At 37.4% G+C, this 72,089-nt stretch overlaps 1 protein-coding gene across 1 annotated transcript in view; it reads right to left on the reverse strand.

The window, feature by feature from the left end:
- The window catches only part of LOC131874114 (F-box/kelch-repeat protein At1g80440-like), a 741-nt gene extending 555 nt beyond the window's left edge, over positions 1-186 (reverse strand). The window contains exons 1-2 of the mRNA XM_059217356.1: positions 111-186; positions 1-49 (exon numbers count right to left, since the gene is read on the reverse strand). The exon at positions 1-49 is cut by the window's left edge and continues 27 nt beyond it. Coding sequence (XP_059073339.1) covers positions 1-49; positions 111-186 — 125 coding nt within the window. The remainder of the gene's footprint in view (positions 50-110) is intronic.
- Positions 187-72,089: the final 71,903 nt, after the last annotated feature.

Raw genomic sequence — 72,089 nt, forward strand, 5'->3', positions numbered from 1 at the left:
TCTGTCTGAGTAACGATTATCTCCTCACACTGGTCATGGCGCTGTCGCTCTTTTAAAAAAGTATGGGCAGCTGAATAGAGCATTCCAACTCTTGGAGACGACCCTAAGACCGTAATGAAACCTGTTTGGAACTTTTGCAAGGCATTGCACCGCTAAATCGTCTGGAAGGCCTGGAATTATTTCCATTGCGATACAATTCTCAGCGCTGAACAAAGGTTTTATTAATAAACCTCCTGTGAATACCTAACTAGCAATTGCACCTTCGTGTGCAATGGGTGCGCCGAGAGTTAACTCTGAGTTCGAAAAATTTTGGTCTATTATTTGTATACAATTATGGTGTACATGAAGACATCGGGGTAGAGAGGGTTAGAGTATGGGATTGAGATAGAGGGAGAGATGGAAAAAGAAATATCGAGATATAGAGATTGAGAAGCAAAGATATATAGATATAGAGGTCTAGGAAGAAGGGGAGAAAGGGAGATATGTCTAGAAGAGAGGGAGAGAGGAAGATATAGGTAGAGATAAAGACAAAGCAAGACAGGATAAGGGAGACAAATATATAGAGAGATGCAAAGAGAGATAAAGAGATAGAGATAGGGAGATCAAGAGGAGACATAGAAAGGAATAGATATAGAGGAAGAGGTAGAGGGATTGATAGAGAGAGATATATGGTGAGATAGAGTAATAGAGAGATAGAGGTATATGAAATATAAAGAGAGGGGGAAAGGGAGAGAGACAAAGATAGAGAAACATAGAGAGAACAAAAAAAAAGAGATATATACAAATAAAGAGAAGTAGAGATAAAGATATAGGAGGAGATAAAGAGGAAGAGAGAAATATAAGGGAAGAAAACGTGAGTGTGTTAGATATGAGGGCAAGGAGTGAGCATTCGAGAGAGAGATGGGGAGATATAGCTCAAGAGTGGGGAGATTATTTCTAATCCTCTAGTGTTGATAGAATGATTTTTTTTCAATCCACAAACACTTGAGATTCAACAACTTTCCATTTTGAATCAATACAACAACTTTTTTACCCTTTAAATCAAGAATCCTTATATCGATTGGTCTTTCATCTTTCAATAAATATTTGACAAGAAAATGTAGATATTAATTCAAGGAGGAGAAACATATATGTCAAAAGAAGAAATGTTTCTCATAGGTTGCTAGCCAATGACAATGTCTTCAAATGAAGATTGAAATCAACTTGGATGCATTACAAGAGTGAAAAATAAGCTCAGTCACATATCAAAATATCAATTGTGTATGGAAGTTATAATAGTACATACAATAGGATCCTCTTGAACCTAAGTCAATACAACATAACACATTTACATACCTAGCAATGCATGTGTTTTGAATATATTTTACCATATTTTGTTACTAATTATGTTGTTGCTTTCATTTATGTTTGATTTGATAATACAAAGAGAGTCTTCTATGGAGGTAGTGGGGTTGCATATAATTTTGATAGTTTTGTAACCTATGGGAAAGTTGATCCAAGTCCTCTTAATGGTCAAGAAGAAACATCATATGTAGATCCAAGCAGGTACATAAATGGAAATGGTATTCGGTTAAGAGGCCTTGAATGTTGTGATTGCCAATATGTTAATGCAATGATAATTCACCAAGCCTCCTTTTAGTGCACTGTTATCTAAGAAAAAATGTTAATTGTAAGAGACATATTTGAGAATTTATAGTAAGATTAATAGTGAACTCGTGAAGTGAAGCATTGTCATTAAAAAGAGAGTTGTTTGTTTATAAAGTATTAGATATTTTAATTTGATTATTTTATTCAACTATTATGAAATTATAATTGAGCTAAAATCAGTTAGGTTTTAACCCTTTAAGCAATTTTGAAGGGTTGATATTTTTTAATAGTTTAATCCTAAGATGATTTCTGATTTTGAAATACTATACAATGTGTTTTCTTAAACAATTATATAATATATTCACATTCATAAATGGTGAGATAATTTGTTACAATTATTAAAGATGTATTATTTAAATGAATTAGGGAGAAAATTAAATAGAAGGCTTGATCATGATGATTTATATACATTTATTAAATATATATATGCAAATTAATATCCAACAATTAAACATTATGTATAATAAATAAAATGCAAACACATTAAAAAAGTAATATAAATATAAGTTTTATAATATAATAATTTTTAAAATATATATTTAATAATATAAATTATTAAAATTAAATACAATGTATAATAACACATTGAAATTTTATTTTAATAACAGATTTAAGACTATTTAACAAACATAGTTAACAAATTTAAAACATAAAATTATTTTTAAAATATAAAAAATTAAATGATTAAAAAATATAATAAATTTATTAATAGAATAATATAGATGTAATTTATTTATTTAATATTAATAGATTTATCTTTAAATGAAAAATAAATTTTATTAAATATTAAATACATTAAATTAAATAAAAAGATATTATATATATAGTAAGTAGCATTCCATAATGCTAATTGATTTATATATAGTATAGGGGTTTTCACCACGTAGCTCGTTCCACGTTGAAGGGAAATGTTAGGAGGTGAAAAAAGTGTGGGTCCGTCCATCCTAAAAAAGTAAATAAATTAATTGCCATCTTTTCTCGGAGACAAAGAAATTTAGGGCTTCTTTCAACCATAAGGAATTGATGCTACCCTATTTCCACGCTATAGAAAAACATAAATAATTGGATAAAAAGAGAAAAAATATGTGACGGCCAAACAACACGCAATCGTCTTGCATCACATATTAAACGATATGAACCCTTGATTATTTAAATCAGTCGGTGCGTTTCATATAATGAAACGCCTTCGACATAAATATATATCCGTAGTTAAAGCAACTTTGGCTTTTTTTAGCTGTCATTTCTCCTCTTTTGAAGGAAGCTTACTCTACTCTATTTCTTTATATAACTAGCGGTTGCATGCTTTATTTTCGTGCAACGGGAAGCCGATAAGCAATCAAGTATGCAAGTTTAAGGGCATGGGTAGTGATTTGGTAACATACAATAAAAAGCTTTTGAACTTTATGGAAACAAAATATACAATAACAATTAGCATTAACAAAACATTTTTCAAAAATGAACATAAATATCAATTGTCACTTGCAATTATTTTATATTTATTGACAAAATAACATTGATAAAAAAATGTACAACACTAAAAAGTATCATCCACAATTAGATGGTTTCTGAATAGGTACGCACTACAGTTGCACAACTCACAGTTAGATTTGTTAGTCTTCAAAATTCATATGCTATTGAAAATGGATGAACAGTGTGATCTACAAAGAGATTTGTTAAAGTGACATATTATCATTTAACAACCCAAAAGCGAGATGTTCACAAGTGAATTTATATATAGCATTCATTATTATGCAGATTTTTATAGGTAGTGTAATATCAGAACTTCCAATATTTCAAAAGAGTAATTAGCCGTCAAGATTTAGTAGCATATGGTTGAACATTTAAGCAAAACATATCTAAAGAGTCTTATATTTTGGCATATATATAAGAAATCATAAATAAATATCATATTTCTAAATTGTATGCATACTAATCAACAATGAGCACTCATAAACAAGATTTGGCCAACAAAAATGAAGAATTGTGCTTCAACAACAATGGTTTTTAATGAGATCTTCAAACTACAATTCCAACATCAGTGGGATTTTGTGTGTACATATTTCATAAAGGTTGAGATTTAGTGACTTACTGTCACCAATACTTCTGTTATATCTCAAAATCTAATTCATCGTTGAGAAGATAGCAGTCAAATTTCAAGTATGTACATCTTCCCTGCTTAATATAGATTCAGATGATATGCATAGAAAGTATCAATAAAAAATAGATTTATAAGAACATAGTTTGCTCTTGGTGATGGTAATCACTTGATGAATTTATTGGAAAATTTTCAAACAGTACGATTGTTATTGATTGTTGGTAGACTACAAAAATCTGAACGTAATAACTTGTTTGTCTATATCAAAGCGTGCAATGTCTATTTGGCATGCATAAGCCAAGCAATGCTTAAGAATTCCAATCAATTACCCATTGCAAATGGACAGATTTTGCAATCTATTTGTTTGGAAAATGGTTTGGGTTATAAGCATCTCAATTTGTTTGAAAAATGGTGTTGGTTAGACTTTTTTTAAGAAATCTTGGTTGTGGTTTGATTGTGAGAATGATGACTTTCAATGAGTGTGAGGCCATCACATTGTCTAGAACCCAACAAATACAATTTGCTTGAATATTTTGGAAATTGTGATTCAGAATACCGATGAATAGGTGGGTTTGGTAACATTGGAATCCTTTCACCGAATTGTTGATCTATTATCTAAATCTCAATGAATAGTTTCATCAGCGTAAATTTCATTCCTTATATACCAAATTGGGTGTCAACCCAAAAGCTTTGTTATGCTTCAGTCAATCACTTAATACAGTGCCAAAGTCTGAAAATGTAAAAGGAGCCCATAGCATGAAAACTTGTGAAGGAAACATAAGTTGTTGTTCAGGCTAGAAGAAATTAGTGACAAATGTGTGGAAAGGCAAGAAAGAAAATATAGTTTGAAATAGAAACAAACCAAAGAAATATAGCTACGCAACAGGGAAAGATGATCTCCAATATGGATGGGAGAAATACAGAAAGTCATGACGGAGGCAAAATAAAAATAGTGCTGGTAAAAAAATAAGTGAAAGAGAGAAGCATATCAGACAATCCTTAATTATTAAGGGTTTGGTACCCCCTTAAAATAAGGGGGTTTCCATCATTACATGTTATCTACAAGTGTAGCACTCTCTAAGAGTAGTATTGGTGATACTTGACAAATCCTAAACATACACAACAACATTTAGCAAAGCCTTAAAAAGCACAATTTTGCATGATGATCGGGATTGTAAGGTTGTGCAACTATAATATAATTGTCATGGGTGTTTGTGTCACGAAATAATCACAATTGGTTCACAAATTGAAACACAAAATGTCCACACAAGGTTTTCTACTAGACATGGTTATATTTGCATCTTTGTTGCATAGTTCATGTGACAAGAATAGACTAAGCAACATGAATACTTCTATGTAAAAAAAAATGTAAATTTTTCTTTCGAAGAATTTCTTGTATACAATAACAAATAAAAACAAAAAACTAAATAACCAATTCAACATTACTAAAATTTACAAAAGAAAATAAAAACAAATGCACAAAGAAAACAGTATAATGAATTTGTTAAGATAAGTTAAATAGCACCTGTAGGAGACATGGAGATATTAACAAATTGGGAATTATTGATGTGGGTGTGGAAGATTTGGGTGAAACTCTAACAAGCAATTTCCTTTAAATGATTTCATGTGTTTTAAATTTGAGAAAGACATGGGGATTTTATGCAGGATTAACGAACAAGTTAGATACTTGTATTCTTTGTTGTTGTGCATCTATTTTTGGTTGCGGTGAAAATAGAATTACCTAAAACCTATCACAAGGATTGTGTTTGTATTCATATTCAATTTTGGCATGGGAAAAATTTGGAAAAAGTTCATTAAGTGATATAGTTTAGGAAAAAAATTATCATTTGATTCAAATAATATAAAGTTACAATAAAGGTTCCAACCTCTGCTCGTGTAAGGAGGGAAAGAACTCAAAAGGTGGAACCTAAGCCCATTATTGCTGCTAGTTCTTTGGGCCATGTATATATAGTTAAGCTAGATCCTGTTCAACCACTAGCTAAACCTCGAAGGATTAATGACTGTTATGTGGCATTGTTAGAGGACATGAAGGCCCTTGGTGCACTTGATGATGAAAAATGATACAATTCCTATTTAGATTATGTTTAACCACTCTCAAGTTCCTGTGATAGAACGATTGATTAGTACAAGAAGTGTACATATTATTGACTAATGCAGTACACTATATTTTGGGTGATTTGTAAGAGAAGTCTTCAAGATTATTGATGTTATTAAAAACTTTTGATTTACTCAGCTAATCTTGTTAATCAAATTTTATCCAAAGATTTTATATAATTGCAGGGTGGCAGGGTTGCCTTGTTCTGCGTTATTGCTGCATTTATGTGGGAATTCTAACACATGTTGAGTACAATTTAATTTTAGTTCAATGTCACCATTCGTAGTTCTGTTAAGTTATTCGGGGCTCTTATATTTCATGATAGCAATTCCAGCATTCTCTGCCATCAGCAAGTGTTACAAACAACGACTACTCTTTCATGATAACAATTCTGACATTTATACTCAAGGTTTCACTCTATGTTGATTTTTTTACAATATGCTATTTGGGTTGTTTAACAGATGTGCTTTGACAAAGAAAATGTCAAAGTCCTATAATAGTCCTTAATATTGCATTGGGAGAGTTTCTTTGTAGTTGTCATTTAGCATATTGATGTGTAACATTATGCTTAAAATGTTTTAGAAACTCGTTATCTTATTTGGAAGATGTTCACGATGGGTAACGTGGATAAAAGATGTCAAGATATCTGCAAATGTCACACAATAAAATATCTGCCATTATTTAATTCATAAATAACTATATATTCTCCATCTAATTATGTATTATAATTTAAATTATATTTTTCTATACTTTATAGTATAATTAACTTTGTATACTTATAATTCAAAATTCAAAAGTGCATAAAGTTTATTATAATATATCCTTTATATACTTTAAAGTTTATTCACTTTTGAATTATAATAAACTTTGTTTCACTTTGAAGTGAAAGTTTATTCATTTATTAAATTTATTCACTTTTAAATTATAATAGATTTTATTCACTTATAAGTGAAAATTTATAAGTGTATAAAATTTATCCACTTTTGAATAAACTTTATAAGTGAAACTTTATTCACTTTTGAATTATAAGTAATAGTTTTTCACTTTAAAATTATAATATAAAGTATATAAAAGCTATAAGATGATAAACTTTATACACTTTTGAATTATAAGTGTATAAATTAAAAGTGCATAAAGTTTTATTATTTATATCTATATCATTTATAAAGTTTATAAACATACCTAATAATAAATTTTATAAAGTTTTATAACTATATATATTAAATATGAAACTTTAAATTATATCATGAAGTTAAACTTTAAAATATATTAAAGTTTAATATAGTTTAATAAATTTTACATTTTAAATTAACATCATGTTTAATATTTTATATTTAACTCTACTTTTTAAATTAAAATTAAATATATATTTAATATTAAAATAAATGACAATAAAATGACAACCCAAATGTTAATAATTTAAATTTAAAAATAATATTCAATATTTCAACATAAATATTAAATATAAAGATATATTGAAAAATAAAAAATATAATATGAATATTGTACATTTATATAAAAATATATTAAAAATTAAAAAATAATAAATTTTTTTATTAAACTATTTTTTGAAAAATTTATTAAGTAAAATATAAATAAAATATATAAAATTTAAGATATTAAAATATATATATATTTTTTAATATAAATAGAATACATTAAATAATAAAAATAAGTATAAATAATATACAGTAACAAAATATATATTTAAAAAATAATATAGAAAAAATATATTAAAATTTTTTAAAAATATAATTAAACATTTATTAAATGCGGTGAGAGAGAGAGAGGTGGGGTGTGGGCCCAAACCGGACTACATACTTTCAACAGTCGGCAGTACCAGATGTGTACTTGCAGGCAGGCCTAGGTTATGGGCACTAGCTATGCAGTGCTGTTTAAAGGGCAGTGCCATTTATCGAAGGATTTGAGTGTCTAGATTGACGGGTGGAACACGAGGAAGGTCATTCCGCATTTAATAAATTTCGGGGGTCCTTGCAAAAACAAACTTTGAGAATCACGCATCAGCAGCAACTTACCTTTCCTTTTCGATGCCACCGAAAAACGTGAAAACGATCCCTAGGAAATAGCAATAACCGACATACTGACTATTTACCGACAGCAAAACCGCATACAAAGAACCTATCGGCTCAATTATTTAAACCACGTAATTCAAGGACGACAAGTTTATCTTCTACTTTTAATTAGTTATTTAAATGACCTAAGAAGGGCATAAAACAAAGCTTTATATTAATATTTTAGAGTCGCTTTACAATAAAAACAAGCATAAAACATCATGTTCTAGTTTTATATTCAATTTATAAAATAATTTTTAAATAAATGAAATAATTTTTAAATAAATGAAATAATTTTAAATATATAAAATAATTTAAAGTTAATAATTTTTTAGATAAATATTTTTGAAATATTCTTGTGGAAGGTTATAGGAAAAATATTCTATGGTTTAGAATTGAATAAAGAGATTGAAGATAATAAAATTAATATGTTTACACTTATATTAATTTAAAATAAAATTATAATAAAAATTAATAATTATATATTTTAATATTATTAATTAAAAAAATATGTGTATTTTATATATATATCTTTTATTATTATTGTCTTTGATAAAAATATCTTCTATATAATTTCAAAAAGGTAAAAGGAAACATTAATTTAAAAAACTAGTTTTATTCTAATTCTTGTTCAAGTCTTACTTTTTAAAGATTGATTTTTGTTGATTTTTTTTTTAATTATATGGTTTTTTAGTTTGAGTTTGTGCATGTGTAGATTTAATATCTTATATTTAATGTTTTGTTTGAATTCACATATATGTAAATATAATGTTTAGTATTTAAATTTAATGTAGCTTAGTATTTAAATTTAAGTTTAATGTTTAGTTTGATTTAACATGTGTAAATTTAATGTTTAGTATTCAAATTTGTGTAGTTATAAATGCATGTGAATAAGTTATGTAGGTCTTAATATCTAGTTTTTAAAAAGAAATTATACAGTAAATTTCATGCTTTTCTCATGTGTGTTCATGTACACACATAATTTGTAACTTTATGACACCTCTAGATGGATGATCAAGCTCTACATGCAACACCTACACATCAGGATGTACTACATGATTATGGTCATATTTTTTGTTATAGTGATATGGAGATCCATAAATTAAGAACCATAATAGATGACCCCCTTACTAATGGTGTGTATAAGGATGCATGGCAGACCATTTTTAGGAGCTAAGAGAGCCTCAGAGAGCGCTTAGGTAAGTACACATCATACTCCCCTCAAATTGTTGATACCATTTTAAGGGAGTTGAGGGCAGAGGTCTCGGGTACTGTTTCCTTGGAGGAGGTCTAGTGCCAGGTCCTGAAGGAAATTATCAAACGAGATCTATTTCCTTATTATCAGGACAAAAACAAGGTGAGAGGATACTAGGTGAAAAGGTGTATAGATGCAAATGTGGCTTAGAAAATATACCCTCGATTCCTAGCTACACATGGCCATTATCTTAATAATGATCAGATTCCATTATAATTTACTCAATAGGTGTAGATTGAGTTTCGTTTGGGATTGAAGGTTAACTACCTTGACCTTTTGACCTAATTTTGATAGGGGCATGACAGAGTTCCTGATTGAGAACCATATCCCTGAGCTGACCGATATGTGCTAGCCTATAGATGGTTGGTCACAAGTTTGTTGCAATATCCCCATCCCTCACCCCCACAACAAATCAAGTGGTCATTACTTCTTAGAGGAATGCAATTGACAACGTTGGAGATATTACAGTTGTTGCTTCTACCATTTTTTCTAATCAATTGGGTAAATATATGATAATTCAACCACAGTCAAGACCATCGACAAGCACATCATCTAGCCATGCGGCTGATGATCACTGTTATATTGTTGGCATCTCCATGCCACAGGCATATAAACTATCACAGGAGGTGCTTGACAAATGCAAATGTGTCACTATTTGGTCGAGGACCTCCTACATGCATACTATTTTATTTAAACTTGTCTTCATATACCATTGGGTGAGGTTAGGCAGATGTTCTTAGAGAATCATAGGTTGGAGCTGAAGATGGTAAAATGGTTAGCAAGGTGAATTCAAGTGGTTAGTGCACAAATAAAACCTTAAAAGATATTAAAACATGAAACATGCATAAAACCACATAAAGACATGAATAAAATGCATATACCTTGCAAACCTTTACCTCTCCCTCGGATTGAGCCTTTGGTGAAGTTGAATAGCACCTCTCTCTTCAACTTGATCGGATGGGCTCCTCTTGCTTGCTTGATGTGGATGGCTCTCCAAATGTGCACAATATGATTGATGGGAGGATGAAATGGATGGATAAGTGACTAAGTGATGGATGAGTATGGATTTGGCTATAATTTGGATGCTTTGATGACTTTTTTGAACTCAAATGGGCGGCATAAGATTATTAAACTTGGAGATGAAAAATAGAGAGATGGAGTCTTCAATTTATAGGAAAAGGAGAGGAAAAATGGATGGCTAGGATGGATTCGAGATGAAGGGCTAGAATTGCTTGTGAGCTCACACAAGGCCCAAGAGAGGGTGTAGAGACCAAGAGATATGCCTGAAATGCATTTCTTGTCTCCACACTTCTCAAGGTACATTGGGGAGACTTCCTAAGGTACCTTGAGAAGAGCAAAGCGCATTGGGAAGACTTCCCCTTGTGCCTTGAGAGGAGCAAGGGATGTGACATTCCTTGAAGAATGGGGAGGAGGAATTTAAAATTCTCCAAAAAGGGATAATCATGGGGATTGGAGGAATAAGAAGGAATTAAAAATTCCTTGGGAGAGGAGATGCCTAGAGGATTGTGAGATTTTGAAGATCTCACATTCACTTAGGAAAAGAGCATTAAAAGCTAGTGGTTGGATGGAAGGGACAAGGAGTTGACTTCGTGGCTAATCATCATGATTAGCCATTAGCAACTCATTAGGAGGGGGATTAGAGGAAATGTTAGGTGGGATTAGGATTTGTAGGAGGATTTGACTAGGAGAGAGAATGAGTGGAGGGAATTAAAAATTGGAAGAATAAGGTTAAGTGAGTTTAGGGAGTTTCTAGAAGACTTTATTAGGTTAATGATAAATTAAGAAGATGGTTTGCAGGAAGCATGTGGGTTAACTAATTAATTGAAATTAATTAGCTAAGAGGGAGATTTGTGAGAATTCAATTTTTAGAAGAATAAAGAAAGGGATTGATTTATTAAATAAATCAGTCACATACTATAGTGATAATATCAATTATATTTAATTAATATTGAGGATAATTTGAATTAACATAATTAATTAATTAATTATGTGAGGAATTAAAAATAATTAAAATAATTATTTTTAAGTGTCTACATTTTGCCCCTCTTTGAAGTGAGGTGTGATGACGCGTTGATTCAAAGAATGATCTTGTTTTTTTTTTTTATGTTGATATTGATTCGATTGATAAGATCTAGATTCAGTCAGGTTTCAGGAAGGATCCATCCTGTATAAGACAAAGGTGATCAGAGCGTCTGGTTTCAGGAAGGATTCATCCTGTATATGACAAAGGTGATCAAAGCATCTGGTTTCAAGAAGGATTCATCCTGTATAAGACATAATTGATCACACCGTCTGGTTTCAGGAGGGGTTCATCCCGTATAAGACATGATCATAGCGCAACGTCTAGTTTCAAGAAGGATTCATCCTGTATAAGACATGACTGATCACAGCGTCTGGTTTTAGGAAGGATTCATCCTGTATAAGACATGACTGATCACAACGTCTGGTTTCAGGAAGCATTCATCCTATATAAGACATGATCAGAATCATAATTAATTATGTGAGGAATTAAAAAATAATAATTAAAAATAATTATTTTGAAGTGTCTACATTTTGGCGATGTGTAGAAGATAGAATAAGAAAAGGATGCCCTAGCATAAAGCATGGGAGGTGTATGCCCCCTCGAGAATTTTTTCGAAAAAAAAGGACGAAAAATTCTCGAAAAAAAAAAGAGAGGGATAGATGAGGAAGAAATATGAAGGGATAAATGAGGAAGAAATATGAAGCAGTCGTGAAGAAGAATAGGAGAGGCGAGACCGCGGGGGAAGATAGGCCCATATACGCCACAAAGGACCCAATGAGGAGTCATTGTATCATGACAGACATATTTTCCTCTTTATATATATATGTATGTGATGCCTTCCTAAATGGCACAAGGTTAGTAAATGATAAATAACACAAAAGACACGAAACCGTTAATGTTAGTCAATCAAAAACTAATCTAAAAAGGCATACCAAGAGAGACACTAAAAACATGCAAGCATATTTAACTATCAAAGCAAACATGATGAGGCATCTCCAAATACCTCATAACATGCTCTTAGTTTCTTTCTCCCTTGTTCCTCTCCTCTCCAAGTTCCAAAATAGTGTAGCTCTCAGCAGCTTTTTGCACTATGGATGCTTATGGAGGATTGAGATTGTAGTATAGCTCTAAATGTGAAATGAAAAGCTAATACTAAACTATTGATACTAAAATGATTTATTTTATCCAAGATGACAATACATGAGTTAATTATGCTAAAATGCTCTCTAAAAATGTCTATAGCTTAAATGCATACAAGTTTTCAGGATCTGGATTATGAAGAAATGGGCTCTATTTATAGAAAAAATGGAGCAATGGATGGTTGAGATTGAACAATCTCAACAAGGGCTAGGATTGAATGATTTCAAATCCATGTGAGGGCTTTCAACCCAATCCCAGGATGACAAGTGTCAATGTGAGATAGGTTGAGAGGGGAGGGAATAAGCATTAAATGCCTGATATGACCTTGGGATTTTAGAGTCAAGGTTGGTTGAATGAATAAAATCTTTATTCAAAGAATAAAGCTTTTATCCAATGGATAAACTCTTGTGCAAATGTGAAATGGATGAATATGGTCAAAACAATAAATGTTTGGGGGGACAAGTTTGAAAATACCATAAATGGTTATGTAAGAGCCATAAATGGTCATGTAAGAGCCATTAGTGGTATTGGAAGACTTTGGGGGTTAATTTGTTGAACACACAAAGCATTAAATGCTTTTCAAAGACTTTGGAGTCTTTGAGAAGTGACTCCATTTTGCTTAGGAATGTGACAATAATTAGGGGATGGATTAGGCTAATCAGGAAAGGTTTAGAAGAATCTAGAAGGGGATTTAGGAATGCAATTAAATTTGGTGGGTGAGGGAAAATAAGATTTTATTAAAATAAAAATTCATTTATTTCAATAAATGTGTGCAAGTTGCATTTGTAGGAAAATGCAAGTGGGGTGGGGATAATGATTTTAAATAAATGTTTAATTTAATTTATTTAAAAGAGGAAAAGGGGGATTTAATTAAATAAATAGATTTTATTTATTTAATTGATTTGAATTTGTTTTAATGAAAACATAGCAATTTTAATTTGAATTTGTGTTCGACCTTAGAGGGTGTTAAAATTGATAAAGTATGCCAATTTTTTGTATTGGAGCATAAAATTTTTTGAAAAAAGTTGGTTAGACCATGTGCACTTTTGCCACAGTCCTTGGCTTTTTTCCTGAAATTTTAGGAGACAGAATTGGCTGTATTTTTCTGCTCCAATACAAAAAATGATTCTGATAAATATCCTTACTTCATCTCTTATAGAAATAGTATCGGGGGAGATACCGTTAACATAATCTAAGATTTTAACACCCTCTAAGGTCGAACACAAATTCAAACAATTTTCCTCTTTCAAATGATAACACATGCAAAATAGAAGGAAATATTTAATTTTAACCAATGCAAACACTTAGAATGTAGATTTAGAAAATGAAATTTATGATTCAAATGAGTTCCTAAATCAGATTTAAAATTATTGATCCAAATTAAGCTATCCACAAAACACATGCAATACCTAGATATGTCAGATTGAATCATTCACAAGAGCATATAATTGGTGATAAGAATTCATCTGTTGGATAATGGGAGTCCACAACTATTCTGGATCAAATAAATAGCGAATATTTATTTAATTAAGCTGGACAGATTTGTGTGACTACATTTGCCCCTCTTTGAGACGGTGCGGTTTATCGCGTCGTTTCAAAGAAAGAAAAACTGGTGTGAAGAAAATGCCCCATAAAATGTTAATTTAATGGGTGGTATGCCCCCTCGAGAGATGGGCCAAATTTTTTTAAAAAATCGGGCGATCTCTCGAAAAAAAATGAAAATTGGCGAGGTGGTAGAAGAGAAGAATTTTTGGCATACAGGTGAAAAATAGAAGAAAACGGGGGAAACATGGAGAAATGGGGGGCTCGGGAAGTTCACGGGGACTACGGTGATGAGCGGAGAGAAGTTATGGTGACGACGAAGGGTATAAATGGGGTGAAAGGGGTGAAAATAGGATCATTTGTGACCACGACCATTTGAAAACGAGAGCTCTGATAGTGACGTTTGGAGGAGCGAGCAGCAGCTAGGATGCCGATTCCGATCACCAAGCATAGATTCGAGCGAGTCTGTCGGTTCCAGCGCCCAAATGACTACGGACCAGCGGTACGCAAATTCGAAAACTTAATTTGTGTGCATTTTTGCTAGGTTTTTAGCTGAGTCCAAGTCAAGTCGGAGCAAGAGCGCTGGAACTTTGGTTTTGGCGCTTTTGCTCCATGAATTAGCACTATTGCCCCGCAATGGCACTATTGAGCCATTGTTTGAGCGCTTTTGGTTTGATATAGCGCTATTGTATGCAAGTTTGGGCGCTATTGATTAAGTAGCGCTATTGAGTTAAAGTAGTGCTATTGCATAAGGGTTTTAGCGCTTTTATAGTTTAGCGCTATGGTATAGCTGATTGAGCACTGTTGTTAGGGTTGTAGCGCTATTGGAAAAACTAGCGCTTTTGTTGGTAAAATAGCGCTTTTGTCTTAGGATAAAAAGATGCCCCAGTTTGGATGAAAAAAATCTCCCGATGCCAATGATCGATGGATGGCGAGGTGAAGTGGGAGTTATTTTGAACCATAGCAGCCCGATGAGACTTAGGTCATTTGTTAGGATAAATGCTCTGTTGAAGTCTAGGTGGCCATGATTGCTTACCTATTGAGACCCGAAGATACTTGATCAAAGTATCTGTTGATAGTCTAGGTTTAAACTTAAGAAAGTTTGAAAACAAAACAACTGATGGTGATTGATGAATGTCCATGTGCAGGAGGATCTGCGCGTGTTGCAATTACGTGAGCGTCATCCTGCGACACAGGGGTTGCGGGACCAATTGACTCAGGCGGAGATAGACTGCATTGCCGCGACTGGTTTATACGAGGTGATGCACATGCCCGTGATTCATATGAATCACGGATTGATCACAGCACTAGCAGAGCGGTGGCACAGTGAGACGTGCACCTTCCATTTGGCACAGGGGGAGATGACCGTGACCTTGGAGGATGTGTGGCGCATCCTTCGGATTCCGATTCGAGGGGAGCTGGTCACATACGATAGATCCTGGGGGACTATGGCAGTGCAGAGGATTTTTGATGAGGATGTATATATTGATGATGGCTCGATCGCGTGGGAGGATATAGCGGCACTATATGAGCCTCTTCCAGCAGTTTTGTCAGGGATTATGGGAGGTCTGCTGTGTCTAGACAGGCGGTCACATGGGTTGGCGGTGGGATGGGGACAGGTTATCGAGATGATGATGACCGAGGGGACCCGATTTACATGGGGGCCGTGCGTGCTGGCGCACATGTATCAGGAGCTTCATGAGGTAGTTTACCGGGGGAGGGGTTCCTTAGCAGTGGGCATGACGCTGCTACATATTTGGGCATGGGAGCATCTACCAGTGACTCGACCGGTGAGTCTTAGATTTCGTGCGGTGGATCAGCTGTACATGTTTATGTATAGTGGCATGATGAGTCAGCCCCACTTGGGGAAGTTAGAGTGGTGGCGGCAGGCATTGGATGACCTGGATGCAGTGATATGACGGTCATACTTGGAGTGTGAGCCATGGGATGATGACGCAGAGGCACTGCCGTATGTCTTCATGACCTGATTCCTCATTGGGAGGACCTCATACCATGTAGAGAGACAGGTGCCCGGGAGAGTGATGAGGCAGTTCGGACGGCAGCAGGGACTGCCCAGTGGATCTGGAGAGTATGTGTGGGTGATTCGAGAGAGGTATGCATGGGGTCTAGTGCTACCTTATGATCAGGCACTAGCAGAGTTTCGGACACTGCAGGCGAGGCCATGGGACCTACGACCGAGGGTCGTTGATGCAGGGGTGACAAATTAGTATACGCAGTACCGGGCGGCACACCCGATCCCACAGATATTGGATCCAGCAGAGTCGATCCCAGTGTTTGAGGATGAGAGGGGACGGAAACGGAGGAGGGCAGGAGGTCGAGGAGATGGAGGAGTAGGAGGTGGAGGTGGAGGAGGTGGAGAAGATGGAGGAGGAGGAGGTGGTGGAGGAGATGGAGGAGGTAGAGGAGATGGAGGAGGAGGTGGAGGAGGATTGGGGATGCGGAGTCAGCGGAGAGGGAGAGGTGGACTGCCTTTACAGATATCACAAGGACCCTTGATACCGAGAGGAGTTCAGCTGAGTGGGAGGGGGATGGAGAGGGAGATCCCGATGGATAGAGGGGAGGGGACTACTGGAGAGGGTGGTGTAGGGGAGGCAGCTATGGACACCGGGGAGGGAGCCACTAGAGATCTGTGGGATCACATTATAGTGCGCTTGCAGATGCGGATAGAGGATTTGGAGGCAGAGGTGGTAGCTAGGGATGTGCAGCTATTTGCATGGGAGTCGGAGCTGACGATGGTGCTGTGGGAGAGAGATACTGCAGTGGAGAGATTGGCGGAGCTGCAGGAGAGAGTCCGGGTTGGAGTAGGAGCACAAGGGCCTACAGGGGAGGTGATGAGGCAGTTTGGCCGAACACAGGCTGAGATAGAGTACTGGTGGGGTTTATATGAGCAGGTGGTGCCAGTTAGTCAGCGAGCTCTCAGTTATACTTAGATGCGGCAGACTAGATTAGAGCGATCACAGAGGATGCAGAGCAGTGGGGGAGTGATGGGTCCTTTGAGGCAAGATAGATCAGGGGATGCAGGAGGGAGTGGTGGTTCGATGAGGCCTCCATGGAGAGATGGATCAGGTGGTGCAGGCACCAGTGGTGGAGCAGGGGGAGGTGTTGGGACCGCATCTGGCCAGAGTGGCATTTGAGAGAGCATTCATGCATATATGTATTTGTATCATTGTTTATTTTTTGGACTGTATCTTGGATGGCTCTTGGTAGCCGATTTTGTAGACTTCATTGTACTCTGATATATGAGATGAGATATATGAGGAGATCCCATATTTTGATGATATGCATTTGATTATGTATGGATGTTTATGTAGGATGATGAGTTTATTGTTTAGATGGATATGTGTATATGTATGCATTGATGAGATGTTTCTTATATGCATGTTTTTATGATGATTTATGATGCTGGATACTGACATATGAATGCAGGTTTGTATATGTATGATTTGTTTGATTTTTGATGTAACACTTTTTATGTATGTAATGCCATGATGATGATGTATGCTTGTGTTGATTTATGAACAGGATTTTGGTGTTTCCTATGTTGATGTAATGATGAGATGATTTATGTGATGATGTTAATGCAATGGTCGAATGAATGATGTTATGTATGGATATGCATCTAGATGTTTTTTTAGATGAATGTAATATGGATAAACAAAATGTAAAGTACAAATGTTGATATGAAATGAATGCATATGGATATATATATATAATGGTATAAACCGATGTTTTGGAAACAAATGGATTTATGATTTGAAACACTTAAATATGTTTTAAGTAAGAATGATAATGTGATGATACTATAACTAATGTTTTGAATAACTGCACCTTAATGCAATTAAAAAGAGGATAAATGAATGCAATGTGAGTGAATCCTAAAATGAGTATAATAAGATACTTAGTTAATGGATGAATGAATGCACTTTTTCACTAAATGGATAAATGAATGTATGCAATAATAATGATAAATGATAAAGGATGATAACATGAGGATGGATAATCAATACTATATGAATGTCTAGTAAATGATTTAATATAATCAAAGACTATATGAATGTCTAGTAAATGATTTAATATAATCAAAGACAATTTAATCCCATGAATGAATCTAATTATTTATGATTGATGCAATGATGCAAATGATTAATGAAAATTAATGTCAAAAATGAACTATATGCAATGTTAAGTTAAAATGACGTGAATGTACTTAATGCAAGATGCAACTAAATGTGATGATGATATGACCATGAGGAATGCAAGGTTCTTTTGAGACTTTGCATGATGCATTGATGATGTATCAGAGTACTCGGTCGTGATTGTATCCAAGACCAACCTATTAATGGTCACTTTTTGCATAAAAAGCCTATATATGTATGAGTGAATGGATGGGTGATATGCAATGGAATGCAATATATATAAACAGATGAGATGAAGTGATGATCCATAGTGCTCTATTTTCATCATTGAGCTTTAAAATGTTGGAAGAGAATACAAGCATCTTGACATAATGATTCAAGATGACCTGAGTATTCCTTTCATGGATTTTATATAGCAAGTTAATACAAACGACTTGATATAAGGGTCAAGTCAACCTAAGTATTGCTTGCGGAACAGACAAGGATTATCTCCTTTCATGCATGACTTGGATTGTCCTCCTTGATCTTAGGCTGATCATATCCTGAGACAAGGGCATACCGTAATAAGAGATAAAACCTTTATCTAATTTGGATGAGGAGGAGGAACCAAAGAATGAGCATTGTACCTGCAAACAAACAATATATACATAAAGAATAAAGAATAAGGATCATAGGTAATGGTTCATGCCCATATGGTCGAGGTATATGCTGTAGTCAGCAAGCCGTAGTGATCTATGACTACATTTGGCATAAGATCATGTAGCTTAGTGAACTTCCCACGTAGACACCATTAGTACATGCCCCAAAACTTCATCGGAAATAATGCACAAACGATACAAAACAATGCTGAAAGATCTCGATACAGATAAATGAATGATTGTACTCACAAATCAACCAAGTATTTGATAGCTTAACATAATTTTCTTGTCAAAGAAAACGTCAGTTTTGTCTTTGTTTTGGTAAGGAAGGATGCATCCTGGTTGAAGACAATTTTTGAGTGTTAATGTGGATTGTGTGGTCGATTGGTAAATGGTCATTGTGTGAGTATTTTGTCAATGCTTGTTTTGGTATCTGCATGGATGAGTATGTACAAGGTGTTGCCATGTTTTTGTGTGATTTTCAATGTTTTTGTCAATGTTTTTGGATTTTGAATTGTTTTGAATGTTTTTTGGATTTTGTGTTGAGACATTTTTGATATTTTTTTTTTTGGTATTTTGATGATTGCTTGAATGAAGAACTTAATGAAGCATAAGACAATGTAGAATCCACTTCCATCAATAGTTTAAAGGCATTGCCCCTAGTTTTAGACATGACTATGAAAAAGCGAGATGCAAGATGCATGAAGTATTATCACAATTGCAGACAAATAACAAGCCATGGTTTTGGATAGATGGATGTATGTATGAAGTAGATGTGATTGCAACAAGTCTGAAAGAGAATGGAGCCATAGCCTTTACGAGTGGCACCTGTTTGCCAGGTTTTCACCATCGTACTTACCCAAGGTGCCACCGGAGTGGTTGTTCACCGTTTGGATGCATGATTTTTCTTTACTTTTTTGTATGTTTTTGTATTTCTTCAGGACATTTTTCTGAATGTTTTTAGTATTTTCTGGTATGCAGGGGAGCCTAATGCTCTGTACAGCTTAGGTATAAAACCATTTTAGGTGCATGCTATTCATTGGATCTGCAAGCGGTTCTCCTTCTGATGTAGCCAACTGATATGCCCCGGACCTGAACACAGCAGTGACAACATATGGGCCCAGCCAGTTTGATTCAAATTTGCCCTGATGTTCTCTGTTTGGTTGGTTGCAAGGGTATTCTCATAGAACAAGATCACCTACCTCAAATGTACGAGGTTTAACTCGATGATTGTAGCTTCTGCTCATGCACTGCTGATAGGCTTTGAGATGATTGTATGCAGCTTGTCGCTTCTCATCAAGTAACTCTAAGTCCTGAAGACGGGATACTCTATATGCTTCGTCATCTATCAGATTATGCAAGGAAACCCGTAATGAGGGTATCTCAACCTCAATAGGCAAGATAGCTTCTGCACCATAGACCAATGAATAAGGAGTTGCACCTGTAGGGGTTCGAATGCTAGTTTGATATGCCCATAGCGCTGGATTTAGTTAAACATGCCAATCACGACCGGCATCATTGACTGTCTTCTTGAGGATCCTCAATATGTTTTTATTGGATGCTTCGGCCTGACCATTGCCTTGTGGGTAATAGGGGGTGGAAAAGTGGTGTTGGATATGAAATTTCTCACAAAGTTCGCGGACATCTTGATTTTTGAAAGGAAGACCGTTATCTGTGATGATGGACATGGGTACACCATACCGGCAGATGATGTAGTTGAGGATGAATGAGGCGATCTACTTGCCGGTAACTTGGGTAAGTGGAACAGCTTCGATCCACTTTGTGAAATATTCGATGGCGGTAATAATGAATTTATGGCCATTGGATGAAGATGGATGAATCTTACCCACAAGGTCAAGACCCCATTGACAAAAAGGCCATGGTGTTGTGATTGGTTGTAGTTCCTGGGCTGGTGCATGTATCAGGTCACCATGAACTTGACATTTCTTGCATTTTCGAACAAAGTAGTAGGAATCCTTTTCCATAGATGGCCAATAATATCCAGCTCGCATGAGTTTCTTGGCTAGTGACGGACCACTTGAGTGAGTCCCACAAATGCCTTCATGGACTTCTTCCAAAGCCTTTGTTATCTCATCTTGTTCCAGACATTGAAGGAGAGTACCATCAAGACCGCGTCGGTATAGGGTTTCGGCAATAATGGTATATCGAGCAGTTTGGTGAATAAAGGTTTTACGTTGGTTATTCAATTGGTTGGGAGGAAGGGTGTGATCACGGAGATAGGTGTAGAACTCACCATACCATGGGGATTCAGAATCGACAAGGCAACAGATCATTTCGGATTCAGGGATATCATAAGCGGGAATCCAAAGCTGTTCTACCAAGAACTCGTAGCGGGTTGAATTCTGTGGAAGATCTAGGAGAGATGCGATGGTAGCCATAGCGTCAGCAACTCGATTCTGATCTCTTGGTATGTACTCAAAAGTGATAGTAGTAAATGATGTCTTTAGAGTGTCCACCATTTGCTTATATGGCATGAGTTTATCATCCTTGGTCTGATATTCATCTGTTGCTTGTCGAATGACTAGTTGGGAATCACCATATACTTGCAGTTCTTGTAATTTCCATTGTACGGCTAACTTGAGTCCTGTGATCAAGGCCTCATACTCTGCTATGTTGTTTGTGCATGGAAATGTGAGCCTGTAAGACTTTGGGATGCTATCACCTTGGGGTGTGATAAACAGAATGCCTGCCCCCGAGCCACGCCTAGTGTACGAACCATCAAAATATAGTTTCCATGGTTGTGCGGTTGTGATCATGAATATCTCCTCATCTGGAAAATTGGAAATGAGGGGATGATCACCTATGAGTGGTGCATCGGCCAACTGATATGCAATAACTTGCCTTTTGATAGCCTTACGGTCCACATACTCGATGTCAAATTCACTTAGAATCATCACCCATTTGGCCAAGCGACCTGTCAATGCTGCTTTGCTGAGTAAATACTTGAGTGGATCGATCTTTGCAATGAGTTGTACCTTGCGTTTTAACAGATAGTGCCTCAGTTTAGTGGCTGCCAGGATTACTGCTAGGCAAGCTCGCTCAATAGGTGTGTAATTGAGTTCATAGCCCACTAGTGTGCGAGAGATGTAGTAAACAACACACTCTTTTCCTTCCGCATTATGTTGTGCCAGTAGTACACCCAATGCTGTACTTGTTGCTGAGATATAGAGTAACAACGATCTACTTAGATCTGGTGGCATCAACAATGGTGGATTTATGAGATAGTCTTTAAGCATTTGAAATGCTTGTTGGCATCGGGCATCCCACTGAAAGCGGATGTTCTTGTGTAGCAGGTGTGTAAAAGGATGACACTTATCAACCAATTGTGCAATGAATCTTCAGATGGATTGAAGTCGTCCTTGTAGGGTCCTTAACTGACTGATATTCTTTGGAGGTGGCATGTCCATGATTGCTTTTACCTTTGCTAGGTCGACCTCAATACCTTTGCTTGAGACATTGTATCCTAGAAGCTTCCCGGAGGTCACTCCAAAGACACATTTCTTGGGGTTGAGTCGAACATGGTATTGTTCCAGTCTATCAAAGATTTTATCTAAGATGTGGAGATGTCCTTCTCTAGTGAGTGATTTGGCTAGTAAGTCATCCACATAATCTTCCATCATAGTATGCATCATGTCATGGAAGATGGTGGTCATTTCTCTTTGATAGGTTGCTCCTGCATTCTTTAGACCGAAGGGCATCATATTCCAGCAATATGTGCCCCATGGACAGGTGAAGGTTGTCTTATGTTGATCTTCTGGTGCGATCTTTATCTGATTGTATCCTGAAAAGCCATCCATGAGTGAAAGCATGGCATGTCTGGCTATCAGATCCACTATGATGTCAATATTGGGAAGGGGGAAGTCATCCTTAGGACAGGTCTTATTCAGATCTCTGAAGTCAGTACAAATGCGGATGCCCCTTTTTGGTTTGCCGATAGGTACAATGTTGGAGATCCATTCTGCATAATCTATTGGCCTAATGAAACCAACATCTAGGAGTTTCTTGAGTTTTGTTTTGACTAGCACTGCAATTTGAGGATGCATCTTACAAAGCTTCTGCTTGACAGGTTTGGCTCCTTCTGCTACAGTGAGGTGATGCATGACTAAATCAAGATCAAGCCCAGGCATGTCTGCATATGACCATGCAAAGTTGATCTGACGCTTCTAGAAGAACTCTATAAACTTAGGCTGTTCCTCTAGAGTGAGAAGAGATGCCAGATGTACAAGGTGAGGCTCTTCAAGAGTTCCCACATTGTATTCTTTGGTTTCCTCGATGAGAATCGTTGATCGTTCCTATCGTGTACTATCAGGGAGAATGTCAAACCCTTCATCCTCAGGCGCCTCAGAGAGGTTTTCACCATTGGATACGCTCTTTCTTTTTACTTTTGTTGGATCAAATAGTGCCACAGTGTGGTTTTCACTGGAAGATCCATGTTTTATTGTTATATTTTTGCAGCTGAAAGGTTTGGCATCCGCCCCGAAGTATGCTATGCTATTAAGTTCGATGGCGAATCCAGCTTTGTGATCCCCGCTTGGTAGGTTATCCCTTAATTCCAAAAAGTCAATGATAGCCTCATCATTTTGGAAGAAGTCAAGACATGGGGGATTGGGTTGGTTCCATTCGATGAGTTCAGGATGGATAATGGGCATTATTTCATCGATTAGGTTAAGTGTGTTAGATGTATCAGTGAGGGTTAAGATGTTATGGTGAAGGTCGTTGATGGCACTCTCCCTGTCAGAATCAGGCGTAGGATGAGATGTAGGGTCTGTGGAAGATGTTTCCAGCTCAGGAACCCAAGTGGTCTTTATCTGTGCTTCTCCATAGACAGGGATGTCTTTGCGTGGCGGAGGTGGTGATGTGTCTTCCTCATCTGAAGTGTTAAGCTATACCGAATCAAATTCCCACTCATGTGAGTTGGTCTCTAAGTCACTTTCTAGCATCTGATTGCTATACCATACTGGGATGTCCTTTGAGTTAAACACTACAGGTGTGATTGGTTGATGTACCTTTGTAGTGATCGGTGCTGCAGGAAGATTGATGGGGATAACAGAATTTGATACGGGAAGTATCGGTAATATTGACTTAGTGGTTTCTGCTGGAACGGTTGGTGCCATAGATGTTGCTGCAGGTTTCAATATAGTTGTTGCTGCTAATGGTGCTGCTAGTGGGATTATGGGTTCATTTGGTGGAATAAATGGCATTGGTGATGGTTGCGTTGGGGTTGTGAGCCTCGAGGGGGAAGTTGGGATGGTACTTGAGGCTGCTTTAATGATGAAAGGCATCCTTTTTGCCGTAGGCGGACAAAATAGTTTGCTAGGTTTCCCTTTGAACCTGAGTTTAGGAAAGATCTCTTTTTTAAATCCTAGGCCTGTATTACCTTTGGGCTTTAATTCTGGTAGTAGAGGTTCATGTCGTCCTTGTTTGCAATATCCCAAAGCACTCTGACCATCATACCCCATTCGTTGCATAATGAGGAGACCTTTGCCATACTGATCCATAGGAAGTGTAACTCGCAGTATATCAGTGGTGATGGAATCTTTATAGATCCATTCTGCTAGGTCCTCATCTTGTGTTTCTTCCTCTTGACTCTTTCCAAGAATGAAAGGCATCAAAGCACATGCTGGTATGTTTAGTGGTTGCTGGAGTACCTGTTGTGGTTTACCATGTGTTCTAGGAGAAGTGGGCATTTGTCCCACACAAAAGAGTTGACTCAAGTTGTATTCCCCAGGACCTTCCTCTGCTATCTTCATTTTAAGCTTTTCTTGCTTGGGTATAGTGGTGTTCGAACTAGCAAGAGAAGCAGGACTTATATATGATGTGGAAGAAATGGCTTCTCTATTATTAGGAACGGTAATCTCTGGTTGATGGCTGATATTATGGCAATATGCAAAGGGATTTGCGTCACCCAGAATTGTGATCTCTACACCATTATGTGGGAACTTGATACATTGATGGTAGGTAGATGGAATGGCTTGCATGGCATGTATCCAAGGTCTCCCTAACAATAGATTGTAAGGCAGAGGAAGGTCCAGAACCTGACAAATGATGTGCTTTACCACGGGGCCCACTCGGATTGGTAGTACCACAGCTCCTTTGGATGAACGCTCCGCATCGTCATAGGCTTTGATTGTGATCTTCTGACGAGGATCCACTGATTCGACCGCATATCCCAATGCTGTGACCAACTGCAGTGTACAAATATTTAGGCCTGCTCCATTATCGATCAAGACTCGCTTGATCCTATGCTAGTTAATAAATCCTTCGATGTGGAGTGAGGCGTTATGCGGTTGCTGGAAGGAAGAGTTGTCACTTTCGGAAAAAGTGAGACAAGGTGATGACTTTAGACTTCCAACCATTGCTTGAAATTGGTCTGTATTCAGTTTTGTAGGGACTGACGCCTCTTGGAGTGCTTGATCCAAGATAGTTTTATGAGATGGCGATAGACGCAACAGCTCTAAAATGGATATAAGCGCAGGGGTTTTGTCTAATTGTTCCACAAGATTGTACTGCTTTGGGATGGAGGTGGTGCCTTGTGGAGCTGCCTTTATAGTAACTTTGCCGTGACGCATAACAACATTGCAATTTGAGTTGGGATTTTTGAAGGTTATAGTTGCAACTTGTTCATTGGCATCATACAGATTATTTACAGTGTAATTATACGCAGCCTGCATATAATCTGTGGTATCAGTGCCTCGCCTAGAAGTGGAAGGACCCCTTTGATCTTGTGATGGAAGTGGAGTTTTGAACATCAGATGATCATTATTTGTTGTTTTTGGGTCATGTCCTTCAATTTCAATTTCTCCTCGGTCAATAAGATCCTGAATGAGATCTTTTAATCGGTGACAATTACTTCTCTTGTGTCCTCTCCCTTGATGGAATTCACAGTGTTCAGTATCTCTCCACCATGCCGGTTTGACCTGAGGCTCATAGTTTGATAGTTTAGGTAGAGTGACCAAATTTTGAGAAATGAGTTGTCGCAATACTGTTTCAATGGGTTCCCCTAAGGGAGTGTATGTGCGTTTCTGTTTTTGCTGACGAGGTCTAGGTTCATCATGAGATGTGATGCGACCTTGATTAGAAGGAACATTTGTGTTTTTTTGAGGTGGAGAATTTTGTCCTGCAAACCGAACCACAGGTTGTGCGTTTTGGATAGTCTGGGAATCCACAACCCCATCGTTGACGATATTCTTGTTTTTATTCCAGAAGCTTGGTTTATCACTATTGAAGCGCAGGCGAGGACCATCTTTTGGTTCATTAAAGATTTTGATGAGTCCTTTCTTGATGAGTGCCCGTTCACATTTTAAACCCTTGGTGATCATATCATTAAAAGAGTCCGTGTCTTTGACATCCAGGTGAAATTCCATTTCTTCGTTTAAGTTGGAAATGAATATTTCCACTAGTTCTCATTCAGGTAACTGAAGAGAATGTCTGCTAGACATTTGATGCCATCATTGTAGGAATACTGAGAATTGTTCACCTGGTTTTTGTTTGGTGTTGCACAGATCAGCCATGGTGATGTCGCGTTCAATGTTATGAGAGTAATGAGCTAGGAACTTCTGGATGAGTTCCTCAAATGTTCTAATGCCTCCTGGTAGTCGGGAAAACCATGATGTGGTTGTTCCTCCCAAGCTTTGGGGAAAAAGGCGCATTAGGTAGGTGTCTTCATATGCCACTTCAAGACAAGCGGAATGAAATTCTCGGACATGATCGCGGGGATCCCCCTTTCCTCTATATTTCTCAAATTTGGGTGTTTCGAATCCTCTTGGAAAGGGTGGCATGTAAAGATTCCTATCAAAAGGATAGGGACAGATGTCATTGAGTGAGAATTGGTTAGTCTTGACACCACTATGAAGCTGTTGGGCGAGATTCTTGACTTGTTGCCGCAACATCTCCATTTCATTTGGAGGCAGAGGTGGTGGGTTACCTCGAGGAATGTTATATTTGATGGGATCTCTACCTCTTTCTTCTTCATGGCGACTTTGTCTTTCTGATGCTTGTCTTAATTGGGCAAGATCAAAGTCTGAGGGGAGTTTGGCTCCTTCTTGAGCGAGTTTTAAGAAGTGAGCATCCGCATTGCTCCTGAGTATTTCGTCAAACAATCTGTTAAAGAGAGGGTTATGCTGAGCCCTTTCTATTGTTGCAGGAGTAGGAGTACTTGGGTTTTCGTCATTCACATTTCCTCCAAGTGCTTCTTGGAATTCATTGAGATTTTCCTCTTCTTCTTCTTCTATTTCTATTTCTCGTTGCCGTGACTGTGATCGGGTTTGAGCCATTTTGTTTATGAGTCTTTGTTGAAATTGCATGAAAATGATGATGAGTTTTTGGTGAAATGAGAATTTGATGGTTGGTGAATTGTGTTGCACGTGGATCTCTAGCACTTTTAAGGTAGATGTAACCGAAATTCCTTTTTTTTGAATTGCTTGCTTGTTTGATAAGATTTGATGTGATAAGGTGTAGAGAAATCTGAGATGTGTTACAGATTGAACTACCTAGTAATGAGAGGATTCACTCATGAACTAGTTTTAACCTGCGTAGATGTGTCTCTTAGGATGAGCTTATCCTAGATGTAGAAACAATCTAAAAAAGTGATGTGATGTTTTTGATTTCAAGCAATATCTAAAAGAGAACTTGGGACAAGAACCTCTTAATGTTTTGAGAGTTGGGACGGATTGATGATGAAGTGATGATGTGTGAAAAAGATGATGGATGAAAATGTTTTCAATTTCAATAAAAACTTTGTGTTACAAATGGGACAAACTCTATCTCTTCCCTTTCAGGTGTTGATGGTATTTCTCGAGCTGTGTTGTAGGTGATACAGATGTTTGGGAAGAATTTGGGATTAATCTTACCTCCTTGATTTTTGTGATAACTCAGAGCTCTATATTGCATAAAAGCTCTGCGGTTCAATGATTCTGAATCAAATTCGTTTGTTTTGCCTTGAAGGTAGAGACGCATACGATGTAGAAAGACTCTATGTGAGACAAAGATTTGTCTATTAATATAGAAGAATTTCCTCTTTTTGATCAAAGCCTTTGAGCTTAGTGGTCTTCTTTTCAAGTTGATATTCTGATGACGCTTCTTCTTTCGCAAGATGTGAAGAATGGTCATAAAATTTGTCTCTTTGTTGTTTGTACTTTGTTTTTGATGTGTTTGTTTGTTTTGAAAGATGTTGAATGAATACTTTGTTTTTGGGATTGATTTTCTGATTTGATGTTTCTTTGACAAGAAAACAAAGCAAGCACACAAACACAAGAATGTTGCCCTCAAAGGCACAAATGAGTATGGGTCTAGATCAACCCAATCCTTGGACTTGTATATGACCCTTCCTTTAGATGTATTTTAAGGTGTATTTCCAAAGCCTGAAGTCGGCTCAATTTGCACTTGGTCTTTAAAACGAACACACTTCAAACACTTTTTATCCCTAAGGTCAAATGGCTAGTTGTGATAAATTTAGCCCACATCTTGATATTTCTTCGACTTTGGTACTACATACCTTATGAATCCCACCGTGGCAGGTAAGGATGTGATATACTAAGTCTTGCACGAGCATAACAAATAGATGATCCCTATGATGGGGGAGTCACCACTTTTATCAAGTCACAAGTGACTTTTCAAAAAGCTATGTTTCTACTCAAGGAAATATGTATGGTGAGTATCTTGGGAGCAAAACCATCTATGCTTTTGCACTAAATTATATCGCAAATATCCTCAATCAATAGAACAGGTGGGCTACTACTTAAAGATGTTTAGTCATGTTCGATGTTTTTGGACATAAGTTCATTCTGCAGTGACTCACTTAAGAGCCTTGTAACTGGTGGTGGGGCCCATTTGTCCTTTTGGCCAGTTACACTGTAGGAACAGCTATACCCAAGGCTACAGCTTTCGCTCTCACCTGATTTCTATAGTGACTTGAAGGATTTATCGTTCGAGGTCGTTCCCAAGAGTATCGATCCCTTGGCAGGCCTCTCTTAAAAAGATAAAATTTTGAGTGTTACTAACACTTTTCTCTTGCACCTAGGACCACGAAAGCCAAGGGAGAGGATAGTGTGTGTTAGAGGTAGGACCACTCGACTGACTTTTTGCACAAGTGTGCCAAACACAAAAGACACTTGTTCTTTTTAATCCACCATTTCAAATGTGATCTAACTATGTGGAGATGTTGCTCCAACAGCCATGATGTTTGTTTTAACTTCAAAGGCAATGTGTTTTGTAATCTAGAATTTTGAAAATCCTGGTCAACTTAATAACAAACACGTTTTTGTTTGAAGTAAAATTGCTTTAAAAATGAGACAAGTTGATTGTGAATTTTATTTACACCAAAAATGGAAGTGTGGATTGTGAGTTTTAAGTTTGATGCAAGGAAATCAAATTTGTTTGTTGATTTTAAGCACCAAAAGACAAGTTATCCTAACTAGAAAGCAACAGAATTTTGTGTTTTTCAAGTTTTTAAGCACCAAAAGACAAGTTATCCTAACTAGAAAGCAATACAATTTTGTGTTTTTCAAGTTTTTTAAGCACCAAAAGACAAGTTTGTGGTTTTTATGGTGAGTTTTTAACCTGCACAAACAAAAACGTGTTAGTAAAATCGATGTTCAAGGGGGGCTTCCACAAGCCTAAGAATTTCCATTTTTGTGGTTACAAGGCGATTTGGACGACACTCTGTTACAATAGCGCTAGTCTATGTTTAAGTAGAGGCGCTACTTAACACAAAAGCAATTAAAGAACAGGAATGACAGAGAGTCAAAAGCGCTAAAAGAGTTTCAATAGCGCCAAAAGAAAGACAAAAGCGCCAAAACAAATCCAAAAGCACTGAAACTTAGACAATAGTGCTATTGTAAGAACAATAGCGCTAAAAGAAAAAGTGTCGGTAGTGCTAGAACATGTTCAATAGCGCTAAAGTGCAACCTGTGTGACACTTTCAACAATCAAACATGTTAGTTAAAAAAAGATGATATGTTTTTGGTGCTTGGATTCACGTCGGGTTCACCAAATGATGCCTTCCTAAATGGCACAAGGTTAGTAAATGATAAATAACACAAAAGACACGAAACTGTTAGTGTTAGTCAATCAAAAACTAATCTAAAAAGGCATACCAAGAGAGACACTAAAAACATGCAAGCATATTTAACTATCAAAGCAAACATGATGAAACATCTCCAAATACCTCCTAACATACTCTTAGTTTCTTTCTCCCTTGTTCCTCTCCTCTCCAAGTTCCAAAATAGTGTAGCTCTCAGTAGCTTTTTGCACTATGGATGCTTATGGAGGATTGAGATTGTAGTATAGCTCTAAATGTGAAATGAAAAACTAATACTAAACTATTGATACTAAAATGATTTATTTTATCCAAGATGACAATACATGAGTTAATTATGCTAAAATGCTCTCTAAAAATGTCTATAGCTTAAATGCATACAAATTTTCAGGATCTGGATTATGAAAAAATGGGCTCTATTTATAGGAAAAATGGAGCAATGGATGGTTGAGATTGAACAATCTCAACAAAGGCCAGGATTGAATGATTTCAAATCCATGTGAGGGCTTTCAACCCAATCCTAGGATGACAAGTGTCAATGTGAGATAGGTTGAGAGGGGAGGGAATAAGCATTAAATGCCTGATATGACCTTGGGATTTTAGAGTCAAGGTTGGTTGAATGAATAAAATCTTTATTCAAAGAATAAAGCTTTTATCCAATGGATAAACTCTTGTGCAAATGTGAAATGGATGAATATGGTCAAAACAATAAATGTTTGGGGGGACAAGTTTGAAATAACCATAAATGGTCATGTAAGAGCCATAAATGGTCATGTAAGAGCCATTAGTGGTCTTGGAAGACTTTGGGGGTTAATTTGTTGAACACACAAAGCATTAAATGTTTTTCAAAGACTTTGGAGTCTTTGAGAAGTGACTCCATTTTGCTTAGGAATGTGACAATAATTAGGGGATGGATTAGGCTAATTAGGAAGGGTTTAGAAGAATCTAGAAGGGGATTTAGGAATGCAATTGGATTTGGTGGGTGAGGGAAAATAGGATTTTATTAAAATAAAAATTCATTTATTTCAATAAATGTGTGCAAGTTGCATTTGTAGGAAAATGCAAGTGGGGTGGGGATAATGATTTTAAATAAATGTTTAATTTAATTTATTTAAAAGAGGAAAAGGGGGATTTAATTAAATAAATAGATTTTATTTATTTAATTGATTTGAATTTGTTTTAATGAATTAATTAAAATAAATTGAATAATTTATTTAATTAATAGAAGAATGTTTGGAGATGAATTAATTAAATATTAATTTAATTAGTTGATGGCTAGTGGATTTTTAATCAAATAAATAGCGAATATTTATTTAATTAAGCTGGACAGATTTGTGTGACTACAGTATGCATTTATTGTGATGGATTATTTTTGTTTCTCTTATGATGTCATATATGGATGCAATCATGGATGTGTTATGATGACCTATTTTGTGATGCAGAGTGGATGCTTATGTATGTTTATGATGTGTTGCTGACATAGTTTTTGGATGCAGGATGAGTGATTTTTATGTTTTATGTATGTTTATGATGCAGTCTAAATGTAATGCTATATGGATGAGTGTATCTTTTATTTATGTGATGCAATCTTATATGGTAAATGTTTTGTGGAAAATATGACTGTCTAAGAAATGCACTCTACATGATGTGAATGAATAAATAAAAAGAGGGAATATGCCAATAATAACACAATGATCTTAGATAGAAGAATATGGAATAGACGGGGAGTGGGGGAAATTGAAAACTCCATGGGATTATTAAGTTTAGGATTTGATGGAATGATGGTGAGATTTTGTGCACAACAAATGTGGAGAGCCAACCTAGTTTGATGTTGCCCTGAGTGGCTTGCACCACTGATTATAGAAATCAGGATGCCATGAGAAACCCAGAGCGTGGACTAACTCTGTAGACAAACGGGAATTTCTTGCACACAACAATGCAAGTGTTAAGAAACACTAATACAAAGTTGTGGGTCCGTGCAAAGAAACCCTCAAACACACCGATACCTCTTGTACACGAGAAGGTAAGTATTGATAAACACTAGTATCAGGTCGTTGGTTTATACAAGAAGTATCCAAAACATGCCATACTATGAAATATGCCCCAGTATGCGCCTATCATAACGTACTTGGATATGGAAGAACCCAGGCAATCGTAAATAGTGGCAGTCATAGGGCAAAAGATGCAAGTCTATATGAAAAGATCTAACAAAATCTAACAAGTCATTTCTTTGCGACTAAATGATACCTCTTGCCAAGAGTAGAACTAGGATGAAGGATTAGGTTTACAGGCGAGGGAAGGAGTCATCCCTAGGGCAAAGTGGGCTTTTGGATTAGGCAAGTGATTCTATGGTTTTGGAGAATGACTAGTGGATTTGGGATTGTTCTAAAGACTTCTTGAAGCTCACATGGAGGCATGAAAGCTCAGTTTTAATGGGATACTCCCTGTTCATGACTCAGGCGAAGACTCATCATCATACGCATGTTTTATTAGGAGGCGGAAGAGAAGGAATTCTGTGAATGGGTGGACTGGATGGTGGGTGATTTGCAGTGTCGATCGGATAGATAGTGAATCCGGTTATTTACCTTGGCGCCTGCACGGAGGTTTTAACCAAGGTACTTGTTCATAGCGCCACCAAGTGGTTTTCACTAATGGACAAATTGTTTTTCTCTCTTTTTCTGATTTTTTAAATTTTTTGTGTCATAAGATGCCTATTTGCCAGGTTTTCACCAAAGTGACGATTTTTTCAGGATCTTTTTCTCATTTTTTATTCTTTTTTTTTTTTAATTTTTTTTTTTTTTTTGACAATTTAAGACTTTCTGAGGACTCAGCATAAAATATTTTGAGGTGCATGATATTCATTGGATCATCCAAAGGATTGCCTTCAGGAGTAGCCAACTGATAAGCTCCTGATCCATATTTTGTTGTGATTACATATGGTCCAAGCCAATTAGGCTCGAACTTGCCTTTCTTTTCTCTTTCTTGTAGATTTTTTTGATTCTCCATGAGGACAAGATCATCAACTTGGAATTCTTGGGTTCTAACTCTTTTGTGATAACTCATCCGCAAGTAGTTCTGATATACCCGGAGATGGTTCAAGGCCTTGAGGCGCCTTTCATCTAACAATTCTAGCTCTTGTAAGTGGACAATTTTGTATTCTTCCTCTGGTAGGATGTCTTGCAGTGATACCCTTAGCGAGGGAATCTCGATCTCAAGGGGAAGGATGCCTTCGGAGCCAAAGACCAGGGAATAAGGGGTGGCACCTATGGGGGTGCGGTAGGCCCACAAAGCGGGATGAAGTTGGAGGTGCCAATCACGACCAACTTCATTGACTGTCTTTTTGAGGATTTTGATTAAGGTTTTATTAGAAGCCTCAGCTTGGCCATTGCCTTGGGGATAATATGGGGTGGAGAAGCGATGTTGGATGTTGAATTTTTGGTAGAGTTCTTTGACATCCTGTTTTTTAAATTGTTTGCCATTATCTGTGATAATAACTTTTGGAATGCCATATCGGCATATCAGGTAATTCAGGATGAATTTGGATATCTGCTTACCAATGGTAAAAGTAAGAGGGATAGCCTCTACCCACTTGGTGAAATACTCGGTGGCGGTTATAATGAACTTATGTCCATTGGAGGATGAAAGGTGGATTTTACCAATGAGATCGAGCCCCCTTGTGAGAAGGGTCAGGGTGTAATAAATGGCTGCAATCCTTGTGACGGTGCATGAATCTTGTCGCCATGCTGCTGGAAAGGGATGCATTTCTTGACATAGGTATATGCATCTTCTTCCATTTTAGGCCAATAGTATCCTGTTCTCAAAAGTTTTTTAGCCAATGTGAGCCTACTTGAGTGTGCCCCACAGATACCTTCATGTACTTCGCCCAATGCCCATTCTGCCTCTTGTTTATCTAAGCACCTTAGGAAGGAACCATCAAAATGCCTTCTGAATAGAGTGTCTCTGAGGATGGTGTAACGAGCACATCGGCGGATGAAGGTTTGTTGTTGGGTTTTGGTGAGATGTGGGGGAATGGTGTTGTCTTTGAGGAAAACGAAGGTTTCTTGGTACCAAAGGGACTCAGGACCAACGAGAACACACACCATTTCAGACTCTGGTAGGTCATATGCTGGTACAAATAATTGCTCGACTAAGAATTCACACTTCTGACTATGTGCTAGCATTTGAAGGAGGGAGCCAATGGTGGCATTTGCATCTGCAGCCCTGTTGTTTGTTCGTGGGATTTGATTAAATGTGATTGTTGTGAAATGTTTCTTAAGATCTTCAACCATGGTACGATAAGGAAGGAGTTTATCATCTTTTGTCTGGTACTCATCATTGACTTGTTTTATAACAAGCTGAGAATCACCATAAACTTGTAACTCCTTTATTTTCCAGTGGATAGCCAGACGCAAACCTATGATGAGTGCCTCGTATTCTGCTATGTTATTGGTACATGCAAAGGCTATCTTGTATGATTTGGGGATGCCATCCCGTTGAGGTGTGACCAATAATATTCCTACCCCCAATCCATTTTGGGTGTAGGAGCCATCAAAGTATAATTGCCATGTGGAGGATGTGGAAACAGTCATAATGAACTCATCTAGCAATTCTGTGAGAATAGGGTGGTCACTTGGAAGTGGAGCTTCAGCCAACTGATCTGCAATGACTTGTCCCTTGATTGCCTTTCTGTCGACATATTCAATGTCAAACTCACTTAGGAGCATGACCCATTTGGCGGTTCTACCAGTGAGAGTAGCTTTTGACAGGAGATATTTAAGTAGATCAATTTTAGCAATTAATTTTGTCTTGTTGTTTAGCATATAGTGTCGTAGTTTCTGTGTGCTAAACACTAGTGCCAAACATGCTCTTTCAATGGGGGTGTAATTGAGTTCATATCCTACCAATGTTTGATTGATGTAGTAAATGGCGTGTTCCTTCCCTTGATCATCTGTTTGTGCCAGTAATGCCCCCAATGCCACTGTAGTAGCACATATGTACAAAATGAGGGGTTTTCCAAGGGTAGGTGGCATCAAAACTAGAGGTGATACTAAATATTCTTTTAATTTCTCAAAGGTCTTTTGACATAAGCAATCCCATTTAAATTTTGTGTCTTTACGCAAAAGGTGTGCAAATGGATGGCACTTGTTTGCTAATTGTGAAATGAAATGCTTGACAGACTAGAGTTTTCCCTGGAGACTGCGCAGTTGTCTGAGAGTTCTTGGCGGAGGCATTTTGTAATGTCCCCATTTTGCGAGCATCAGAGTTTGTAAGAATTAGCCTATCATTTGACCCTCGTAGGCTAATAATTATTGATAGAGGGCCTCGTGTGGCAGTTACTTGGTGATTAAAGACATTACTCTTCAGCTGGATTCAGGTTTTGGCCTTTGCACAGGTTTTTTGACTCAGATTGGCACACTTACTATTTATAGTAAGTTAGTATTTTGGGAGAGTCAGGGTTCCTATTAATAGAAAGACACCTGAGCAGAGCTTATTGGCAGTGTCAACCTTGATTGGGCCTTTGCAGCTATTTCTAGACTCAGTTCCACATACTTACTATTTATAGTAAGTCACTATTCAGGGTTTCTATTTTTAGATAGGCATCCAATCACATGGAGAACAGGGAGAGTCGACTCCTGGCTCAGACGGTTTAGCAATTAGACAAGTACATCAAGAGATATTAAAGTTTAAGTGACTTAAGTGATTTATTTAATATTTTAATATTATTATAAAGTTCTAAAGTAACTTTATAATAATAAAGTCACTTTAATATAATAAAGTGCGTTAAGTGAATAATTTAATGTGGGAATAAATCTTTTATCCCACATTGGCCAGGAAGGTGTTTGAGCTCTCTTAAGGAAAGAATAAAAGGAAAGGCAAGAGTTCATTCTCGACATCCAATTGATGAATCGTATTTTGATTGATTTTTATTGTGGAGCCTAGGGCTTTCGCAATTTTCTTCTTTGATCATAGGAAACGAAAACTTCCTATTGATAGCAATTTTGAAGGTGTGAAATAACACCTGAATTATTGCAGTTGTGGGAAAGAATACTTCAGTTCTTTCATTTGTGCAAATTGGTGAAGTTTTCTACAAGGGTTTGAAGTTTATTGTTGAAGAACATTTATAGTTGGTTGTGAATCATCCTTATTTGGCAACAAATTATTCAAGGTTTTAAGAGCAGATTGCAAGTTTGTTCTTGCTACTACAATGCCGTGAACAGTGCGCTACAGTGCCATGAACAGTGCGCATGAACAGTGCTGTGAATAGTGCGCTACAGTGCCGTGAACAGTGCGCATGAACAGTGCGCTACACTAGTTGGTGTTCTATAGAAGGGGATTTAGAGAGGTTGAGCAGCTGTATATATGTGACAAGGGATTTGCATATGAGGAGAATCAAACCAATATATCAAGGCAGCCATTGAAATACCAGGTTTTCTATCTATGGTCATTGTATTAGAAAATCATTACTTCATTGCATCATTTTCTATTATGATTATATCATGAAATATTTGGAGGTTGCATATGTTTAATGGAGATATAATTTGCATATTCCACATTCAACATTGATCAACCATTTAGCTTTCATGCCAATTGTTTTCTTAAATGTCTAATGGCTGTAGGTGTACTTTGGGATGCATGACAAGTGTTTGTCTTAATGTCAACTAGCTGTACTAGTTAATTTCAGTCATTACATATGTGTGGAAAGGTCTAAAACAGCTAGTATATCATTTCTATAACAACTTTGCATTGTTAGAAGCTTTCCATAACTTCATTTGCAGCCTACAAACCCAAAGAAGACAAAGAAAGAATTCACTACAGCGGCTTCAAACATTGTATGCCAAATGTTTGACAATATTCCTTGGTGTTCAAATAAGCAAAAACAGGGTCAGATTAGCCAAGGGATATTACAGTGGTATCAGAGCGGTTTCCTGCCAACCTGTTGGGTGATGGTTGCATTCAATTGGTGGGAAAATCATCCGTGTACAAATCAGTTTTGATTTGGTTTTCAGTTGGGTAGTGAAAATGGGCTACATGACAACATTGTTCAGCGATAAACAGGCACTGAAAGAACTTGAACAATCACAATACAAGCTCAGCCGAGAGTTGTTGCGTTTAGAGCAAACGCTTTCAAAGTTTGGGTTGCCTAAAAGATTCAATTCACTTCCTACCAGCAAAGGTCGAACACCACAAAACAAAGAAGAAGAAGTGATTAGCATGTTTAAGGAGTATAGCACTCTTCCTCAAAAAATTAAGAAAGAACTTCCTTTCATGAGTTACATGGATTTGCACCCGAGTCTTTGCCATAAGACAGAGTTTGCAAGGAAGAAACATCACACTATAGCTCATGAATTGTTTACACATGAAATGGATAGAGAATCTACACATAAGGATGATACAACTCTTCATCAAAATGATTTGGTATCTTCAAATTCCTATGAAGTATGCAGAAATTTATATGATGATTTTGATAGACATGCTGATTTGATTCAAGAAGACACTAGCACAACTTTGGGTAATGATTTATCTACATCATCCTTGCAAGAGGTGACTCAAGAAGTTTCTAATATAGAGGCTACTTCTGATTTTCATGACAGCGATGATGAAACTTTGCATGAGCATGAGACAGCAGTGTTTTCACATGTGCAAAATGATCCTATTGAATTGTCACATGAAAGTACTCAGAAATTGGGTACTAATGATGCATTGTATGTGGAGGATTCATGTCATGGTGAGTCTGATTTTCCAGATCAGACCTTTGAAAACAAGGTAGAAGATTCATATGTTGATACGGAATCCCAAGATCGTGCTTTGGATGGGCATGCAGTTACTTTGAGAGTGGAGGTGTGTGAAGATACTGTCATACCAGCAACTTCTACCTTGTCAGTTGAGCCATCCTTTGAGGTACAAAGCAGCAGTACCTTAGATGTTGAGGTGTGCATGGATGAAAGCACACATGATGTTGCTTATCATGTAGTGAGTGATGACGAATCAGCCTCATATCATAGTGCATATTGTGAACTGGAAAACTTGTATGGGGGTCATAAGCTACAGAATCCTCATCATTTGGTTGGGCAACTAAAAGTGAATGACAATATGATTGCCACAACCATTGAGCATTTTGATGTTGCTCGTCAGATGTTGGCTACCTATGGTTGGAGTACTCCTTTGACAGATGAGCATGGTGATAGTGGTTTTTCCCTTGCAGAGATACATGCACTTTGAGAAGCAATTGGAATGATGAAACAAAATTACCTAAAACTACTTGCGGATAGGGATTTTCTTCTCGAGTGGGATTGCATTTGTTATGATGCATTGAAGGGAAAGGAGGAGCAGGTCGATGAGCTCACTCATGAGCTTGAGGTGACTATGGACTCATTGCAGAGTGCCGAGTTGGCTCTTCAAGAGTCACAGTTACAGATTGAGAAGCTTACCGAGGAGTTGAGTTTGGCACAGTCTTCACCAACTGCAGATATAGTACAGTTATATACAAAGGCAGTCGATGAGGATTTTATATCCACTGGTTGTAGTGAGGATGTGGTTACATCTATCACAGATATAGGAAGGAAAGTTTCAGCTGGGATGAGTACGTTGGTTGAGAGCAGTAGAGAACCACTAGTTGCATCAAGTTCTCCTGAGGTCAGTACTGTGACAGTTGATGCAAGACAGTTTACTGGTAGCTCTTGTGTCACAATGGTGGATTCTCTTGAGAGTTGTGTGGTAGTACACAACGCTACTCCGTCCTCATAGGGCATTTGCAGAGTGTCATCTAGTTGGGAGTATGGCTCCCATGTTGATTTGTTTCCATCTCCTGGAAGCAAATCTGTCACTTCATCCCATGCAGCTGATTTTGGATGCCAGCTTGTTGTTTTTCAGAATCAAAGGGATCAGCTGCTCGATTCAAGTGTTGTTAGTGATGAGCCATTGACAGAGGTTGGAGCATTTTACCGCGACTACACAGTAAGGGGTGCTCATCATTTTTCTTTTGATCCACACACCGAGGACTTGATGATGCATCCGTGTGGATTGGCTCCGAGATGCCATCCTTTGTGGGATGGGTATTCATCATCTTCAGAAGATGGGATTAGCAGTTGCGAGCGCCCGACTCAACAGTTTATGGGGTATTACTTGCAGGGACAGCTGTCTGTTATACATCACGCTGATATGTATCCAATAGGGTTTGCTACTTCTATGTCACAAAGTTTTCTTATGGGTACATGGTTACAGGATGACTATGGTGTCAGTGGGCATGATGGTTTGGTTAGTTATCACATCCATGGGAGTTTACTGAGAACTATAGAGAAATATTGTGTTATAGGCGCTTTCAGATATTTTTATCTCTATATGGCGAATGGATGTGGGGTTCAGTTGTTTTGGGATCCAGGAGGCGACAGGTTTGGCACAGTGTATTGGATGGGTCCCATTGGTTTGCTTCACCACTTCTGGCATGGTGAAGTTGAGATCAGAGTAGCGCAAAGGAAGTCAGAGGGTATTAGGCTTGGCAGACTTCCATTTCGGGTTTGGGATCCAGGGATATTGTGCGCAACTATGTTTATGTTGGTGCTACAGGAGTCGGTTAAGGATGTGTGGGACATTTCACAATTCTTCTTTTGGGCCTCCCGAGGATTGGAGTTTCTTTGCAGTGGAGATAGCTTGGGGACAAGCAATTTCAGGGAGGGCGGACTGTAATGTCCCCATTTTGCGAGCATCAGAGTTTGTAAGAATTAGCCTATCATTTGACCCTCGTAGGCTAATAATTATTGATAGAGGGCCTCGTGTGGCAGTTACTTGGTGATTAAAGACATTACTCTTCAGCTGGATTCAGGTTTTGGCCTTTGCACAGGTTTTTTGACTCAGATTGGCACACTTACTATTTATAGTAAGTTAGTATTTTGGGAGAGTCAGGGTTCCTATTAATAGAAAGACACCTGAGCAGAGCTTATTGGCAGTGTCAACCTTGATTGGGCCTTTGCAGCTATTTCTAGACTCAGTTCCACATACTTACTATTTATAGTAAGTCACTATTCAGGGTTTCTATTTTTAGACAAGCATCCAATCACATGGAGAACAGGGAGAGTCGACTCCTGGCTCAGACGGTTTAGCAATTAGACAAGTACATCAAGAGATATTAAAGTTTAAGTGACTTAAGTGATTTATTTAATATTTTAATATTATTATAAAGTTCTAAAGTAACTTTATAATAATAAAGTCACTTTAATATAATAAAGTGCGTTGAGTGAATAATTTAATGTGGGAATAAATCTTTTATCGCACATTGGCCAGGAAGGTGTTTGAGCTCTCTTAAGGAAAGAATAAAAGGAAAGGCAAGAGTTCATTCTCGACATCCAGTTGATGAATCGTATTTTGATTGATTTTTATTGTGGAGCCTAGGGCTTTCGCAATTTTCTTCTTTGATCATAGGAAACGAAAACTTCCTATTGATAGCAATTTTGAAGGTGTGAAATAACACCTGAATTATTGCAGTTGTGGGAAAGAATACTTCAGTTCTTTCATTTGTGCAAATTGGTGAAGTTTTCTACAAGGGTTTGAAGTTTATTGTTGAAGAACATTTATAGTTGGTTGTGAATCATCCTTATTTGGCAACAAATTATTCAAGGTTTTAAGAGCAGATTGCAAGTTTGTTCTTGTTGCTACAGTGCCATGAACAGTGCGCATGAACAGTGCTGTGAATAGTGCGCTACAGTGCCGTGAACAGTGCGCATGAACAGTGCGCTACACTAGTTGGTGTTCTATAGAAGGGGATTTAGAGAGGTTGAGCAGCTATATATATGTGACAAGGGATTTGCATGTGAGGAGAATCAAACCAATATATCAAGGCAGCCATTGAAATACCAGGTTTTCTATCTATGGTCATTGTATTAGAAAATCATTACTTTATTGCATCATTTTCTATTATGATTATATCATGAAATATTTGGAGGTTGCATATGTTTAATGGAGATATAATTTGCATATTCCACATTCAACATTGATCAGCCATTTAGCTTTCATGCCAATTGTTTTCTTAAATGTCTAATGGCTGTAGGTGTACTTTGGGATGCATGACAAGTGTTTGTCTTAATGTCAACTAGCTGTACTAGTTAATTTCAGTCATTACATATGTGTGGAAAGGTCTAAAACAGCTAGTATATCATTTCTATAACAACTTTGCATTGTTAGAAGCTTTCCATAACTTCATTTGTAGCCTACAATCCCAAAGAAGACAAAGAAAGAATTCACTACAGCGGCTTCAAACATTGTATGCCAAATGTTTGACAATATTCCTTGGTGTTCAAATAAGCAAAAACAGGGTCAGATTAGCCAAGGGATCTTACAGTGCAAATGGATGGCACTTGTTTGCTAATTGTGAAATGAAATGCTTGACAGACTAGAGTTTTCCCTGGAGACTGCGCAGTTGTCTGAGAGTTGTTGGCGGAGGCATTTCCATAATATCTTTTACCTTTGCGGGATCAACCTTGATGCCTCTGTGGGAAACAATGAATCCTAGTAGTTTTCCTAATGTGATGCCAAACACACACTTTTTGGGATTCACACATGGTTTGTATTTTTCTAATCTTTCAAAGATCTGCTTTAGAATGGGAATGTGTTCTTGTCTTGTCTTAGATTTGCCTAGCAGATCATCCACATAGTCTTCCATAATTTTGTGTAAGAGGTCATGAAAAATTGTTGTCATGGCACGTTGGTATGTAGCTCCAGCATTTTTGAGACCAAAAGGCATGACTCGATAACAGAAAGTACCCCATGGTGTTGTGAATGCGGTTTTATGTTGATCCTCATCTGCTATCCTGATTTGGTTGTATCCGGAAAACCCATCCATTAGCGATAGCATTTTATGTCCTGTTGTAAGGTCCACAATCATGTGTATATTGGGGAGCAGAAAATCATCTTTAGGACAAGCTCTATTTAGATCTCGAAAATCTGTGCAGATACGGATGCCTCCGGTAGGTTTGCCGACAAGTACAATGTTAGAGACCCATTCAGTGTAGTCTACTGGTTTGATAAATTTTGCTTCTAACATTTTTTGGAGTTCTACCTTGACCAGGAGTGCAATATGTGGGTGTATTTTGCGCAATTTTTGCTTTACAGGTTTTGCGTCTGGGCGGACGATGAGATTGTGAACCACCAAGGCAAGATCCAACCCTGGCATATCGGAATAGGACCATGGAAAATTGATTTTTACCTCGGTAAGGAAGTTGATGAAGTCTTGTTTCTCAATTTCTGTGAGGGATTTGGTAATGAGCACATTTTTTAGAATGACTTCGGTGCCCATGTTGATGTTGTCTGTTTCTTCTATCAGCAAATTTGATTTGTCCGTGGAAGATAACCAATGGTAGGGAGGTCAAGTCCCTCATCGTCAAGTGCCTTTTCCGAGTTTTCACTTTCGGATATGCTCTTTGTTTTTATTTTTTGTTCATCCAAAGGTGCCTCAGGGAGGTTTTCACCTAGGGAATCATGTCTTTTCCTTTTATTATCTTTTTTGTGACTAAGGGCATTGATCTGACTACCAAAGTATCCCTTTTCGTGTAGTTGAATACCCTCGATTCTGTTACAATCTTCTAGGTTTCGCGCCGTCAAGAGAGCAATGAGAGCATTATCGTCGGTGCAGATATCTAAAGTGGGTTTATCTCATTGGCCCCAGTCAATGAGATCAGGATGGACAAGATGTAGCTCGTGTGAAGTGGGAGGGGTTATAGGGGTGATGGTATTGATGTAAGTGTCAAGGAAGATATCTTTCTCATATTCATAGGGCATATCATGGAATTCCTCTTCGTCAGCGCTTTCGATATCCGAAGGAGGACTAGAAGGGGCACTAGCGATAGTAATTTTAGGCACTGGGGTGTACCCCAAGCCTCTGTTATATCTGTAGGAGATAGGATTTATGGGTGCTTTTCTTTCTTTCTCCTCTGGTCCCAAGCTGTGTCCATTGTAACCCATTCTTTCAATCATGGCATATGCTTTTGGGTACATTTTTTTGGATATTTTAGCTGAATCATCATCTTCTTCCCTGTAGAACCAAGAAGAGATATCTGCTTCAAGGCTCTCCTCATTAAGTGGGCCCCACCACTGGAAGGTGGTATTTTGGCATTGCATGACCAGTTTCGGGTCCTTTTTGAGCTCCTTCAGTTTGCCAAATGACTTAGGAGAGAGAGGGAGGTTGCCTATTAATAAGACATCCTCGAATTTGTATTCTCCAGAGCCATTGTCCAAGATCTTGATTTGATTATCTGGTAGTGATGAAGTGGAGGCAACATTTGATGTGTTAGATGGACGCATTGGCGAGGGTATATTTAGTGGGCAATGATACGGATGCTTCCCCTCGAATAGTTTGCAATATTGAAAAGGTTGGGGATCACCTTTGATAGTGATCTCTCTTCCATTATAGGGGAATTTGATGCATTGGTGATAAGTGGAGGGTACGGCTTGCAAGGAATGAATCCATGGCCACCCGAGGAGAATGTTGTAGGGGAGATCAAGATCTAGTACTTGGCAAGGGGTTTCAATTATAATGGGGCCCACTTGAGGAGGTAAGGTGATCATGCCCTTTGAAATTCTTTCCACATCATCATATACCTTTATTGTGATCCTTCCTGATGTGTCTATCAGATCCTCAGAAAGTCCCAATTGTTTTATTAATTTGTATGTACATAGATTAAGCCTGGATCCACCGTCTATCAAGATACCTTTGACCTTATGCTTGTGGATAAGAGCTTCGATGTGCAAAGGTTTGTTATGGTTTTCATCTACGGGAGCATCTTTGGAGGTAAATACAAGGTGTTGCTGGGCAGCAAGGCTTCCAATGAGGGCTTGGAATTGGGTGGCATTGATGTTATCAGGAACACGTGATTCGAGAAAGGCTTGTTCCAAAATTTCCTTATGGATCAGGGAAGTCTTGAGAAGTTCCAAAATGGAGATCTGTGCGGGTGTCTTCCCAAGTTGGTCAAGGAGATCATATCGGCGGGTGGAAGACATGGGTGGGGGGTTTGGTGGGGGAGGGACTCCTTGGATGGTGACTTTACCTCGGCATGTAGTTACATTGTAGTCATTCTGAAAATGGGAGGTGGAAGGCGTGGCACTTTGGATGACTATCCTAGCAGGATTTGGTCTGCTTTGGGAAGAAGGAGGATTAACTCCCTGGATGGTTATGACATTGACACAAGTGTCTGCAGGTTCAATGCGACCTACTAAGAAATCAAAGCCGGTTATGTGATTAGTGTAGTCATAACCCATTACATTGGATGATGAGCCTTTTCCTGTATCATGCTTTGGGAATGGTTCCTGGTAGATTTTAAGTTTGTCATTGTTATTACCAAATTTTGCGTTTGCTACTTCAATCTCACCCCTATCAATGAGATCTTGTATGTAGATTTTGAGCTTCATACACTTTCGTGTATCATGTCCCTTGATACGATGGTATTCACAATACTCATTTTCATTATACCATCTTGGTTTAGGTTGATTGGGGTCAAACAGGCGAGTGATTGGAAAAACCACTACACTTGCTTGGACAAGTTTTTGAAGCACCATTTCAATAGGCTTAGCCAGAGGGGTGAAGTCTCTTGGAGTCCTATTATTTGATCGGGGTGGTCATCCTTGGATTGAGACATTGTTATGAGGTTTTTGAGATTGATTTTGATTGAATTAATGATTATTGGTGGTGGGTTTTTGGGGAGCAGTCACTGTTTGAACCCGCTTTGCATCAATTACACCATTGTTGACCACATTTTTGTTTCTAGACCAGAACTTTGGTTTGTCGTAATGATAAGAACTTTGTGTCAATTTTTGGTAATGTTTCAAGGTTCCTTCTTCCAATAAGACATGTTCGAGGGCGAGGCCCTTATCGGTTAATTTTTGGAAGGATTTGATACATTGGGATATTAAGGGTCTCGAAAGTTCAGGCACCAAGCTCTTTTGAAATAGCTCAATTTGATGTTGTTCTGACATGTCCCACTGGACTTTCTTGATAAGATGTCGCCATCTTTGTAGGAAATTGGTGAAGGTTTCTTCGGGCCTTTGTTTTGTATTGCATAGGTCCATCATAGAAACATCATTAACCATGTTGTAAGCATAGTGGGCCACAATTTTTTTGTCAAGTCTGGAAAGGAGACAATGAAACCTCGTGGTAGAGATGAGAACCATGCCAGGGCGTCTCCCGTGAGACTCTTGGGAAAGAGTCTGTGAAGATAAAGGTCACTATAGGAGACTTCTTGGCATAGGATGTGGAATTCTCGGACATGATCGCGGGGGTTTCCTTTGCCTTCATACTTGGTGAATTTGGGGATCTCAAATCCTGGGGGGTAGGGTGTAATTGATATAGATCGGTCATAAGGACAAGGGCAAAATTCTTCAAACGAGTAAGTTTTTCTTTTATTAGTCCTTTTTTTCATGTCCTTAATGATACTCTTCATGTCTTGAATTTCTTTGATGAGGTCTTGTTGTGGACTTTGATAATGATGAATTGTATTTGCCCCAAGAATTGGATGAGCAAAAGAAGGTGCACCACCACCAATATATTGATATGAGGAAGAGACAGGAACATGAGATGTGAGGGGTGATGTCGCCAGGATTCGTGTAATAGTTGGTTGTGATCCGCGAACTATTGTAACAAGATTGAGTATGACCTGGATAAAATTTGCGACATTGTTGGTAGGAATGGAATTTTGTGGAATAGAAATATGCGATTGAACGGAAGGAGATGGCACAGAAGCATGTTGGAGAGTAGATGAGATTGGATTCGATAATGGTATAGATGGTAACAAGGAAGAACGTGGGATGGAGAATACGGTGGGAGGTGTCATGGATGGCATTGATTGAGCTTGGATGATTGATGGAGCTGCGATTGATTGATTTTGAATAATAGGTGCAGCACTTTGTGAGGGAACAAGGTCTCCTTATGGTTGTTGGCTGAGAGCGGATCTATGAAATTCAGGCGGAAGTTGAGCTCCATTTTCAAGGAGAGTTTTTAGAAGTGTAGTAGGATTGTGTTGAATAAATTTTTCCATCATCTCTTGGTTATAAGAATCCGCTAGGAAAGTTTGCACTTCCGGACAGAGTTCATCTTGGTTAACCATGTTAGGATCTTGTCTTTGATCTTGATTGCTAGGTTGTCCACTTTGTGTAGGATCCTGCGTGGGATCTTCATATAGGACACTAATGTCTGGCATGCCATATTGTTGTTCGGCCATCTTTCTCTTTTGGTATCAAGTTGTGACCATACACAAATAACCTTAGAAACGTTTGGAGGAGGAAATTTGTGATGAAAATACTTAGCAAGATATTTGTGGAATTTTGGATTTTGTCTTCAATGACAAGGAATTTCGTTGATTGGTGGGGCTCTTGGATTAGACCCTGGATTGGATTAGGATTTGATACCTTAGTCCTTGGATGAAGATTTTAGGTGGTGGATGCAACCATAAGCAAGGTGATGACTAAGTTGGGTAGAACTTAGACCTTGGATTGATGATCAAAAAACCTTTCTTATACCAAGGGTTGACTAATGACCCTAAGCAAAGTAAAGACATGAGTTAAGAGTCTTGATCAACTCAAAAAGGATTAGGGAAAAGGCACTTGGAGAGGATTCTCCTTCAAGTACCAGAGCCAATTGATTGATGATGAGGTCTAAATGGAATTTCACAAGGCATGCAACCTTAATGTGAGGTTAAATTGGATTAGAGGATGATTGGATTTGGATTTTGATAATTGATTTGATAGTGGAGGGAGATTGATTTGATGTGCTAAGTCCTTGGGAAATTTGAGGATGATTGATGGAGGAGGTATGGTAGTGACGGCTTAGAAGAAACTTTGATGACTAGGTTGTTCTTGGCATGAACATGACTCAATGGAGGGTCGATTCGAATAGCAAGTTGTATGAAGGGATATGACCACCCTGATTTGGACGATAGTAGGTGTTTCAAAGGACAAACTTGAATGTTGATGGAGAGGATGAACTCTTAGCTTCTTTCTTGGGCTTATGAAACATGGGACGGACGAATTTTTGACGCAATTTTGGACTTTGTGTGGGTAATGACTTGGACAACTATTTGTGTCTAGACAAGTGTTTTGTAAAGTGTTTTGGGGATAGTGATGTGTTTTTAGTCTTCTCTTGGCAAATATGTATCAAACAAAGTAAACACAATGATAAAATGCATATTATCTCAAAGACACTCATGCTCATATACAACATTCTTAAGGCTGGCAAGGACAATAGTCATTGGATCCCAATTGGTTTCCCAGCTACGCTTACCCAAAGTGGACACTTAGATGCTTGACCCCACTGGCTCCCCTCCACGACACTCACTTCTCGGGGCAGCCAAGCATCAATTCCCATGAAAACTTCTCATGGCGAACTTTGTGTCTCTACTAAGGGCCGTAAAAATATGGGCGATTTCGAAGATCCGACCTCCTGCACCAATGACTAGAAGGTTTTTGGCCACTATGAACAAGGTGTTTAGTAAGTCTTCTCGTGAGGAGCTACCCTTCGAAGTTGTGCAAGTTTTATTGAGGCCTATAGCCCAACGAAGCACCAAGAACTTAGTAGTCACGCAAGCGTGATTAAGATCTCTAGGATCCTACTAAGCACCCAATGTGAGAGTGAACTCTCATATAGCCCCAACCATTAACCTTTTCGTAGTCAATGGCCTATTTATTATAGTGAGTTGGGAACCCCAGGTCCGGGTGTACTCACTTGGGTCATTCCCCTCTTACCTTCTCAAAGAGCAAGTTGGGAGGGAAGGCCTGCTAGAGGTAAACACACAATCAAACAAGAAAAGGTTGGAGGGTCTAGATTTCTGATTGTCTATCTAGACGAGAGCATACTCTCCTACCTTTACGCTTTTCTTAATGACACATAAGACAATGGTTCATTCCATTTTAATTAATATCTAGGTGCCTAATTTAAATAAATGCACAATGTTTGGTTGAATCAGTTAGGCAACTTGCAAAATCACTTGATTAGTAGTTTGAAAAATGGAGTCTTCAACAAGCATCCTGCAAAAGACAACAAAATGATTAAAAAAAAAATTGATTTTTTGGGAATAAGTAGAAAAACATGAATAAAAACTTTTTTACTAATGACAAATGTGGATTTGGAGGAAGCTTTGATGGGTAAATGGGGTTTGACTAGGTTTTTGCTACTTTCCAAGGGATAAGCAAGCAAAAAATGGGGATTTTGGAGGAGAGATGAAGGAATGGAAAAATTTGTCCTAGAGGGACAAAGAAGCAAAAGTTGGAGGTGGACAATATGGGAAAATTTGGAGGTGATTGGATAAAAGGGGAAGGAGTTATGGAAAACCCTAAAAATAAAGTAATGTGGGATTTTGGGATAAGGTCCCCCAAGGAAGGAAATGTGCAAAATGGCAATGCGGGGGATCTAGTGAAGTTTGGAGGAAAATAGAGTGAAGACAAAATAGATATGGCGAAAAAACAGAAAAAATGTAGTCGCGCTGATTAGCAAGCGGTCGAATTAATCTGCAAAACTTAAAAAGATGTAAATTAGTCTTAAAAGTGCTAAATAAAATAGCAAACAAAAACAGAGGAGATAATAGTCCCAGATAACAGACCAAATAACATAGCAGATGATAGTCGCAGATAACAGAGCACATAACAGTCGTAGATAACAAAGCAGATAACAGTCATGCTAAACAGATAGAAAAGTGCCAAAGGTCTAGATTTCTGATTGTCTAGATAGACAAGAGCATACTCTTCTACTTTCACACTTTCCACAAACGATAATGATTCATTTATCCCCCTAATTAAGCCTAAGTATCTAAAAATCGAAAACACAACTTGCAACACCACTTGGTTAGTAGTTTCAAAATGAAGTCTTTGAGAAGCGTAGATTTGATTGATGAATCCTTTGACAAATGAGATCTACAAACACTTGTTACACTGTTAAAACATCCAAACAAAAAGAAAACTCTTGACCCTAAAAAAGCCCTGAAATTTGAGTAAACAGAAACAACAACTTGTAAACTCTTTGTTTTTTTATACAAGTAAACAGAAACAACAACTCTCTAAAAACTGCTAAAAAAGAAAACTCTTTTTTTTTTGGTTTTTTTATACGAGTAAACAGAAACAGAAACTCATACGACTCATTCTGCAAGCTCCTACAAGTTTTCTTAGTAGTTTTCGTGCTGAAGTGGAATCTGCAACAAAAATTCACAAAAACTTGCAAAAAGAGGTTAAATTCAGGGACGTGAGTCCCACCGGGCGTGCCAAAATGAAGATGGTAAAATGGTTAGCAAGGTAAATTCAAGTGGTTAGTGCACAAATAAAACCTTAAAAGATATTAAAACATGAAACATGCATAAAACCACATAAAGACATGAATAAAATGCATATACCTTGCAAACCTTTACCTCTCCCTCGGATTGAGCCTTTGGTGAAGTTGAATAGCGCCTCTCTCTTCAACTTGATCAAATGGCCTCCTCTTGCTTGCTTGATGTGGATAGCTCTCCAAATGTGCACAATATGATTGATGGGAGGATGAGATGGATGGATAAGTGACTAAGTGATGGATGAGTATGGATTTGGCTATAATTTGGATGCTTTGATGACTTTTTTGAACTCAAATGGATGGCATAAGATTATTAAACTTGGAGATGAAAAATAGAGGGATGGAGTCTTCAATTTATAGGAAGAGGAGAGGAAAAATGGATGGCTAGGATGGATTCGAGATGAAGGGCTAGAATTGCTTGTGAGCTCACACAAGGCCCAAGAGAGGGTGTGGAGACCAAGAGATATGCCTGAAATGCATTTCTTGTCTCCACACTTCTCAAGGTACATTGGGGAGACTTCCCAAGGTACCTTGAGAAGAGAAAAGTGCATTGGGAAGACTTCCCCTTGTGCCTTGAGAGGAGTAAGGGATGTGACATTCCTTGAAGAATGGGGAGGAGGAATTTAAAATTCTCCAAAAAGGGATAATCATGGGGATTGAAGGAATAAGAAGGAATTAAGAATTCCTTGGGAGAGGAGATGCTTAGAGGATTGTGAGATTTTGAAGATCTCACATTCACCTAGGAAAAGAGCATTAAAAGCTAGTGGTTTGATATAATTTATGTTTGACATTTATACATGTTTGGTGAGATGTCAAGTACATTTGTTGAGATTTAGTTCTTGATGTTTAAATAGAGATCATAGATTAGATATTTATATACATGTTTATAGATCAGTACATGTATATAGATCATTAGATGTTGATGAAAGAGCATTCATGTTTCTTGTAAATCTTGCATCAACCAAAAACATTTCTTTCCAATTTGTATTTATTTTGTAGTTTCAGCATTTCTGTCTACATTTTCTTTCCTTTGCTCACCGGATCTTGTGAAGCTAGAGTTTGCTTGTAATCATGATTATCATCCTTATTCTTGAACTGCGGGACATTTGGATATTTTTCCAGCAATTTATCGCTTACAGATTCTAAGATAGTTTTCTGGCTTAGAACACTAGAACCACTTGGACCTATTTTCTATTGGTGAACCTTCTAGATCCTTTCCTTAGCTTGTGGAGCCCTAGTTCATTGTTTCCAACATTCCTAGGTGTGTGGCTGACCTTCCCTCTGATCCACACTTCTTCCTTTGGATTTTCTGGAGAATTTTCTTTGGTGAAGGCTGACCTGGTGGTTTTGCATGTTTCATCATGTTCATCATTGTTTGATTCTTGTTGGGCTGACTGAATCCCTCTATTAGACCATATAAATCAATGTAATTTAGCTTGTAGTAGGAAGTTTTTTTCATAACCGGAAGATCTGTCTTGAGGCTGAGAGGTTCGGTATTGGCCGATACTATAATTAAGCATGTTTGTATCAAGCTAGTGAGTCGAATCTTATAGCCTGCACGTTGCTGCCAGATTGTAAACAATTTTCATGATATAATCAATTAATTCTGCATTACCTCCATCATCTCATCTTGCTTTCTTTGTGTTTACTCTTGCTACACAATCTAGATTGATCTCCTTGAGGTCCCTCCTAACCATGACTGCACCAAGTGGTATCAAAATGAGATTTCGTTCTGGAGATTGCATTGTCCTGAAGATTTTGTTGTGGGGTGACAGATTGTGGATCCAACCTGTAGCTGCAGAGGACTGCGTGAAGATGGCACAAAGAAGAAATAGGAATGGTAGAGAGCATGGGAATGCAAACCCTGTTGTGATGGAAATGCTGAGAGAAATTGTATCCTAGTTGGAAGCTATTGAAACAACCTAGAGAAGAGGTCGACATATTGAAGATGTGAGCGAAGATAAAGCAGAAGAAGTACCAACAGAATGAGTAGCAAACCCACCAGTGATCAATCCGAATGAAGGGAGGTTCTTGAGGGTTTTGAGTAGGGCGAACACCAAACCACATTTTACCCCACAAGAGTATGATAGTAAGTTGGATTCAAATAAATTAATAGATTGGATCTCGGAGATGGAGAAGTATTTTGATCTTAAGAATACCGCAGAAGAAAGGAAGGTGAAATATCCTTGCACTTGGTTGAAAGGTCATGCATCTCTTTGGTGGGAACATTTGCAGATTGATAGATAGAGAAGAGGAAAAGAGAAGGTCAGATCATGGGAGTGAATGGTTTCCAAGTTGAAATCAAAGTTTATACTAGCTGATTATCAAGTAAATTTATTCTAAAAGTTGTAGAACTTGAAGCAAAAAGAGTCTAGTGTGAAGGAGTATACCGAAGTATTCTACAAGTTGAATATCAGATCCACACATGTCAATGATGAGATTGAACAAGTTGCAAGATATTTGAATGGATTGCGGATGTCTATACAAGATGAACTTAGTTTGATCATGTTGTAGAGTGTTGAAGAAGCTTACCAATATGTCTTGAAAGCAGAAGAGAAGTTGAACAAAAGACATGAGAAGAGACAGAGAGGTAGAGGTGGAAGGTTTTCTGGAGGAAGATTTCAAGGAGGAAGAGGAACCTGTACAGATCAAAACAAGGACAAGGAAGTTAGCAAAGATGGTAGTTCATATTGGAAGGATGACATAAATTTGTACCGAAGAAGAGAACCCGATAATTACCTAAATAAAGTTATTGAAAAGATGATAGAAGACAAGATAAGAGAGTGTTTACAGGAACTTTCTTCAAGTGTGGAGGAGAAGGACATCATTCTTTTGAATGTAAAAAGACATAGAACACTGGGAGACCAACATTGGTAGAAGAAAACCCTACCAGATTAGCTAACAAACAGGAAGATGGAGAACTATTGATGATAAGGAGAGCCTTGTGTCATACCCAAGAGGATGAAGAACCCTTGTAGAGGAGAAATTTATTCAAGACCAGATGTAAGGTATCTGGTAAGTGTTCTAAAGTAGTTATTAATAGTGGTAGTTCGGATAATCTTGTTTAAAAAGAGATGGTGAATAAATTGAAGTTGGAAAGATTGAGGGGTAAAAGCACAAAGTTGTGTCACACTTTTATTAAGAAAATGGCCAATGTTGATTCAAATTTTTAAATTGAATCAATAGAAAGTGAAATATATGTTTTGAATTTTGAAATGATGTAAACTAATAAAATGTATATTTTATTTTGTGTATTTTATGTTTGTAATTTTTTTTTAAATTAAAAAAATTAATTAAAAATACTTTCTTATAAAGTAAATGCTATAATTTAGTTGTTGTTAAAATGTTGAAATTGAAGTTACATGAGGCATCATACTATTTATAGTAAATTTTACCTTTTTCTCTTTAATTTTTTTGTGTATATTGCTAACTTGAAACTTTAGTGCAAAAATACATTTTAACTATTTTTATGTACATATATTTTTCAATAAATTTGAAAAATTGTGTGTACTGAAATATAACTCTTTCCATTTGGCATCATTTTTTTTCTTAATTATTTATCCAAATTAAAAAAGAATTATATCATCTTGACATAGAATCTTTTCTCTAGTGCATTTTGTTTTCCAAAATTTTTAAATAAATTTTAGTATTTTTCCTTTACAAGATAATTAATTGTATATTTTAGTGATAATGACCTACTTTCAATAAAAATAAAATATAAAATGTAAAAACTAATTAAAATATTTTTTTTATTGGTAATGGGTCATAGCCGTATAATAATTTTATTAATAAAATTATTATTTTTACAAGTTCAGTTTGGTGTGGGCACTAGTAGGAAAGAACCAAATGAAGAAAACCTCTGGTTTTGCTCATATATAATTCCAAAATGTACAAATTGTCTCATATGGACTTAAATCAGATTGCAGATCAGCAATAGGCTGCAAACAATTAAGAATGAGGAATAGTTACAATCGAACCACCATAGTTGTGGTTAGGCCTCTTGGCCATTACAAAAAAAGAAGAGATTGGATGACATTTTTCCACAAAACATTTATATCAGTTGAAGAAAGAGTCTTAGATGAGAGATCAGACCAAACTTTTGTAGTATGCATAAAGACTTCCAGGCTATGGGGAGAGATAATTGAAGATTTATACAAAAATCTTGCAAAACCAACATACAAAACCTTTCCCTCCATACTGTAAACCTTAGCGAAAAGTAAGTGTAAAACAACCCTGGGAAGTTAGATCTTAATGGCACCGAAAGTAATATACAATCTCCCATGAGTAAAAAGCAATGCCCATATCATCGATATCAAAAGATCTACTTAGTACTGAGATCTAGAAATAACTCTTTGTAAAGTACTAATCAAAAGCTTACAAAATCAACAAGATATCAACAAGAATTATTCAACTATCTGCACAAGATCATGTGAGACCCCATAAAACCTTAAATAGAAACCATGCCCAGACCAAGATCTCTCTCAGGGCCATTACAATCGTGAGAACAATAAAGCAGAAAGTTACATTATTTCCACCAAAGGAATTAGAAATTACCCTATTACTGAGAGTTGTCTCCGATGCCCTATGGCTATGAGCAAAGATAATGTTGAAAAGGCTATCAAGCTATCAAGCTATAAATAGATCCAATCGAAAAAAAGAACAACAAGGAGAAAAAAATGAATATATCTATATGAAGATGAACATGAATGATAAAGAATATGCAACATTGAGGATAAGATAAATACATAAGAAAAATAGAGAACAGAATAAACGAAAAAAAATAAAAAAATTATATATATATATATATATATATATATATATATATATATATATATATATATATATATATATATATCTATATAAAGGCAACAAAATAACAACAAATTTATATTTACATACATATGTATGTGTGTGTAAGTATATATATAAAAATATATATAAATACACACACACACACATATATATATACGAGTATGTGCACAAAGATGGTGGTCAGAAAAGTAGACACCACCAAAAAAAAATGGAAAAACAAGCAGCACGTATGCGGTTTTAAAATTTGAAATTCCCGCATACGCGCTTAGGTTTGTTCTTCCCGAGCCTAGAGAAGATAGTGCGTACGCGCTGCTTTTAGGAAAATGAGTGCATACGTGCTACACCTAGGAAAATGAGCACGTATGCGCTGCTCATAGGAAAATGAGCGCGTATGCGCTAATAATCCAAATATAACTGCGTATGCGGTGCCTGGTGAATTTAAAAAAAAAAAAAATTGGGTCTCATTTACCCGTGAATAACGCGTTTTTAACTTCGTTTTTTACCCATTTCTTCTTCTAAACCGCGAACGGGGTGCTATATTTGTCTTCCAAGTATGGATCAAGGTTAGTTTTTGTTTATTTTTGTCTTTCTTTCCTGTTTGTTCAATTTTTTTTACATTTTGAATTTAATTTCATTAATTTTGATTAGGTTTTTTCATTTTTTGTTTCAAAAACCAGATTCTTCTAATCCAGAACAAGAACAACCAAATGCACCTCCTGAAAACCCACAAGAACAACCAAATGCACCTCCTCAAAACACACAAGAACAACCCCCAATTTCTCCTTTTTACCGCACACCCGAAACATAGGAGCAATTAATTAATCAGTTAGGACAAAATACGTCTAAAATCAACAGACTGATTGTTAAATTGAAAACTTCTGAACTTGAGCATCATCAATCCCTCGCCACTAGCCTAGAGACATTAGCTAGTGGTACCATAGCTGTTTCCACACAAATTACCAAATGGGGAAGCTTTAGGGATAAGTGTCATCAATTCTATGCCGATGGGCTATCATACGATAGAGTAAAAAAAAAAATATTAGTAAACAACAAATATGTGCCCTTTTCGTTGATCCCAAAACTGGTCAGTCATTACCTCCTAATGCAAAGAGGTTTCCCATACATTGGTGTACCAATGTGTAGATGAATAATCTTTTTTGGTAGAGGTGGTGGATGGCCTTTGATGATCCACCTTGTAATAATTATGAGGTGCCATTATATTTTTTGAGAAAATTATATTGTGAGTTTGTGCTCAATGTGCGCCCAAACTATTTTGACATAAGAGAGTTCCATGGTAGAGGTGGTGGCTCTTCCCAAGATAGGCCTGGAGCTCGTAGGCGATTACCTGCGGAGAGTCATCGCCCCCTAGCACCCAAACCCAAGGTGCATCAGGTTGTCCCAGTAGAGATGAAAAAGTCAATGGAGCTACAGACTCTTTAGGCGGCCACAACATTGACTGGTGCCATCATCCAACATGGGACATCATTAGCACACCCAATTGTATTGGATGATGAGCCATTAGGTGGCGACAAAGAGCCCATCCAACATATGTGTGTCAGTTGCTCGGGGATATGCTGGGGAGTAGATGATGCAACCGGTGCAGATGGATCCTCATCTCATCTGTGTACGATTGCGGGAGTAGATGTCAGGCCCACACTGTTGAGGATTTCGCGTTGATAGATGAGTTGATGGACATGGTGTTTGCCCATGAGCCACAAACACAGGTGTGTTGATTTGAATTCATAGCATTTTATTTATCAGTCGCTTTAAATTTGTAATTACATAAATAAATTTTCATTTATACATCGATTTAAATTGAGACAAATAATATGCATTTCAAGATGTAGTAGTAGTATCCCATACTCCTCCCCCAGTTACTATAGCTACAACTTCGATGCCTGAGGTATAAATTTTGTAACATATTAAAATAGAATAGTACACTTTTAATTCAAAAAAATACAATATATACTAACTATCTTTAGTGCTTGGTCCAATTTATGGTTTGTAGGTGTTGACAGCGGATGAAATGTCCCAGATTGATGACATCACGCTCTCAGCGATCGATTTTGGCCTACAAGGCTATACGGTATCAAATTTTGTACAACCCTTTTTATGTATTGTTTTGATGGAATATGCAAGTCATTTCATTTTAGATTTTTAAAATTATGTTTAATTTATTATTTGTACTAATATCTCATGTTAATTTTGTTTTTTTAGGGTACCCTCTCTACATCTAGGGCTCATCCTAAGAAAAAAGATTCCTCAAAGATGCCAAAACGTAGGAAGAAGGTAATTAAACACATTTTTAGTTTTACAATTGTTTGAAAATGTTGAAATCAAGTATTAGTTGGGGTTTGTAGATTGATTAGGGTTTTTTGTCTATTTTACATGTACAACAGCCATTGAGCTATGTGGATTTGTTGAATGCACCTGATTCGCTCATGGATCAAGAGAGGGTGGAGGTATGTATCTCTACTTTATTTTCTTGATTTCATGATTATATGCATGCGTACATGTGAACTTGTGATATATTATAATCTTATATTTTTTTCATACAGGAAATATCCATACCTATTTCACAAATGGCAAACCCTCCTACTTTCACTAGAGAAGCATCTTAGGATCCGGTACAGTTTTGTTTGTAATGTAAAATTAATTGTTTTTAACCTTCAATACTTATCATTATATTAATTGTATTTAATCTTTGAACATTTTTTGTATAGGTAATAGCGACAGTTTCTACATCGATGGTGAGCCATCCTCAGTCCATTGGAGAAGCATCTCAGGCACAGGTACATCATTGTTCTCTATATTATAGCTTTTAAGTGTTTTTGATATATTTATGTTAGTACATTGTATTAATTGTACATTTAATCTACAATAGACCCCTTCGCGGTACGACCATAACGTGGATCCATTTAAGTATGTCTTCAAGAAAACTCCTAAGAGTGACAAGGAGAGGAGAGTGAAGACATTAGCTCCTAGATCAGCCAATGAGGTAATCTACATTTCAATTGCAAAGGAATTAAAGTTAAATGCATAGTTATGTTGTTAATTGTGAACTATTTTCTACAAAATAATTCTAACTTGGCTTTTGAATTGTGGTTTTGCAGCCATCTACAGAGCTGCGTACTGCATCGAAGAGGCTTGATTTTGATGATCCACCACAAGTTTAGGATCATATAGTGTTAGTTTTGGTCATAGAATGACCAATACATGTAGATATATTCTACAATTTTATTGTATATCGATTTGGACATGGCATATGCCACATTTTTGCAATACTTGTATTGACTTGGCAGACATGCCTTTTTTTTTATATATAAATATCGATATTCAATCAAATAAATGTGTACTGAGTTCATTATTTTGTATTTGTTGTATTTTTTGGTTGTCCTTTTATAAATTTAAATGAATATTTGCATATGTAATCAACAATATGAATATAAACAACAAAAATATATGATATAAAACATTGCAATTGTGGAATATGATTTGATAAAATTTCTAAAATGTTGAATTAGCCCTACAAAACTCCTTGTATTCAGTTCATTATTGTGTATTTGCTATATTTGGTGGCTACCCTTTTATAAATTTAAATGAATATTTGCATACGTAATCAACAATATGAATATAAACAACAAAAATTGACAATATGAATATAAACAACAATATGTGTTAGGTGAGAGATCACCCTCACGCTCGCAATGGTCAAATTTTGTTCATCGTGTGCACAAACTGACATCATGAGTGCGTCTAGGTGGGCAGGTTTATGGTAGGCATGTCCTTGTTGTGCATCCCAAAGTGTCGAAACATCAAGAGTCATACCATACCGATGCGATCTCTCAAGTTCCCTGAGTCCAAAAAATTGTCAAAACTTGACAGACTGTTTCTTCAAATCCAGGACACATATGGTCGATCCGTTTGAACTCATGGGGTCGAATGAGACTCCTCTGAAATGGCTTGTCTCAGTTTTTTATGAGTCAGAGCCATTTTCGATTGGTAGCATTTTTTCGCCTGCTTCAAAAATCGTCAGTTGCATGTAATGCAAAGTTGTCAGATTGGCTAGAATTGATTCGGTTCATTGTGTGCACAAACCGACATCGTGAGTGTGTCCGAGTGGGAAGGTTTATGCTAGACATGCCCCTGTCGTGCATCCCAAAGTGCCGAAATGTCGAGAGTCATACCATATCGGTGCAATCTCTCAAGTGCCCTTAGTCCAAAAAATTGTCAAAACTTGACGGACTGTTTCTTCAAATCCAGGACACATATGGTCAATCCATTTGAACTCGTGGGGTCATGTGAGGCTCCTCTACAATGGCCTGTCTCAGTTTTTTATGAGTCAGAGCCATTTTCGATTAGTAGCATTTTTTCGCCTGCTGTAAAAACCGTCAGTTGCATGCAATGCAAAGTTGCCAGATTGGCTAGAATTGATTTGGTTCATCGTGTGCACAAACTGACATTGCAAGAATGTCTAGGTGGGCAGGTTTATGATAGGCATGCCCCTATCATGCATCCCAAAGCACCAAAACATCGAGAGTCATACCATACCGATGCGATCTCTCAAGTGCCCTGAGTCCAAAAAATTGTCAAAACTTGACAGACTGTTTCTTCAAATCTAGGACACATATGGTCGATCCGTTTGAACTTGTGGGGTCGTGTGAGGCTCCTCTACAATGGCCTATCTCAATTTTTTACGAGTTGGAGCCATTTTTTATTGGTAGCATTTTTTGCCTGCTGCAAAAACCGTTAGTTGCATGCAATGCAAAGTTGTCAGATTGGATAGAATTGATTCGGTTTTTCGTGTGCACAAACCGACATCGCGAGCACATCCGGGTGGGTAGGTTTACAATAGGCATGCCCCTTTTGTGCATCCCAAAGCACCGAAACGTCGAGAGTCATACCATACCGATGCGATCTCTCGAGTGCCCTGAGTCCAAAAAAATGTCAAAACTTCACGAACTGTTTCTTCAAATCCAAGACACATATGGTCAATCTGTTTGAACTCGTGGGGTTGAGTGAGGCTCCTCTACAATGGTCTATCTCAATTTTTTACGAGTTGGAGCCATTTTCGATTGGTAGCATTTTTTTGCCTGCTACAAAAACCATTAGTTGCATGCAATGCAAAGTTGCCAGATTGGCTAGAATTGATTCGGTTCGTCATGTGCACAAACCGACATCGCGAGTGCGTCCAAGTGGGCAGGTTTATGCTAGGCATGCCCCTGTCATGCATCTCAAAGCGTTGGAATGTCAAGAGTCATACCGTACCGGTGTGATCTCTCAAGTGCCCTGAGTCCAAAAAATTATCAAAACTTGACGGACGATTTCTTCAAATCCAGAACACATATGGTCGATCCGTTTGAACTCATGGGGTCACATGAGGCTCCTCTACAATGGTCTGTCTTGATTTTTGACAACTTAGAGCCATTTTCGATTGGTAGCATTTTTTCCCCTGCTACAATTTTTTTGACAACAATGACAATTTTTGCTCAAATTATATCTAGTCTCAATCTATGACCCGATAATGACTCAAATAATTCTCCATGATTATACAAGAATCAAGAATGCTCATGATTGACTAGGGACACATCACATATACTCAAAACATAGTCACAAAACATTGTCACATATTATTCAAAAATTTGCCTCTAAATATGGTCAAATCAACTCTTGGCTATTTGATTATACAAAAAAATGTCTTACAAATCATCTCATGGGCTTTTATGCAAAATTTGGCAATACAATATGTGCGATTCAACTCATCCCCATTTTAATATACAAATCATCTCATGGGCTTTTACACAAAATTTGACATTACAATATGTGCGATTCAGCTCATCGCCAATACAAAATTTGGCATGTACATATGTACAAATCAGCTCATTGCCATTTAAATATACAAAATTATGCCCCTAAACTTGTAAAAATCAGCTCATGGGCATTTATATATACAAAAAATGAATATAGAACAATTCGTCAATGATTTATACAAAATTCTCAAAACCATTCTTCTCTGAACCGTAGAATCAATCAAGTGAGCCTTCAGGATCGACTTTAACCCATATTGTGTCAAGTATTGCCTCGTGGTCAGATTCACAAACTTTCCATAAAATCTTGTTATGATATCTACAACGATACTTCATCAAATGAATATTTGTTGCAACAACAAGGTTAGAGAAATGAAGAATATGTCTGTGTGTTTCAAAGTCCTCGAACAAGAAAACATCATAATTCTTGATAGGGTATCTTCGAAGCCATGTTACTGTCACGACAACAAACCCTATTGGGTACTCAATACCCTCTCCGTCAATGATTGTGGTTGTCAATTTTCTTTTAGGCTCATCACAATGACACAAATAGTAATATGTTTCTTCTTCATTGTTCTCTTCTGCAACAACTGCATACACATGACCTATATTTTATAAAGTGTTAATTAATACCAAAAATAAAGTATGATGTACAACAAAATGAACCAAAAAGAATACTTGCAAAAATATTAACTCAAAAAATCACCTGAATCCACTAGGTCGGATACATGGTCAAAATCCACTGATGTCTCCATCTGGCTCAATTGTAGTGCTTTGGGAATTTGATATGAATCAATGGGAACCAATGGTCTACAAGACCATTTGTCAACCCACTCTTCTGATTCACATTCTTCCTACAAACAATACATGCATGAAGAGCAAAAACATACCATTTGTCTCATATAAATTATCAATGAACTTGAATTTGAACTCATAAATGAGTGCATGTCACTCGATCCTGCAAATATACAACAATCTAGATAGTTTTCAATGTTAGATTCAGTGATCAACCAAAAATATCTATGAACCATTAACGTACCTGGATTACCTGGACCCATCGTAGACTTACACCATCGCACAATTGTTTCTGCATCTATCAACTTAGCACCACCTTCCTACTTCAATTCTTCCCTAGCTAGGGCTCTTTTCACGCATGCTCTTGCACCATCATTCTCTCCCTTACCATGTCCAGCCTCAGTGAAATTCTAAAAATGTTGTACACCACTTGTCATATGCATCCTTGTCAACCAATAAAACATCCTTGCATTCTTAAATTGTGCGGTGCAATTATCTGACCATATTAAGTGTCGGTTGTATCGTATGTTCCTTTCCCTTAAACTATCATAGAAAACTTTAAAGCATCCTTGTACAAACTCCAATGAATGAGTACAATCGTCACTTATGTAGAAGTGATACTCTCTTACAACCTTTCTATCCTCCTTTGTGCTATCATCTGCATGCATGAATGCTATGTGTACAAAAATAGAAACTTGTGTAGAGTGATAATAAATGGATTGCACTTCATTTTGAGGTTGTAGTGTATAATTTTCAGTGAAATCAATGATAGAGACAATGGTGCCAAGAGGAAATGTGTCCTTACATAACTTCAATTGCTCATCTAACCATCAAGCTCTATGTGTATGCATTATGTACTCATAAACTAGTTTCTCTTGAAACATTTTCATAAATTGAGCTACACATATATCATTTTCACTAGCTCACATCTCTTCAAATATTTTCCATCTTTAACTCCATATGTGACTATCTTGTATTTTCTGAAAGAAACTAGTTTCGTACCAATTTCATGTGTACTCTCCAAATGTACGCATCTTGGTAAATGTTGCAAACCACCACATATAGCACAAGGACCTTCTAAACAAGACATCTTATAATAAATGCAACCATCATGTCTATTACATAGCACACTTGAAATAAATTCTCTTACCGACTTAGGAGGTGCTTGTATATTACATTCTTGCAAAACATCATTAGTAGGGAAGGAGGGAAGGAGAGAGGGAGAGAAGAGGGGGGAGGGTGGGAGAGAATAAGGGGTATGAAGGAAAGGAGAGGGAGAGTAGGGGGGAGGGAGGGAGAGGAGAGGGGAGAGGGAGAGAGAGAGAGAGAGGGGGGAGAGTAGGGGGGAGGGAGGGAGAGGAGAGGGGAGAGGGAGAGAGAGAGGGGGGAGGGAAGGTGGAGAGAGAGGGGGGAGGGAAGGTGGAGAGAGGTAGAGGGAGGGAGAGAGGGAGAGAAGAGGGGGGAGAGAAGGAGGGAGAGGGAGAGAGAGAGAGAGGGAGAGAGGTAGAGGGAGGGAGGGAGAGAGAGAAGAGGGGGTGGGAGAGAAGAAGGGGTATGGAGGGAGAGAGAGAGAGAGAGGGAGAGGGGGGAGAGATACAGGGAGGGAGAGAGGGAGAAGAGGGGGGAGGGAAGGAGGGAGAGGGAGAGAGATAGGGAAGGGGGGAGAGGGAGAGAGAGGGAGAGGGGGGAGGGAAGGTAGAGAGAGGGAGAGAGGTAGAGGGAGGGAGAGAAGAGGGTGGGAGAGAAGAAGGGGTATGGAGGAAGGGAGAGAGGGAGAGAGAGAGAGAGAGAGAGAGAGAGAGAGAGAGAGAGAGAGAGAGAGGGAGAGTAAGGGGGAGGGAGAGAGAAGGGGGAGCGAAAGGGAAGGAGGGAGGGAGAGAAGAAGGGGCATGGAGGAAGGGAGATGGAGAGTAGGGGCAGGGAGAGAGGGAGAGAACAGGGGGGAGGGAAGGAGGGAAGGAGGGAGAGAGAGAGAGAGAGAGAGAGAGAGAGAGGGAGAGAGGTAGAGGGAGGGAGAGAGGGAGACAAGAGGGGAGGGAGAGGGAGAGAGGGAGAGAGGTAGAGGGAGGGAGAGAGGGAGAGAAGAGGGGGGGTGGGAAAGAAGAAGGGGTATGGAGGAAGAGAGAGAGAGAGAGAGAGAGAGAGAGAGAGAGAGAGAGAGAGGGAGAGGGAGAGGGAGAGGGAAGGAGAGAGAGAGAGAGAGGGGGGAGGGAAGGTAGAGGGAGGGAGAGAGGGAGAGAAGAGGGGGAGGGAAGGAGGGAGAGGGAGAGGGAGAGAGGGAGAGGGAGGGAGAGAGAGAGAGAGAGAGAGAGAGAGAGAGAGAGGGAGAGAGGTAGAGGGAGGGAGAGAGGGAGAGAAGAGGGGGGTGGGAGAGAAGAAGGGGTATGGACGAAGAGAGGGAGAGAGAGAGGGAGAGGGAGAGGGGGGAGAGGTAGAGGGAGGGAGAGAGGGAGAGAAGAGGGGGGAGGGAAGGAGGGAGAGGGAGAGGGAGAGAGAGAGAGAGAGAGAGAGAGAGAGAGAGAGAGAGAGAGAGAGGGAGAGGGAGAGGGAGAGAGAGAGAGAGGGAGAGAGGGAAGGTAGAGAGAGGGAGTGGGAGAGAGGGGGGAGGGAAGGTAGAGAGAGGGGGGGTCGGAGAGAAGAAGGGGTATGGAGGAAGAGAGAGAGAGAGAGAGAGAGAGAGAGAGAGAGAGAGAGAGAGAGAGAGAGAGAGAGAGAGAGGGGGGGGGAGAAGAGGGGGGAGGGAAGGAGGGAGAGGGAGAGAGAGAGGGGGGAGGGAAGGTAGAGAGAGGGATAAAGGTAAAGGGAGGGAGAGAAGAGGGGGGAGGGAAGGAGGGAGAGGGAGAGAGAGGGAGAGAGAAAGGGGGGAGGGAAGGTAGAGAGGGAGAGAGGTAGAGGGAGGGAGAGAGGGAGAGAAGAGGGGGGAGGGAAGGAAGGAGAGGGAGAGAAAGGACACAGGACACCATATGATTGATCTCGATTGTGACTATAGGAATTACAAAAGAAGATAAAGAGGGAGGGAGAGAAGAAGAGAAAGAGGGATGGGGTATGGATGAAGGGAGAAGGGGGAGAGAGCGAGAGAGAGAGAGAGAGAGGGATGGGGTGTGGAGGAAGGGAGAAGGGGAGAGAGAGAGAGGGAGAGGGAGATAAGGAGGGGGGACAGAGGGAGAGGAAGAGATATCAAATCCGAGACACAATTACACTAAATTGACACTATATTATCCCTATATTATCTCTATAGCACACCATAGGACCTATAACCACACCAAATGGTGTCCTAAGGGGTCATAGAACACCATAAGACCCTTTAGAACACCATATGGTGTTGTTATTGGTCATTGGTGTCCCGAGGGGTCTTAAGGGGTCACAGGACACCATATGACCTCTTAGGAAACAATACAACCTCTAATGACACCTAAGGGGTCATATGGTGGGCTAATAAAATGATATATTAAATTTAAAGTTATGAATAGAACATCATACAACGAGAATCCAAGCGAACAAATAATGAGGCTTCGCTAAAAAGCAAGTGTAAGAGCTTGACCTAACCCTAAGACTACTGCCTAAGTTCTAAAACATATGATGCTATTAAATTTACAAGGTTATAAGACTGATCTCGATTGTGACTATAGGAATTACAGACTTGATTTCTTTCATGGGTATGTACCATTCCAAGCTGTTTGACAAGTGACGATCATCATATACTACCACTGCCATGCATACAACAAACTTTAATTTCTTTAGGTGACAGGCGTTGTGTAACAACATGGAAACTCTCGCATACCCACCACTATCATTCTACAGGACATTATCTGTGTTACTCTCCCTCTTTCTCTTCCTATCTGTTGTTTCTTTCTGAAAAAGATATTGCAGGTACTCTGACTCATCATGTTGCTTTGTTGACACTATTATCCACATCTGCTATGCTCATTAAAAACACATTCCAGAAGAATATTGCTACAAGTTTCCTTATTTGTCACGGTAATACACCCGTGGTTCAATTTCAAACCCTATTCCTCCTATTCAATATACACACACAAATCCATCAGTCAATTTTCTTAGGAGAGCATACATGATAAAAATCAAAGAGGAAGTTGCAGACAAGAAATAAATTTAGTTACTTCTATAGAAGTGCAGACACAGTTGCAGTGGGGTATGGAGAGAGGGAGGGAGAGAAGAAGAGAAAGAGGGATGGGGTATGGAGGAAGGGAGAAGGGGAGAGAGTGAGGGAGAGAGAGAGTGATGGGGTATGGAGGAAGGGAGAGAGAGAGAGAGAGAGAGGCACCTTGTATGTGTTTGAGAGGGGGAGACAATACGCTTACATGTGTATATATATGTTTAATATATTATATATTATATGTATATACACATATTATATATACAATATCATATTATACACATATTATATATTCCATATATTATATGTATATACACATATTATATATAGAATATCATATTATACAATAGCGCGTACGCACTGCTTACACCATAAGTACCTCGTACGCACTTTTTAAACTTGTAGTACCCCATACGCGCTTTTGACTGTTTAGACTTGGAAATAGGCTTGGATGACAAAGCTACGGTTTGGAAGTTTGATTTCCCTCCATTTCTCTCATTTTTTGACGTGTTTTATTTTATCAACTTGGTTTATCAACTTTGTCATCATCAAGTTTACCCTTCATCAAGTGGGTATTTCTAAAATTGCCACCATATTTTCACCCATCTTCTGAGCTTTCTAACCATATAATTTTTTTTCAATTTGAACAACAATAACATATTATTATTGAATTTCTTTTACTAGTGTCTCCATAGTTCTCATAGACATAGGTGCACCATTTTTTGAATAACTTTTGATATACTTATCCAAATTTTAAAAACTTTATTAATTATTGTAGTGCACTTGATTCTTTACAATTTTAAAAAAATAAATTATATTTTTGATTTTTTTAGTGCAACTTATGCTTCGCGCATTAATAGGTACGTAATTTTTAGGATGTGCTCGATTGGAAAAATCATAAAAAAAAATACTCAACAAAAAAAAATCATCTTTTAGTGCTCACTTTTAACTATCTTTCTGCCAAAGGATTTGTCAAAATATTAAATCTAACTATGACTTTTTTGATGCGCGTGTCAGACACTATATTATGTTTTTCAGAAAAAATCAGGGTCAGTTTTTTGTGTGTGAAAGATTTGACCCCCTTAATCTTATCCAATTTTGAAAAAGTTTAGTAGTTTGGAAACTAGATTCAAAGTACTACAATATTTGTTCTTTGATTATATATATATATAAACAGAAAGGAGAGAATAACAACTTATACTAAGGAGTAAACAGTTTGCAAAATATCCATTACATATAATTTTGAAAGTTGCTAAGATAGTTAATACGAAACTGGGTCATGTCTAGGAGTAGAAAGGACGAAGCGACTGACTAAATAGCATTGTATAGAAACTAAGTTTGCAGGACGTTATAAACCAGAAGACCAAAAGCTATCTAGGATAGATTCTTATATATCCTAGTTTCCTAAAGCCTTTATCTATAACAATCAAAACCAACTAGTAGCCCTTGAAAACCTAATTACATACAATATTAGCAGAGAACGGAAAACTAACTATCTACAACTACCGGGTCTTCGGATCCTCTCCAAAAAGGTCATTGATATCCAATTTCACATTGAGACCCTCATCTCTGAGATAGACGACCAACCAGTGCTTGTAGGGGGGAGATTTCACATGCAACAACCACATAAAAAACTAATTAAAATATTAAAAGATATATATTTTGGAAAATTCTCTTATAGATCTATAAAATTGTATTTTTACATTTCAAAAAAAAGTATTGTTTATAAGAGTAGGAGTTGTTGAAACATAGAGTTTAAAAAAAAAGAGTTTTTTTGATAATTAGACCCAAAGTGGTATAAAATATACATTTAGTAGACAATTCCAATTGGAAAAGTTGTGACTCATATATAAGATAGATATAATAAATGTCTATAGACCATATGTTTGACTAAAATTAATTTTTAGTTAGAATTACTTAAATTCACTTGTGCTGATAAGTTGGCATGAAACGTGACACATTTTTGTGCTTTTACCCAATACACCTTAAGCCTTATCAGATAGCATGGATTCAGGATGATCATAAGTTGTTAGTGAGTGAGCAATTCTTGGTGAAATTAAAAATTGTAAATTATCATGATGAAGTTTTGTGTGATATTATGCCTATGGATATTTGGCACATTTTGTTGGGTAGATCTTGGCAGTTTGATAGATAAGCAATACATGATGGGAGAAAGAACATCTACACTATTGTAGAAAATAGGATGAAACAAACCTTGTTACCCTTGGAGGAACCCCTAAAGAGTAAAGTTTGTACAAATGCTAGAATCTATTTGGTGGATGGAATCAGACATGAGAACATGTGTTTTTCCTTATTTCCTAAGAAGAATGAGAACCCGGAGCATGAAGAACAACCGAAGGAGATAAAGGAGTTGCTGAGAGAGTATAAAGACATTACTTCAGATAATTTGCTTGACAGATTACCACCTGTGAGTAGTATCAATCATTGCATGGAGATGATTCCTGGAACTAGTTTTCCTAACAAAGTTGAAACATCGGATGACATCGACAGAGAATGAAGAGTTGAACAGGAAAGTGCAAGAATTGTTGAAGAAAGGTTTGATCAGAGAAAGCTTGAGTCCTTGTGTTGTACCAGCCATGTTAGCACCTAAAAAGAATGGAGAATGGAGGATGTGTACCAATTCCAGAGCAATAAACAATATCACAATGAAGTACCGGTTTCCTTTGCCTAGGACGAATGACATAATGAGTTGTTTGAGTGGATCCAAATACTACAAAAAGATAAACTTGAAAAGTGGATATCATCAAATTAGAATCAAACAAGGAGATGAGTGGAAGACAACATTCAAGACAAATGAAGGATTCTATGAATAGTTGGTGATGCCTTTTGGATTGACTAATGCACCAAGTACTTTAATGAGGTTGATGAATGACGTATTAAAGAAATTTTTGAGTAAGTTTGTTATAGTGTATTTGGATGACGTTCTAATTTTCAGTAAGAAAAACGAGGAGTATTTGTTGCATTTGAGACAAGTTTTGCAAAGGTTGAGAGAAGAGAAGTTGTTGATAAATCTAAAAAAGTGTAGTTTCATGAAGGAAGAGTTAGTCTATTTGGGATTTTGATATTTGTGGTTGGATTGAAGATGGACCCTGAGAAGGTAAGAGCAATTGTTGAATGGCCTACACCAGAAATAATTGGAGAGGTAAGATCATTTCATGGACTGGCTAGTTTCTATCAAAATTTTATTAGAAATTTCAGTTCAGTTTGTAGCCCTATGACTGAGACAATGAGAGGAGATAGGAAAGAATTCAAATGGACAACTAGAGCAAATAAGAGTTTTGAATTGTTGAAGCAGAGGTGACTAAGCAGCCTATGTTAGTTTTACTATATTTCAACAAAGTATTTCAAGTAGACTGTGATGCAAGTGGGAATGCAACTAGAGCCGTGTTAAGTCAGGAAGGGATACCAATAGCTTATTTCAGTGAGAAGTTGAATGATGCAAGAAGGAGATATTCAGTGTATGATCGGGAATTTTATGCCATAGTTCAAGCCTTGAAGAAGTGGAGACATTACCTATTGTCTAAGGAGTTTGTGTTGTATAATGATCATCAATCCTTGCAGTATTTGAACAGTCAGACTAAGTTAAATAAGAGACATATGAGATGGGTAGAGTTTCCATAGAGTTACACCTTTGTGTTGAAGCATAGGAGTGGAAAGTCAAACAAAATTGTTGATGCGTTGAGTAGAAGAAGAAGTTTGCTGACAAAGATGAGAGTGACAGTATTAGGATTTGAAAAGTTGAAGACCTTGTATGATGATGACCCGGATTTTGCAGAACCTTGGGAAGCATGTAGAGCATCGGTTATGGTAGATAGAAGTAAGTGGTTGGGTTATTTCATTTAGGATGGGATGTTATTCAGAGTTCAGTTGTGTTTACCTAAGAGTTTTATGAGGGAGAATCTAATAAAGGAAAAACATAGTGGAGGATTAGCCGGACACTTTGGTATTGACAAAACAATAGTATTGGTGAGTGAACATTACTTTTCTCCTCAGATTCATAAGGATGTCAGGAAATTTGTGCATAGTTGTAGAGTTTGTTAGGTTGCAAAAGGTAGTAGTCAGAATGCGGGATTGTATAAGCCTTTGACAATACCGAAGAGACCTTGGGAGGACATAAGAATGGATTTCATACTTGGATAACCCAAGACAAAGAGGGGGAATGATTCTATATTTGTGGTGGTGGATAGATTATTGAAGATGGCTCATTTCATACCTTGTAAGAAGACATCAGATGTAGTGCATATAGGTGACTTATTTTTCAAGGAAATGGTGAGATTACATGGATTACCTAAGAGCATAGTTTCAAATAGGGACACTAAGTTTGTTGGTTATTTTTGGAGAGCACTTTGGAAGAAGATGAAGACAGATTTCAAATTTAGTTCTACTTTTCACCCACAGATTGATGGACAGATAGAGGTAGTAAATAGGAGTTTGGAAAATTTGTTGAGATGCTTAGTTCGAGAGAAGACCGGAAGTTGGGATTTGATTCTTTCACAAGCCAAGTTTTCTTACAATAATTTAGTGAATAGGAGCACTAGAACAACACCTTTTGAGATTGTTACTAGAGTACACCCTAGAGGTATATCAAAATTGAGGGATATCAACAATGAAGACAAGTGGAGTGTAGAAGAAGAAGAATTTGTAGATCACATGAAGGCCTTACATATTTAGGTTAAACAACAATTGGAGGATATAAAAAAAAAGTATAAGGAGAAGGCAGATGAGAAGAGAAGACACAAGGAATTACAAGTTGGTGACAAAGTGATGGTGTACCTGAGAAAAGAAAAATTTCCAGTTGGAACCTATAACAAGTTGCAGATGAGAAAGTTTGGACCTTGCAAGATCTTGAGAAAATTCAGTTTCGGAAATGCATATGAAGTGGAGCTACCAGATAGTTTGAGTATTTCACCTATATTCAACATTGCAAATCTACATCAGTATCATGAATCAGAATTCAGTGAAGACAATAGTGGAGAATTGGAGAAGCAGTTACCTCGAAAGGAACCCGATTAGATTGAAAACATTTTGGATAGTAGGATTGGGCGTAGTACCCAGAGCAATCAGTACAAGGAGTATCTTGTGAAATAGAAGGATAGACCAATTGAAGATTCATCTTGGATTTCTCAAGAAGAGGTGGACCGCCTTGGTTTTTCTCTGACCCCAGCAAAAAGAGGGACTCACTTATTCAACAACCTTGGATGTTTGATGCAAGAGCATCCCCGATTCTTGGAAATATTGCATCAACCAAAAACATTTATGTCTAGTTTATTTCTTGTTTTGCAGTTTCAACATTTCCTTCTGCATTTTCTTGCCTTTACTCAACTGATCTTATAGAGCTATATTTTTCTTGTAATCATGATTATTTTCCTTACTCCTGAACCACAGAACGTTTGGATATTTTTCTGGCAAGTTATCGCATCTAGATTCTGAGATAGTTTTCTGGCTTAGAACACCGGAACCACTTGGACCTATTTTCTATTGGCGAACCTTGTGGATCCTTTCCTTATCTTGCAAAGCCCCAGTTCATTGTTTCCATCATTCCTAGGCATGTGGTCGACTTTCCTTCCGATCCACACTTCTTCCTTTGGATTTTGATAAGCGAAGGCCGATCTGGTGGTTTTATGTGTTTCATCATGTTCATCATTGTTTGATTCTTGTTGCGAGAACCAGATCCCTCTAGACCATATAAATCAATGTAAGTTAGCTTGTAGTACGGAGTTTTTTTCATAATCAGAAGAGCTATCTTGAGGTTGAGAGGTCCGGTATTGACCAAGACTGTAATTGAGCATGTTTGTATTAGGCTAGTGAGCCGAATCTTGTAGCCCGCAAGTTGTTGACATATTGTAAATGGTTTTCATGATATGATCAATCAGTTATGCATTGCCTCCATCATCTTATCTTACTTTCATTGTGTTTAAAATTGTTGCACGGTCTGGATTGATCTCCTTGAAGTCCCTCCTAACCGTGATTGCACCAGATGCTAATATCAACTAGATTAGATTAGATGTTTATATATATGTTAGATGCTTATATATGTGTTAGATGTTTATATCTCTTAGAGATAAGATATTTTTTATAGATTAGATATTTATATCTATGTTTGTATAGATCTAAATTTAATCTATTAAACATTGTCTTGAGAACAAGATAAAATAATTGCATCCCCTTAAGTAATTCAATTACATCCCCAAAAATTTCTATCTTCATTTCCTAATTACATCCACTTAAGTCATTTCAATTGCATCCCCAAGTTAAGATACATGTTAAGATACAATAATTGAAATAGATCACATAAGAAATTGCAATGAAAATTTCATAAAACTAAACAATATCACATAAGAAATATCGTCCCCTTAAGCTACATCATGAATTTGACAAGTGAAATATACCTCATTCTTGAAACAATTACAAACTTAGTTGATTATATATCATAAATGCATTTAAATACTTTCAATTTAATGCCAATTTAAGTTAGATAGCAATGTCCTAATTGTACATCCCCAAGTCAAACATTTAAACATCATGTTAAGATACAATACTAATTGAAATGGAACACATAAGAAATATAATCCCTTTAAGCAATATCACATAAGAAATATATCCATCATCACATAATAAATATCATCTCTTTAAGCCATATCATGGATTTGACTTGAAATATATACCTCATTCTTGAAACAATTACAAACTCTGAAAGTGATTATAAATATATCATATATAAATAGCATACATGCATAATTTACATACATCCTAATTGTACATCCCCTTCAAACATTTTTTAAACATCATGTTAAACATGTTAAGATACTATAATTGAAATAGATCCCATAAGAAATTGCAATGAAAATATCATTAAACTAAACAATATAACATAAGAAATATCAGACCCACTGAAGCCATATCATGAAAAGTTCAAACACTAATATGAGAACTAAATACTCGGACCACTTCAAGTGGTTCATCTTGCTCTTCAATAACATTTAACATTTTCTCGTGATCTTCACTATCTAGTCTCCACTTCTAACATCCACGTGAACATGGAACTGGATGAAGAACTAGGCCAACAACAATTACTAGGTGGCTATACTGATATACCTTGTTGACAATTTGATATTCAGTAAAATGAATCCCATTATGAACAATTTGATTTGTTTGAAATTTGTCCCTTGCACTACAATTGAGCCTCATGGGAAACAACAAATTCCAAGGTGATATTTTATAAAATATATTCAAAAATATGCATAAATTCAATTAATTTACACATGAATCAGTGAACTTGTGGTGTCACAACCCTCCTTTATCACTTTTGATTTGATACAATTTCTATTATATCTTTTTTTGAGCTATTGAATATGGTTGAATAAATATTATAAAAGGATAGATAATGGACCCACATACACACTTGGAGAATATAATTTAAAACACATTATTTATTTTTAATTCCCAATTATGGCACATGTTGTAGGAGAAATTAAAAGCTTCTAGAGGAA

This window comes from Cryptomeria japonica, chromosome 3, assembly GCF_030272615.1.
Source record: "Cryptomeria japonica chromosome 3, Sugi_1.0, whole genome shotgun sequence".
Lineage (NCBI taxonomy): Eukaryota > Viridiplantae > Streptophyta > Pinopsida > Cupressales > Cupressaceae > Cryptomeria > Cryptomeria japonica.